Here is a 72,089-nt window from a genome sequence, read left to right on the forward strand (position 1 = left end):
ACCACCTATTAAACATCTTTAGCCAATTCTCTTGCATGTCAGTCGAATAGGTATATTTGATCTTTTTTTTCCAAATTTCTTCCCATTCTTTGTATTGAATTTGTCTTCCTATATTTTTAGCCCATTTAATCATGCATTCTTTTATAGTTTCTCTTTCGGTTGCCCATTCTAATAATTTGTCATATATTATTGTTATGTTTTTCTTCTTTTTTCTTAAAATTTGATCCCATATATCTTCCTTTATCATGAAGCCTATTTTTTTGTCTAGATTGTAATATTCTTTAAGTTGTAAATATTGAAACCATGATACGTTTGTAAACTTAACATTTATCTCCTCTCTCATCTTTAGTTGTAGTTCATTGTTTTCTTTCTTTAGAACATCTTTGTATGTTGGCCAATTGGTCCATCCCAGCAATCTTCTTTGTTTCGCTTCTAATGGTGATGCCCATAATGGAGTTTTAGAGTACATTCTAGTTTTATATTTATTCCAAATTTTTATTAGCGCGGCTCTAATGAAATGATTATTAAAGTTTTTTTCTTTTGATGTTTGGTTATACCATAAATACGAATGCCACCCAAATCTGAGGTCGAATCCCTCTATTGTTAAAATTCTTTCCTTTTTCAATGAAATCCATTCTTTTACCCATGAGAGTCCGCTAGCTTCATAATATAGTTTTAAATCAGGTAAGCCCATTCCTCCTCTGTTCCTTTGATCAATCATGTTCGTGTATTTAATTCTAGGTTTCTTCCCATTCCATATGAATTTTGAGATCTCTTTTTTCCAATTATCCAATAGTTTATTATTTCTGATTATAGGTATATTCTGAAAGAGGTATAGCATTTTTGGCAGAACATTCATTTTTATTGTTGCAATTTTCCCCAAAATTGATAAATTTAAGTGTTTCCAATTATTCAAATCTTTCTTTATTTCGGACCATTTAGCTTCATAGTTATTTTTTAGAAGTTGGGAGTTTTTAGCCGTTATCCAAATTCCTAGGTATTTCATTTTTGTGCAGGTTTGAACTCCTGACAGATCCTCCAATATCTTTTGCTTTTCCTTAGACATATTTTTTGTTAGTATCTTTGTCTTTCCCTTATTTATTTTAAAACCTGCCACCCTTCCAAATTCTTCAATAACCTTCAGCCAATTTAGTATGTTTTCTTTTGGGTCTTCCATTATGCAGATCAAGTCGTCTGCATATGCCCTATATTTATATTTTTGTCTGCCAATATTCAATCCCTGGAGATTTTCATTTCCTTTAATGTTTCTCAGTAATATTTCCAATGACATAATGAAGATAAGGGGTGATAGGGGGCACCCCTGTCTCGTGCCTCTCTTGATTGTTATTTCTTTAGATGGTATTCCATTCACCCAGATTGTCGCCTTTTGCTCATTATATATTGCATTAATTGCATTTTGAAAATTATAACCAATATCTAGTTCTTTGAATATAGTTTTAAAAAAGTTCCAATTTAGATTATCAAAAGCCTTCTCGGCGTCAATTGTCATTAGAGCTAATTCTTTTTCGTGATGCGTCTCGTAGTATTCAATTACGTTCAATATATTTCTTATGTTTTCTTTTATGTGTCGTTCTGGTAAAAAACCAACTTGGTCTTCATCTATCCAATTCACCAAGAAGGTTTTGAGTCTTTCCCCTAATATGTATGTAAAAATTTTATAATCCAAATTAAGAAGCGATATGGGTCTATAATTTTTAATATTTGTTTCATCTGTATTTTCTTTATGTATGAGTGTTATATTTGCCTTTTTCCAAGTCTCCGGGATGTTCTGATCTGTCATGATCTTATTCATCAGGGTTTTCAGATAAGGGGTAATCTCTTCCATCATTGTCTTATAAAAGATAGCTGTGAAGCCATCAGGGCCCGGGGCTTTTGACGGTTTCAGCTTTCTTATTGCCTTCTGTATCTCTTCTGTTGTTATTTCTTTATTTAAAATTTCTCTCTGGTCGTCGTTTATTTTTTCTAATTTCTGCCGGCTGATATATTCTGTTATCTTGTCTAAACCAGTCAGATCTTCTGCATATAAATCTTTATAGAACTCGTGGAAATCATTCCCTATTTCTTGGTCTGTTGTGCTTAATTTATTGTTTGTGAGGATTTTAGTGATTTGATTTGCTTGTTTCTTCTTTCTCAGCTTTCTTGATAGCCATTTACCAGGTTTGTTCGCATTTTGAAATTCTTTCTGTTTTAAAAATTTTAAGTTCTTTGGCCATTGATCTAATTCTAAGTGATGTTTTTGTTTTTTTATTTCTGCAATCTGACTCTTAATTTGCTCATCTTTTGGGTTTCTTTTTAATCTATTCTCAATTTCTTCTAATTTCTTGTCAATTCTATTCATTTCTTGTCTTCTTATTTTATTTTTGATTGCTTGTTGTTGGATGAAGTTCCCCCTCATTACCGCTTTGCATGTGTCCCAGAGTATCTCTGTTTTTATTTCTTGTGTGTTGTTAATTTCAAAGAATTCTTTAATCAATTTTTTATTTTTCATAATATCCTCTTCTATTTTTAAGAGGTTGTCATCCAATCTCCATCTTTTCGGTGTTTGCCTCTTGTTTATAGTCATCACTAAAGCCCCGTGATCTGATGATTCTCTTGGAAGTATCTTTATACCTGCAATTTTAGGTGTTAGTGTTTTTGACGTCCAGATCATGTCTATTCTAGACCAGCTTTTATGTCTATGAGAATAGAAGCTAAAATCTTTTTCGTTTCCATTGTGGATTCGCCATGCATCTTCTAAATCAAATTCTTCTTTTAATTTCAAAAAATTTTGGGGTAGTGTGCTTGTACAGTCTTTTCCGTCTTTTTTTGCGATTTTTGTCTTATCTAAATATTTGTTTATTACGCCATTGAAATCTCCCATAATAATTAAATGATCGAATTCTGTGTCTTCAATTTTCTTTTTAAGTTCCGAAACAAATTTGCATTTTGGGCCGTTTGGGGCATATATATTACAGATTAATAGATTTTGTTCTTCTTGTTTTATTAATATTCCTACGATCCTGCCTTCTGAATCTTTGAAGGCAAGCTCTGCTCCTAAATAATCTTTAACATATATTACTACCCCTTTTTTCTTTTCCAATGTTGAGGAGTAAAAGGCTTTGCCTAATTTCTCATTGGTAAGGTGGGCTACATGTTTATGGGAGATGTGTGTTTCCTGTAGTGCTGCTATATCATAGTTTCCTTTCTTAATTTGATTAAATATTTTTTTCCTTTTAGAAGAAAAATTCAAACCATTCACATTTAAAGAGATGCATTTTATTTGTTTAGTTAATTCCTTCACTTTCAGATTCTCGTGGTTCTTCCGATTCATCTTCAGTTGTTTCGGTTCTGTCACGGTCAAGTACTTGTTGTCTTAAGGCCTTCATCATCACCTCTGGGGATGAGAAGCGTCTTCTCTTATTTTTCCTTCCTGTAGAGTTTCGTTTTGTTGGTGAATCATCCTTTTCTTTTCTCAAGTCCTTGTAGAATTGTTGTGCTTTGTCTTCAGAGGTTAGCCATAATTTTTTCCCATTGTATGTAACCATCAGTCCTTCTACTTTCTCCCAGCGGAATCTTATTTGTCTTCTTTTCAATTCCTCAGTTAGAAAAAAATATTTCCTCCTTCTGTTTAGGATCGACTGAGGGAATTCCTTCATTATTATTACTCTCTTGTCTTTGTAGAGTACAGGTGTTCTGCTTTTCTCTTTCAGGATGTCATCACGGGTCTTCCTTCTCACAAAGTATACTATAGTATCTCTTGGGGTATTGTTTCTTTCTAGCTGTTTAGATGTGGACCAGGGATTGTGCTGCATAACTTATGGTACCCATCTACACAGCTCTCTCAGTTTCCTTGGGCTTTTGGAGCCCATAAAACCCAAGACAGCCCCCACTCCCTGCCAAAACCCTTCAGAAAAGACTTCTAAAAAGGAAAATAATTTACTCAATCACCATCCCCCCTTTTCCAGTGCTCTCCTGGCACATAGAAATGATGCATAAGGAGAAGGGGAGGAGGAAAGTTGCTTCTGTCCTCTCTTCTCCTGATGTGTTATTTCTGTGTGCCAGTAGAGCGCTTGAGAAAGGGGAAATGCAGCCAGGTAAGTTATTTTCATTTTTAAAAGGATTTTCTGGAAGGTTTTGCTTTGTGTCTTGCTGCCCTGCCATGAATCCCTCCCCGCTTAAAAGTACATGTTTCCTGGGGCACGTGTGGACTTCAATGCAAGACTAACTGCATTTTTAAAACCCAATTGCAATTACATTAAAGTGCTGTATGGAACTGCCCTAGGAGGATCTCCACGGTGAAATACCGAGAAATATTCTGTATGGAGGTGGTTAGATAATAGGAAGGTACCATGAAGATAAATACAAAGGGATTCACATATAGGAACAAGTTGGTAGTTACTACCATATCTTTATTATTAATTTTAAAAGATCCTATTGGGCTGAAAATAGCTGAGAGGGAGTGTGAAAACATGAAAAATACTACACACATATTCAGATAATTTTTGAATTGATTTTTTTTGCCTAAACTCCAAAAATATGTTCTTGTTTAGAATATAGTTTGAGACACTTTAATAATGCTCTTAATGTCTGCAAGAAACTCAGACCCTGACTTACCTCATTTCTTCTATAATGGGGCTGAAGCAAGGTGGATTGATCTTTAATGGGGTTTTTTTCTATTTGGCTGTTTGATTGGTTAAAATGTTGTTATGTGAGCATTTGTGTATATTAGTGACTGAATGCATTATATTCATTTGTTTAGAAAAATATAAGCAGAGTACCTATAGCACCCATAGATTGTGTGACATGTTGAGGCATTTTATCAATGACAGGGGAAAATATTGTTTCTATTGTTTTTGTAAAAGTTCATAACATGAGTTTATTTGCTGTGTACATTTTTGCCTGATTTCTTTTTCTTTTTTGCAAAATGTACTGTTTGTGTATGTGTGTGTGTATTGTATGTGTGTATTCTATTCCACGTCATCTCTTTAAAAAGAGACCCAAACCAGCAAAATTATGACCCCAAATCTAAGGGGAAAAACAGGAAAATGTCCCTAAAGATTTTGCAATCCCAAATACTGAAAAGAAAACTTTTGAAGTTATTTTATTTGTCCATGACAAAATGAAATAGGTAAAATGTATTCCCTACTTGTGATTCATGTTCAGTTAAATACTAGTTCAGAGAGAAAAATAAGCAGGGTGATATTTATGGTTTTTTTTTCTTCTTCTTCCCACCAGCCCACAATGGAGGAGTCATTCTAAGGATGGCAAAAACAAGGGGAGTTGTTAGACATCAGACTGGTGACAATGCATAGTGGGTGACTCCATTCGGGTTGGTGGAGAGCAAGTCTAAAATGAAGTTACTAATTTATGTTTTTAAAGATATCAAAATAGCATTGCTTGCTAAGGTGGAGAAACACATTGCCCTGTGTTTCTCCTCCATCTGTTTGCAGAAAGAATAACTTTCCTGTGAAGGTGGGAGTGAAGGATCACTCTGAGTGGAAAACCTGTATGCCAAAATGTAGTAAAGAGTTTTAGATGCTAGATATCCCCCACAGCTTCCTTCATTTTAGATCCTTGCTGCTGTCATCCAAACTGACAGAAGGTCCTCTATCCCACCCACCTTCTGCTGCAGCCAAAGCTTCCCACTTCCCTTTGACAATTGTGTGAACATATTCGGTTCACAGATGTCGTTCCTTCAGTTTTCTTGAATAAGTTGCACTTTCAGTGAAAGTATACACTTTTTTTAAAAAAAACATACCATTCTCAGAGAAGATAAAGTATGATCCTAAATAATGCAATGAGCAAAATGCATAGCCTTTTTGTTTTAATATATCACTAATTGAAACTATGCATTTTACAGTTATCGTGTTGCTGTTTCAAATGAAGTCACTTTAAAATTAAGTTGTTTCTTAAAAATATTTTAGTCATGTTCATGACTCACGGTTCTCTTTAGGCATTTAAATTTTTATTTCTCTAAGGTATGCATTTACATTGGTATTACAAGCAGGGAAGAATATACATTTTATTCAACCAGCAAATGGACCCTCTCTTGGGTGTAAGAAAAATGAAGCATCTATGAGTATAGAGGTGTGAGTCAGCTACCAAGCTCTTTGTAGGATGTATTTATAAAATGTTCTATAAAGAACAGCAATCATGTTGCCACGAAATGCCATGAGGGCTCCAGACATATCAAGAGGCTCACATGTCAAAGCTCAACATTCAGCTTCGTATCAGTTCTCACTTGCTGAGATCACTTTTCCCGCCTCCAACATGTGGGCGGGAAAGTGCTTTGATTCCTTCCGGTGAAGGGAGAGACAAAGAGTCCCACCTGAGACTCATTTGTGGGCAGGGCAAAGCAGAAGTGAACCTTGCCCACCTCGCTTTGCCTGAAGACACTGAAGAGAACAGAAGTCTTTTCCCTATCTCCATCAGTTCCATTCATGTGAGTACGGGGGGGGGGGGGGGGGTGACACAGCCCTGCAAGGTGCTGGCCTGCATCTCCTCCTCCGTCCCTCACTATCAAGCCTCATTTTGGTGCTGTGGCCACTTGGACAGGGGCCTTTGAGCCTTGCCTGGGTGACGTCGGGTGCTCAGGTGGGGGCCGGCTGGCTCCCATTGTGGCCATTGGGCCTTGTTGTTGGCAGAATGGATGAGGCCTCCTAGCTGGCCATGTTTGGGAATTATAATATCACACCATCAGTCAACAACAGAGGGAGAGGGAAGCTTCAGAAGTTCCCCCTCTCCCATTTGGAGGTTTTTTAGCGTATTGCGCGGTCGCGTCTGCCATTAATGAATCGATTTGTTATTGTTTCGTTATTGTTTTGTAATTTTTTTTACCATTTACAAAATTTCGTAAATATCGAACGTTTTTTTTAAAAAAAATTCGGAATTCTTTTAAATATCGAAATGCAAAAAACCCCAAAAAACGAATCGATTTTAGAAACAAATTTTTCCGTTGTTACCCAGGCCTAATATATATATATATATATATATATATATATATATATATATATATATATATATATATAAAACATTAAGGTTAAATGTGTTTATATGTAGTGTGTGTGTGTGTGTGTGTGTGTATGTGTGTGTGTGTGTGTATATATATATATATATATATATACACACACACACAGAGAATAGTATTGCAAATATTGTTTATCTTCAGATCGTATAAATCTTTCACCTTTTACTAAAGATAATCAAAGAATTATAAATAACTAAAGTATTACATAATATATATAGACCCATGGATTAAGGATGTCATGGGAAAGCACATTTTACCCCTTTTGGGGAAACCCGCTCCTTCCCTTTGATAATTGTGTGAACATATTTGGTTCACAGATGTCATTCCTTCAGTTTTCTTCAATAAGTTGCACTTAAAAAAAAACACCATTCTCAGAGAAGATAAAGTATGATCCTAAATAATGCAATGAGCACAATGCTTAGCCTTTTTGTTTCAATATATCACTAATTGAAACTATGCATTTTACAATTATCGCGTTGCTGCTTCTAAATGAAGTCACTTTAAAAATAAGTGGTTATGTTTGGGTTTTTTTTTGGTTTTTTTAAAAATAATATTTTAGTCATGATAATGCACTGGCTCACTGTTCTCATTAGGCATTTAAATTTTTATTTCTCTAAGGTAAGCATTACATTGGTATTACAAGCAGAGAAGAATATACATTTTATTCATCCAGCAAATGGACCCTCTCTTGGGTGTAAGAAAAATGAAGCATCTATGAGTATAGAGGTGTGAGTCAGCTAGACAGCTCTTTGTAGGATGTATTTATAAAAATGTTCTATAAAGAACAGCAATCGTGTTGGCACAAAAGGCCACGAGGGCTCCAGACATATTAAGAGGCTCACATGTCAAAGCTCAACACTCGGTTTCGTATCAGTTCTCACTTGCTGAGATATCTAGGCAGACTGAGGAATGCCTGTGACTTTGCCAAGTCCAAATCAAAGCAAGAATCTGTTGCAAAAAAATAAGCTTTGTACTTCAGGACCTCATCACATTAACAAATTTAAGCATCCTAGGATTCTTGCACGTTGCTGGAAGCATGGAGTCTGCCATAGCCCATCAGATGATATAGGGCTACTTCCGGTGGGGCTCCATGCTTCCAGCATCCTGCAAGCATCCTAGGAAGCTGAAATGAAGAATGAGGCAAGTGCAGGCAGAAACTGGGTAGTGATGCTTCCCCCTGTGGAATGGGTAAGTGGGCAATGTGGGTGATGTGGAGTGCAGTGTGATGGGTTCCTGCGCTACCCACTGGATTTGCCAGGCTGCATGGTGAATCTCTCCATAATTGTCCACCATTTGGATCTCAATGGGATGTGGTCCTGGTCAAGTCTTTCTTTGCAGCAATTTTTCTCCAGTGCTAGCATTTATTCCTAGACATTTTGGCTTAAATTATATCTGTAGATCCATTAGACCAGTTAGAATAAATGGGATTATGCACACATACAATTCACCCTTAAACAATTGATTCAGTGGGTTTATTCTAGACAAGACTAGTAAAAAAAACCCCTCAGGTTTCCACCTCCACCCTCATTGCTGAAAAATCTCAAAATCTGGAAATCTTTTGTAAGATTGTTTGTGAATCAAGTTTTTTTATTATAATCTATAGCAGTGGTTCTCAGACTGGGGTCCCCAGATGTTTTTGGCCTCCAACTCCCAGAAATCCTAATGGCTGGTAAACTGGCTAGGATTTCTGGGAGTTGTAGGCCAAAAACATCTGGGGACCCCAGGTTGAGAACCACTGCTCTATAACTATTTTTGTACATTTTAGTCCCTTTACATTACTCAAGAGTAACGAAAACTACAACACCAGTTTAGCTTAAGAGCAGTCTCCTTTACCAAATTATTGTTTATTAAATATTTAAAATTAAGAGTAAACTGTAATCTTGCATCAATTTGTCCAACAGCAAAGTCCCATTGAATTAATTGAGAGCTACTTCAGTTTAAATAGATACATAGAGCAGGGACCCTCAAACATTTTAAGCAGAAGGCTGATTCACGGTCCCTCAGACAGTTGAGAGGGAAGGCAAACTATATTAAGAAGAAGAAAAGAATGAATTGCTATGCAAAATATCATGAAATGACAATTTCATATTTAAAATTAAAATTAAGCATTTTAACTAATAAACTTACAGTATTTCAATGGGAAGTGTGGGCCTGCTTTTGGCTGATGAGATAGTCAAATAAATTAGGATTGTTGTTGCTCCTGCTGCTGCTGTTGCTCTTGCTGCTGCTGCTGCTGTTGTTGTTGTGTGCCTTCCAGTCATTTCAGACTTAGGGTGATCCTAAAGCTAAAGTTTAGGGCAGAGGCCATAGTTTGGGGACCCCTAACATACTTTCACCAGGAATAAAATAATTTTCACAATGAAACTGTAGATTTTTTGGACTTAACCTACCAGACTGCATTTGACAGAGTTCTGTTTTTGCTTTTAACCAGGTGAGATTTTATTCTTGCATATTTGTAAGTAAATGATTACACCAGTAATAAAAAAGAAAACTTCTTTGAGATTTGCTTTACTATTATCGAAGAAATTTTATAGGAAACAAAGGTGTGATCTTCCCATTAAAATATGATTTCTCCACCATGATGAACCAGAACTGTGCCATTTTGCCTACTATTATTAACTGTGAGCAGGGAGGGGCATGTATAGTGTAGTCATCTTAGGCTTTATATTTCTTTTATCCTTGACTGAATATAATTTGAGACTATTTGGTATCTTTTTACTCTTGTGATTAAAGGCAGAAGGTTCTTCATGCTTTGGGCCAATGTATAGTGTCTTTCTTAACAATCCTTTCTTACAAGTTTTCCTCCTTTTGTGTTCTTTCTCAACTGAAATTTCTAGATGACATCTGTCCTTTTCCTTGCTCTTGAGGTGCTCCTAGAAAGGCAATATTATAGCTAGTGAAGGCTATTTAGAAAGTGAGGGAAATCTCTTCCAGTCAAGGACAGAAAGCAATGGCAATAGGTATGCATATCATTTGTAATGAATATGTCTGTCCCTCAGAGCCCTTCTATGCAGCCCTATATCCCAGAATATCAAGGCAGAAAATCCCACAATATCTGCTTTGAACTGGGTTATCTGAGTCCACACTCAGATAGTGTGTGATTTTCTGATTTGTTATTTTGTGATATAAGGCTATGTGGAAGGGCCCTCGGTTTTGAAGGATACTACCTGTTGCAGACCTCCACAATTTTCTTTCTATTCCTAACTTTGCATATAATAAAGCCCAATATATCTGCTTGCTAAAAAAACTCCACTTCCTAACCACTCCACAAAAAAACTGACTCTTGCTTTCCGTTTCATTGTTCTTCATCCTTTCCCCCTTCCTCAAGTTTGTGATGAAGCTCAAGAAAAAGGTTCTGATTTAGAGCTTCAACTTTCAGTTTTCAGGGATTGCCTTATCTATCTGTTAAAGATATTTTAACATCATCACAAACTGAATTATAATACCTATTATCATTAACCAAAAATGCACATTTTTCACTGCTTTGAAGCTTCTGTCTTAAACATTGCAATTCCCTAATTATGAGCTAAATAGAAAAACAAATTAAAAAGGATTTTAAAATCAAAAATACAAGAGTACCAGAGACTGAGTAAGAACTAGGTGTAGGTGGGAAATGCACGGTGTCTCTATCACAGTCTCACATCAACTAATCAATGACTTAACTAATAAAACAATTCCTGAATTAAATCAATATTCAAATTCTAAATTAAGTTAATCAAACAACTTGAACTAGATTTAATTAGGTTGCCCTTTTTGTTAGAAAATTTCTAACTTAATTGATTTTAATTAATAGTTCCACTTTCTATCACTGATAACAAAGAAGGATTTGAGACCACAGGATCATCACAGGCAAAATAGAGGCTCCATATTAAAAAACAAATCAGAAACCTAGATCAAAGTTGCTTCCAAGAACAAAGTCAGGGCATAGATTATAGAAGTTTAGTCATAGAAAGACTTGTTATGGATCAGTTGAGCACAATAGACCAGTCACAATTGTCATATACCAAAGATTTTTGTACCTAAAAAGGTGTTTTCCTCTTCCAGATGAAATCATTATCTCATCAGTGAAGAAAAGTCATGAAATACTCTAATTTATACCAGATGAAAACAAGAGATAAGATATAAAATGATGCATTACATTATTCCACAGTAACTGAAACTGAATACAGAGACTTGGGCCCTCATCACACTTACCAATTTAAGAATCCTAGAATACTTGTCAGTCAGTTGAGGAACAGATGGACATGCAGCCCATCATACAACATCCCTCCATGCTTTCTCATCAACATGGGAACGCTCAAACGGAGCCAACATACTTCTGATCCAGTTGGGAGATGCTTCCCCTACTTGCTGGTGAAACTGCACAGGTGTGTGTGTGTGTGTGTGATAAGGTCCTTAATGCATGCTGACTGAAACAAAATGGAGACTAACAGGACGATACAGAAAGACAAAAAAGAGTATGATTACAACTTGCATCCTATTCATAGCTTTATTAGCTGCAAATGTGAAGAAACAAGAAAGAACAAAGACAAGCAGAGCTGGAGAGGTGGTAGGCTCAGGGCAAACTTTTCTCCCTATTACAGTTCACTCCTCTGGAGGTAGACATTTTGGACATTTCATTGGGGATGGATCATGGGCCACCACATACTTCACCTGGAAAAGGATCTAGGCTCACTTTCTACAAGTCAAAACATTCAAGTTAAACTATGAAAGACAACTGTCTGAAAACTTGGAAGGCTGCTGCCAGGCAGTGTCAATACTATTTTGATGGGTCAACAGCATATCGCTATATGAAGCTGTTTCCAAAGTTTCAAACAGTTTGGTTATATTAAATAGTAAAATATACAACAACACGAAGAAACAAGGCTATATAAAAGGCTATCTGAAAGTTAAGCGAGATGCTATACAAAAAAAGAGTGGAATGGAACACAGTATTTGAGAACATTGGTTGTAAAATTTGTTTTGATCTTAGGAACTGTACAAATATTCTCATAGCTGGCAAATTTGGTTAGTAAGGGCGTCTTTTTCTGTCCCGGAGGCTCTGTGCTCTATTAAATATGTTTTTCTTTACTTTAGCTGACAAGATGATTGAATGTACAATTTGTGTCTGCAGAATATTGTGTAATAGTAGAATGCCTAGGTTATTTATATAAGTTAATGTTACATGATTGCATTGAGAATGTCCTGTTTCAAGTCTGAAAAGAATTCCAAACAGAAACCCGAATATAAAAAATAATAATTTTCTTTTCCCATTCTAAATATAACACTTCCAGACTTAAGAATGATCTTAATCTTGAACAGCTACAGTTCTAGAAGACATTTTGCATATGATTGTGAAGCGGGGCAATCTCTTTTTTTTAACATGCCACAGAGCAAGTAAAAAAAAATGTGTACTAGTCAAGTGTACACTATGGTGCATATGGAGTAACCCCTATAGTTTTGCCTGTGAATTCTTGTGATGGAAATCCAGAAGTCCAAATGTTGGACTGTACTAAATCAGAAACATGCTAAAGAAATGCTTCATAGAACATAAATATTTCACAGAAGATGGTTTATCTTGACAGGTGTCAGTGACCTATTATTAACAAGTCTCTCTTACTCTGACTTACTGAAAGCCAATATTCAACAATAGACCCTCAGGGGAATGCATTTCTATCTCAAAATACATATGTCTAAACAATTTTCATTAGTTAAACTATATTTGTTTTGTACTTTTCCCCCATTTCCCATGGGGTTTTGTTTCTAAAAAGCAAACAGCCGTGTCTGAGGCTTTGAACAGTCTTAGTTGTACAAGGCTGCTTCCTCACCTCTAGAAATACTTGCCTCAATTTCAATATCAAAACCGGGTTTAGAGAAACCAACTGAAAGTATTCACTCATGTTTAGGAGGTATTGTATGCATGTTGGCTTCCACAAGGTTCAGAACCCATATGGCTATGGTTCTAAATCATATGGAGGCAAGATATATCCTATATACACGTGCATCATAAACATAATATTGTAAGACACTACACAATTCCCATAACATTGGGTGGGGCTGGAACCAAATGGCATGGTCCTGCTTCGATCACGTGTTCTTATTTTTTGAACATCCAAATGGCAATGTTCTTGTTTCTGATATCTGCATCAGAACTTCCAATACTTGTAGTATAGTATAGAGAGAAAATGCAAAGAGTGTACAGAGCTGCATTTTCAGTTCTTATTAGGTTTCTCTGTATAGATTTTTATATTCAGACATTCTCCCAATATACTTAAAATCTCATTCATATGTGTTTGTGTGTGTGTGGTTGGGATGTGAATAAAAGTGTTATCATATTAGAACACTATTTAAAATTTCTGATATTAAAACTCAACCAAGTCAAAGCATTTCAAAAAGTATTTTTAAAAAAAAAAAATCACTACCTAAGGCAGGCCTTGCACATGAATGTCTTTGAGATCAACACAATCAAATGGAGGAGAGTTCCACAGCCTGGGAGCAATTACTTGGGGACATTTGTGGGAACTGCTAAAATTATATCTTTATTTTAGAGGACATCTAGAGCAGAGGTCCTCAAACTTTTTATAGTGTTGGCCAGTTCATGGTTCCTCAGACTTTTTGGGAGGGGGTTGAACTATAGTTTGGAAAAAAAAAACCTGATTCCTGTACATATTTTATCTGTAATGCAAAAAAAGAAAAAAAAAAGAAAGACAAAACAATATTTTAAATGAATAACAATTTTCAATAACCTAAACTTACCCATCTTTCAATGGGAAGTGTGGGCCTACTTTTGGACTATGAAATAGTCAAGTTAATTAGGATTGTTGTGTGCCTTCAAATAATTTCAGACTTAGGACAAAACTTAGTCTAAAGTTTAGGGCAGGGGCCAGGTAAATGATCTTGGAGGGCAGCATTCGGCCCATGGGACTTAGTTTGAGGACACCCAATGTAGAGCTTTAACAACTGCACCAAATTTTCAAGTTAAAAAACCTCTAGAATGTGTGAGAATCTAATAGCTTCCAAATACAACATGTTTCAACAAGTCCCCCATCATTTCATAAATATTAAGCCACTAAAAGCTTAAAAGTCAAGAGGGTCAAATAATGACATGATGTGAATAGACACAAAAGCATCAATTTCCCCAATTCCACATGGCTGCCCTGGCAGTGATGGTGTTCTTAGGCATGGTTTGATACTGGGATTGATGTTTGTCCCTAACAAAATTATCACAAGAGACTGTAATTCCAAAGCAATATAGTGCAACAGATAAAACTGCTGAAACACCCTACCCTATCTGTTCAACTTTGAACTATAAGTAATTCAAATTGGTATGCACCCAGTCAGGAGACCAAAAGATGGAAATAGGGCTCACACATCCTATGACCCTCCCTCTCAAATCCCAACTTCTATCTGTGAAAATATCACATTTGAAGTCTGGGTAAGGAAGGGAGAAACTAACTTTTCCCATCTCCCCAACTAAAGACTTGGCAGTACAAAATAGACTGGTTCCCTCAACAGCAGGAGATTTAATTAACTAGCTAGTTTGAAACTTTAAATTAATATCTATGTGGATCTCACCCTATCCAGCCACTCAAGAACAAGTAAACTGCAGATCAAAGGGGAAGTGAATTGGCAGTGTAAGGGATTTTTTAAAGTTGCAATTTTTGTATTCTTTGTGCAAAACTGGTGTCTTGAAAAGGTTATAGTATTCATAAATCCAAAACATGTGAAAGGGCAGATTTATTATTATTACCTTTATTAGGGCTTGTTGTTCAGGAATTAATTTCCTTGTGTCCAAATGTTCTGGGACTAGCATATGAACTCCCTCATGCATTTCCCAGCCAACTACATTTGCTGTTATAAAGGTCGTCCTATTTATATGACACAGATGCATGCTTTACCCTGGGGCATACATGACTCTCCCTGCAGGGAAGAAGCCAGGCTGGTCTTCTGTAAATTACACTGTGCAAATTAAAGCAGCTAGGCCATTAAAAACGTCTGAGGAAGTAATGACATTTTCTACAAGCCCAAGGAAGGGGTTAAAAGAGTAATCACATTCTGAGCATCCACCAATAGTAGCTGCAGGCCTTACTAGCCATGTAAACATAAAAGAAGAAAATCAAGTTGGAACACCTAATACTGAATTGAGATCAGGATGTTAAGTATATAGTAACACAGTATTCCTTACACAATGCACTGAATAATATAAATAAGTCAAACTTACATTATGAATGTGTTGCCTTTGGATGTGAATATAAGCCAATAAATACCCTTAGGAATAGGGATTCAGCATCCAGAAGAATGGTGATGGGTTGTCGTGACTTCCCACAGATTTTATATTTTATTCTGAGTAGGTAGAGATGTGCAGCCCTGTAAAGTGGGCTGCAGTTTGTTGATCAAGCTAATATTCATCTTGGATAATCATATAAAGATACAAATATTAGTCATGATATTATTTTGACAGTTTTAGATGCTTTCCTGGAAGATCTGGATAAATTTTCTGGACAATCTTGAGCCACTTTCAAGTCAGATTTTACTCTCTGTGTTGATGCAGTTCCAAATAAACTTTTGGAACCAAAAAGACTGCCTTAGAACTAATTCTTAAATATACAGGAAACTAAAGTGCACAAGTGGGGCGGGGGGATAAAAGTAAAAACACAAGAAGTGTGTTTTCTTCTGAAGAGAATGAAATTTTATAAGTGTGAATTTTATAAGAATGAAATTTTAAGGAAGTCAAAAAGACATGTTGAGACAGGAGGAAGGAAAAAATTGGAAAATTTGACAAGATCTCAAGCTCAATCTGCCAGTCTCTGCTAGACATAACAGAGCTCAGCAGGAGTCTTAGGGCCCTTCTGCTATTTAATCCTGAATATCTAGGCAGATAATCCACATTTGAATTGAATTATCTGAGTCTACACTGCCAGATAATTCAGTTCAAAGAAGATAATCTAGATTCTATACAATGATATAGAATGGGCCTTTGCTAGGCAATTGAAGAGATGAAAGTGGGAGAAAGGTTCAAGAGGAGAACTTCATGAACTGAAGAGAGAAAGAGAGGACCTTGCAAGGAAAAAATACCATCTTAAAACAAAGAGCTCAGTAAGAAAGGGGGGGGTGTAAGCTACTGGGGAGGAATGCAGGCTGTTAAGAGAGAACAAAATGAAGAAAAGGTTCACTGAACTTTGCATATGCTTAGAAAGTTCTGACTATAAAACACATCAACTCAGTTGTTGCACTCCAGGCCAGGAAACACCTCTATACTCAACCACCACACTCCAGTCCAAGTTAAATCACCAAAGTGGTTTACCAAAGATGATATAAAAAGCATTTCAGCAAAAATAGTAAAAACTTCAATGTCTATACGTATAAAATAGTCCAAAAAGTTCAAAGTACAGGAGTAATCCAAAATCCCAAAACAACAAGACATCCAGCACAGGAATACAAACAAACCAACAAATGAAACAGGAAGTACAAGCCAGCATAGAATCCAATACAAAAATCCAGGAACAATCCTTCAAACTTGCAAGCATGAAAGAGGAACAAAGACATGGAACTAGAATTTCCTCAGAAAGCTTGGCTAGACTTTGCCTCAACTACCAATATGGATCAGACATGGATCAAAGATCTCATGGTAATGATGGTGGAAGAGACCCAATGACTTTATTTGAGGGTAGCTCTGGTGTTCTTATAGAATAGGAGAAGACTCTAAATGAGTTATTTTTTATAAAGCCAAAAGTGGATTAGCTGATGAAAGAACATGCAGAAAGTGTTTGTTCCTCTGACTGGCTGGAAAATCCCACCGCCTCCGCCTCTCTAATATATACATGAAATTATGCCTTCTCCCAATGGATCTCTTCTCTGACAAGTGACCTTTGGGGATTCTGTTGAACAGTATGAAGTTTACGAAAACAGAGTCTCCTATCAACCAGCTCATTATCTTGCAATTCATTATTCTCTCCATCTGGGATTTCAGCCTCTAAACTATTTCCCCTAGAGAACGACTCCTCTGCACCATCTCAGCACCTCTCTGGAATATAACCTTCACTAAATGCTGGAGATATAGACTGATAATTTTCAGGACGTAAAATCTCATGTTGGCTCTCAGGCCCAGATTTTCCATGGTCCACTTCCCCATTTAGATCAGTATCAGCTACAACCATGGGCTGAACTACAATACAGGTGTGGCACATTTTTTGCTCACCTGATGGCTTAGCTCTGAAAATTATAGCTATTGTACTTTAAATCTTCTCATCTCTAATGTCTGATTAAAATAGATATGGGAGGCGGGGGAGCAAGCCTTGACACTTCTTGTAACCCTGTAATTACTGGCATTTATTCTGGATTTCATCCTTTTTTGCATTACTTTATTTTTGATAATGGACTGGAGTTTGTGGATACATTGAGAAGTAGTAGAGTTGGAAAATATCCACAAACTCCAACCTAACAAGGGTGCATTGACCAGAAACAATGGTTTCCTGGTACACAATACATACTATAACACTAGTTAACACATGGTTACTAGGGGTGGGAAATTTGGTAAAAACCCATGCCATTTTCGGTGTCTGGTTTTTGGCTGCTCCCTGTTCTGTTTTTAGCGAACTTCTCAAATCCAGGAGGGGTTTCTGTTTTCATGCCTAAAAGATTCAATGCGTTGGCGCCAATGGAAAAACTTTAAAAGCACATTTCTCTATCATTTTAGGCCTATCAGCATGAAACTCACCTAACTTATAGGGCAAATCTTCTACTGCAAGCCGCCAAGTTTCAGAATGTTTCACCAATCCACTATTTTTTAGAATTTTTTAAAAAGGTTTTACTATAACTTTTAAAAAAAGAACCAGAAGTGGGGGTTCTTAGAATTGAAGTCACAAGCACATGCCACAAGAGGGAAGGAGAATAGATGGATACAGTCAACCAAGCCTCTGATTGGCTGAAAAAAAGATGAGGCACATACACAGAGAGAAACCTCAACTCTCAGCATGCCCTGGGAGGGAGCACAAGGCTCCTTCAATGCTTGTGGTTCCAGACTAAGCACAATCCTCAATGCTTGTGTTGAATAAAGTCCTGTTGGGAAAGCAAACTCCCATTTGCCTCAAGTGGGCATGGGGTAGGGTCTTTGGGAAGGGATGGAGGAGCCCACTGGCAAAAAAGCAAAGGAGCAGCAGCAACTTTTGTGTTTAGTGAAACTGCCATGCCAACACGTCTCTGCCTTCACCTCACGTAGAGTGCCAGTCAGCCCCATTGGTCCTATTTATTAGTCCCAATTAGCTGAAAAGATCCCGCTTCTGTGATCTGTTCTAGTTAAGTCTTCAGCTGCCCTGTGTCAGGTTCGTTTTCATGCATTCAGCAACTGAATCCACCAAATCATTTGAATCAAATTGTTAACACCCCTACTGGTTACTGTGATAAACCTGGCCAGTTTATCACATCTCTTTTCTGGGTCCAAGCCAGCATCACACATAATCTCAAAAACTTGCTCCACCATCTATATAGTTATCTATTCAACTCAGCTCTAGGCAACATCTTTCATCTTGCCTTTATCGCCAAAAGGTGAGCATTAAAACCAAAATTGTCACTGTTTCAACACTGACCACAGGTTTTACATTTCTGTTGCTATTCACACATACAGAATGTTCATAAAAGTGTGTTCCTAGATACTTTGCTTAGCACATCTGATGAATTAGATTTAAGTCTACAAAAGCTTGTACTTACAACCCCTTTCTCTCAGGTAATCTCAAAGGTGCTACAAGATCCCGCTGCATACTGCTGCAGATTAACACAACTATGTCTTTGAATATCTGTTTGATGAACAACTTCTTAAGAACAGGGAATATTTATATTTCATCACCATTTTCAGATAACAAAATTGGAAAAAAGGTAAAATCTATCTGGGTATTTTTTTTTCATTTCAAAACATGCATGATAGAGTTCATTGGATGTTTGAAAATTATACTTGCTAGCTAGGTATATGAATCTATCAATGATTATATGTCTTCAATACCAATGGGAGTGGGGGGAGAGAAAAAAACATTTTGTACAACCAGAAAGCAAAATGCAAAATTTAAAATTATTATGTGCAAAATAAAAGAATGTATCCAGATAAACAAAAAGAAGCCAGGTTGGAGGGGGAAAAGTAAATCAAAAGTATGGAGGAAACACGTTAACATGCAAATGAATAGGGAAAGGCACTGGAATGAATGGGATAAAATATAAAAGGCAACCCAAGGCAATAGGAAACTGAATAAACAGAAATTAGACTCAAACAATATGCTTTATAATGTTAAAAAGTGAGAAGTGGCTAAGATACATTCCCATCCAGGTTGAAAATAAGAGAAGCACATTTTGAAAAGAAAAAGTGATTAGAGTTTACTAGACAAACATGAAGAATAAGATTGAAAGGCTACAAACTTTCCCCTTCCCCCTCTCCACTTTTCTGAGACCCAAACCTAGTATCCCCAATTTTAACTCTATCTACCCTACCATACCCAAAACCTACCGAAACCCATTTCCTATGATACCACTTCCCCTTTTTATTTTATGTATACAAAGAAAACCCTTTTTTTATTTTATGTATACAAAGAACCCCTCCCCAATAAAATTATATACAAAAAGAAAGAAAATAATGGATTAATAGATACGATATGAATAGATATTAAAATTTAAAGATTAGCTTTAACACTTTAAAATTTGCAGTAGTATATCACATCACTAACATATTATCCAATATATATTTCCTTTGGGTAATCCAGAACACTCTCTGGTCTAGTATTGATGGATAATCCAGTAAGACAAAGGGATTATTTTGTTTTACCCATTATATTGTATTTTTCATTCACATTTTGCATGAGAAAGACAAAACAAGAAGAAATTATGTATAAAATCATGCAAGCAAATTCTGGTGAGAATTTAACCAGTGATTATCAAAATAAATTTGTTGTAGGAGTCTCTTTTGAATTCAAATTCTGAATTGAATCTGGTTAGATTGGTAAAATTAAAAACATCTGAATGGAAGAATGACTATTTGGAAATTGACAAAAGCTGTTGCTTTCCAAAGCATTCTTAGTGTTAAGATAAACTTAGACACCATCTACAGGCAGTTAGAAGCTAGCCTCAAAGTGTCGTGGCCACACAACAAACACCCAAGAAATGTGCAAAAAGAATGTCCTTAATGTGCATTCAGTGCTCCATGATTTGTGTAATCACCATTTGTGACCTTTTTACATGGACATTTCGGCCTGTGCCAGCAAAAAGGAAGGCATGTGGTGCAGCTCTTCATGCTCTGCATGCTCTTCCTCCTCCCCTTATCACACAGAGGATTCTTTGGCATCCTTTCCCTCCCCCCATCAGATGGCAGAAAGGGTGACAACATGCATTGCTCCATCACCCTTTGTGCCATCACACAAAGCTATCTTTCCGACCGCATCTCGGCCTATGAACCCACCAGAACTTTGAGATCTTCCGGGGAGGCCCTGCTCTCGATCCCGCCAGCTTCACAAGCATGGCTGGCGGGGATGAGAGACAGGGCCTTCTCAGTGGTGGCTCCCTGGCTGTGGAACGCCCTTCCCAGATATTAGATTAGCACCATCTCTAATGGTCTTCCGCAAAAAAGTAAAGACCTGGTTATTTGTGCAGGCATTTGAATAATTAGTGCAAATACTGGTAATGACATAGGAATGGAACAATGGATGACTAATCTGGATTATGTTTTTAGTGACGAGATGCCAGTGAATGGTTATCGTAGTAATTGTGTATTAATTGTATATTAGATTAGATTGTTAACTGCTTTATATTGGTGTTTGAATTCTGCTGTATTCTGTGTCTTGTGAACCGCTGTGAGTCGCCTTCGGGCTGAGAACAGCGGTATAGAAGCAAAGTAAATAAATAAATAATAAATAAATCACATGGCAGAAAGGGGAGAAAAGTGCAGTTAACTCTGTTGGAGCTACCCAAACTACACTTTCTTCCCTGTAGTGGAGGAGAAAGCTCATTTTGGCACTTTTCCTCCACTTTGGAATGAAGATGGATGGGGTCTCTCATGCATCGTGTGATGGCACATGGCAGGCTCATCCTTACCACATTTAAATTGGCAAAATGAGGCAAAAATGTCCTATGCGAAGAGGCACCTCGTCCCAAACTAGTTCCAGGATTTCCTAAATAATCATTTGCACAGTAAAATCACTTTTTTCAAAACCAGTTTGAAATTTAATTAACAGTGTAGTCTATCTTAAAAGTAATGAGATTTATTTTTATTGAGCATATATGCAGTTACAGTCTATATTCTACAAAATACAGTGATTCCAACAATTCTGCTACTCTTCATAGCCATGGAGGAAGTGTTCACTTGAGATGTTATTCAAAGCCCTTGTCACAGCTACCTGGACATTTTAAACTGTTCCAAAATGATGTCTTTTGAGGGGAGTTTGGAGCTAGGGGAACAAAAAGAAATCAAACAGAGCCAAGTCATGGCTGTACAGTGGGTGGAGAAATGTTGTGCAATTATTTTGGGCCAAAAATTCCTTCACATTCCTTTGCATGGTGTATGAATTGGCGCATTATTGTGGTGAAGGAACCGCATGTTTACAGTTTCACAGCAAGCGCACATAACTCTGTTTCACAAATGTTTTAATACCTGTAGCAAAAACATTTGATTGACAGCCCAAGAGAAAAATTGTGTTCTCTCATCCCAAAGGCAAGAGACCATCATGTTGTTTAATGAATGAATGAATAACATATTGATTTGGTTCCATTCCAAGATTCCATATGGTGACACAGTGACAGCAAGTAAGATAATTGTTGTATAGAAAAAGCAAATTTCTATTGCTCCAGATGACCCTGGAGAAGAGACTCAAGACTGGCTGCCGGTTTGCTACTGAACACAATTCAAAGTGCTGGCTTTAGACTATAAATCCCTAAATGGTTCCAGTTCAGCTTACCTATCCAAATGCAACTCCCTTTATTAGCCAATTAGAGCATTAAGATTGGCCGAAGAGGTCCTGCTCTCATCCCCGCTACCCTCACAGGCATGACTGGTGGGGACAAGAGATGGGGCCTTCTCAGTGGTGGCCCCTTCAGTGAGATTAGATTGTCCCCCTCCTGCTGTTTAGGAAACAACTTAAAATGTGACTCTTCACGCGAGATCAAGTAGTCAAGATATTTTTGGGGATTGGTACAATGTTGAATATTTAAAGCTTTATGTTGATTATGTCGGATGTTTTATGTTTGATAGTTTTGGTTTTAATAGATAATCTATTTTAATCTATTGTATATGCTTTTAGTTATGTGATTGTTATTTGCAAGGCCTTGAATTTTGCCATTTACTTTGTTTGAGTCCCCCAGCAAGGGTGAGAAAAGTGGTATATAAATAAATAAATAAATACAACTACAAGGTCACTGAAGAGCCTCCAAAAGTTGTTAGACATCTATGAGGATACTGGTTGCAATAAGCCATCTGTGGTGAATCCTACTTGGTAGGCTGGAAAGGGAGCCTGGATAACAGTAAGGCAGGCCTCCATTTTAGGAGGGAATGCCAGGGAGACAGCCATCTTGAGTGAGGATGGTTGGAAGAAGGGAGGAGTTTAGAGACTTCTAGGGTTGGCCAGAGCAGTTGGGAGGAGCCAAGTCTGAGGAGGGAAAGAAGGTAGCTTCAGTGGGAGCTGGGAGCTGGTGTGTGAAGGTGTAGAGTTTGAAACTGGGCCTGAGGGAGAGAGCTAGGAGAGTGTGTGTCTGTGTTAGACAATGCTGTGAGCTGACAGGAAAAAGGTCAGACAGCAGTCTGAATTCTTGTGAGAGTTAGCACAAGAGATTGGCTCTCCAGGCTGGGTTAGGTAACAGAAAGAACTCTAGGGTAGAGTTTGTTAATAACCCAGGGGCTACCTAGATAGGCTAGTCAGACTCTTCACTATTCTCCGAGAGAGCGAGGGTTTTGTTACCAACAGTTAGTTCTGTTTGGTTAACTCTGTCTGAAACAAAGTGAAGAGGACTGTTCAAGCTACCAATCAAGCTGAAGTACTTTTGTAATAAATCATGCTTTTTGTACCTCTCAGGAGTGGTTAGTTGTCTGTTTTAAAAATAAAACTTATTCTATTTTAACTAATTAACTAATTTATGAGGCCATAAAAAGACTCCAGCAAAAAGCAGTCCAGAAAAAGCATGCGGGGAATGCGGAAGTACTTAATCAGTGTTGCAGATGGACGATGAAAGTGACAGCTCCCCTGGCGGCCAGAAAAAGTTAAATAGCCTCTGTGTATGTCTATATACGATGTATGTCTAATTGACATTGAATGCTTGCCATATATGTGTACATTGTAATCCGCTGCGGGTGAGAAGGGCAGAATTTAAATGCTGTAAATAATAATAATAAAAAATATTTGACTTTCAACAATGTCTCTACTGTACATCATTCCATCGTCAAGCCTTTGTGATAGTTCCACCATTTTTAACACCCTGTTTCTACAGAAAAGCCTCTCAACAAACAGTTGTTTGGAAGCCAGGGATAAAAGCAGGGTTGGCAGGAGTGAGTAAATTTCACCTCAAATAGTTTTTTAAAAAAATCCTAAAACACCTTAGGTTGGTGGCAGCATTAATCCAAAGGAAAACTTCTGGGAAGATCCATCCTGCCCGGGCATAGTATTAATAAGCCTCCAGCCTTGCGTCTTTTGTTATACCATCCAACCCTACTATAGCTTCATCACACATGGCCTAAATCCCATCTGAAGCAGACCCACAAAAACAATTTCTGAATTATAACATGAAAATACATCCTTCAAACTGCAAGGGCTTTTTGTACAAAATTATTTTGTTCTACTCTTCTGAAACCCAATAGCCTTGATTTTTATAGAAGGAACAACTGTTTATTTAATTGACATCTAATTCTTTCATTGGGAAAATAAAACATACTTGCAATTAGCATTTTATTAAAAGAGAAAGGCTCCTTCACAATTGTGATATTTTGCAGGTGTCATTCTGTTGTACATTTCATGCAAAGCACCAAGGTATGGAAAAGTATACAGAATCATCCCCTACTTTTCTTTTTATCATGATTACTAACACACTACCATAATGATCAGGATCTTTGTAAAGGGTTTAATTCTTCTGCAGATCTTGGTAACATTGAAATGAAGTCTGGACCTAGCTTTTTTATCAGTCTTTTTGCTGAGAATAAGTCCCACTGAACAGAATAGAAATGATTTCTGAATAACTATTGTAGTTACATTTCTAATTCTTGGTTGTGAGCAGATCCTCAGTCAGCCAATCTTATAAGGCTGTATCTGCCCATAGATGTTGTCCTTAGTTTTATGATCTTTACTGGAGATCTTTAGACTCATCACCTTCACAGATGGGATTGGTGAGGATATGAGAGAAATCTTTCTCAGTTGAAGCGCAAAGACTAAGGAAAAGATGAGACAGCAGTTATATAAAATAAATACAAATAAAGTTACCAATTTTCAGAATTTGTACCAAGCAGTACACATGGCTATAACCACACCAGTAAAGCTGCAGAACATGGAAATAATGTCCAATGATATGTGCCCTTTACTACTCCTTCACTTATCCCAGGGTCTGCAAGCCAACAATATAAAGTACAACATAGCCATAGGATGCCTGCCATAGTTGCAGGGGAAACGTCAGGAGAGAATGCTTTTGGAACATGGCCATACAGCCCGAAAAACTTACAACAACCCAACATAGCCTTTTGTTTTTGTATTCTTTTGCTAAATTGTTTTTTTTGCCCTTCAACTTCTTTTCAAATACTGCTGAACAGACCAGCTCCCTCTGGCAGAAAACTTCATTTCTCTATCAATTACAAATCATCTCATATTAGTGTTGCTCACAAGGGGCTCTGAAGAATCCCCTGATAAATTTTCCGCGTTTCCTTTAAATTGTTACAACCTCTTTTAGAATTCCTTTGGTATTTCTCTCAAATGGGAGTCACCAACTTTGCCAACTGAAGTTATTTTAGGCAATGTCGTAGCAGGTGACATTGACAGCCTATTGCATAGAAGGTTTCTCTAGCAGACTTGCTTTCTGTGCAGGTAAAAAAAATAGATGACGTTATAGCACAGATTAATATTTTAATATTTCAATTCAGTAATATTTTGAATAGATTTGAGCCAAGTGTGTCTGGAGATTCCCTCAGAAATTTAGTGTCTCTTCAAATTTGACAGAGGCTTGGCTTTTAACTCAAGTGTCATTTCAGCTGCAGTTTTTGTTGGTGTCATTTACATATACATTGTCTGGTGTTCACTATTACAATCTACATTATCTAACTTTGCATATAAATTATGACTCCCTCTCCACAGATTCAATAATTATGGTTTCACTTATCCATGCATCGAAACCTCTCCCTCCTTCCAGAAATGTTTATGGGCCTCTTTAGGTCCACCCGTGCAATTTTATGGTATGCAAAATACAGACTTTACTACTGCCCATGATTTCAAGCACCATGGGGTTTTGGAACATATCCCCCCCCCCCCAATATAGAGAGCCAGTGGGGGACTGTACTGTGCTAAAAAACCCCCCTCTATTAATGAATTGTGGATATATGCATATCAGGACACTGGTTAGAGTCTCCCAATGCACATCAACACTTCATATCCAGTGTCTCTATACTTAGGTGATACCTCATAGCCCAGGGATGATGACGCTCAAAGTGTAGTGTCTTGTCAGTGGATACGTAGGTGGCTGTGGAGACCTATTATTTATCCACATGTTCTTCTGCAGTGAGGGTATCTGTTTCCAGGTGGAAGACGGTACTGGTCAGGGTTGACTTGACATGCCTTCCTCTTGGCACGTTTCTCCCTTTTATCCTCCATTTGTGCCTCTTTAAATTCTGCAGCAATGCTGGTCACAACTGACCTCCAGTTGGAGTGCTCAAGGCCAGGGCTTCCCAATTCTCAGTGTCTATTCCAATGCTTTTAAGGTTGGCTTTAAGCCCATCTTTAAATCTCTTTTCCTGTCCCTACACACATAGGTCCTTTTACACTGGCCAGTACTGTGGATCTAATCCAGTATCTGGGATGCTGGATAGGGTCTGCATCATGGTCAGATAGGGACTCCCTGGACTCTCCAGAGGTGGCAGGGAATTCTGACTGCCTCTCATGCCAAACATGGTTCAGCACTGCTGAGGTCCCGTCCCATACCTATGGTGTTACAACTGTCTCTAACCACCACATGTCACTTATCTGATCCTGGGTGTTCTAGCTGACAGAGAGCCACCTTGTTAAGAAAGCTATTGGGGGAAGAAGAAACCCTCCCCCCCCCCTTCCCATTATACTCAGTAAGTAGGCAGTCTGACAGTGTAAACAATTGCAGCTGGTTCCACTTAGTAGTAGTAGTAGTAGTAGTAGTAGTAGTAGTAGTATTTTTCTTCTTATACCCTTCCACCATCTCCCCGAAGGGACTTGGGGCAGCTTACTTATGGGACAAATATCCACAAAACATAAAAAAACCCAATCCATAGACAAAAAACATTAAAATTAGAAACCATCATACATCGAGGAGCCCTTGTTCCAGGTTAAGCTAGATCAGCCCCATGCAACATTTAGCCACCCTGGGGCAAATCTAACTACATAAGAACCTAAGTGTTCAGTGTAGATGAGTCCAAACATGCACAACATAATCAATGCACATCATCCCCAATATGCATCTGTTCTAATATATCTCAGTCACTTTGCTGGCTCCCCTGTATAACAACTTAAAAGCAGCCCTTTACAAAACTGCATGATTCTAATTTCCTCTGATTTAAGTCCATTAGAAAAAGAAAGATAGCCTCACAGCAATATTCTGTCAAGTACATATATTTGCCATTCGATCAAGCATATATAATTCCTATACCTTTTATTGAATCAAATTTCTACAATTCAGAAGACTCTACGTATGGAGTCACCTAAAATAAAGACTTGGTTTGGGCTTTTTAAAGAAAAGAATCATCTTCCTCTTTTAATTCCAAGACAATCTCCAAACAAATCCTCTGGCCATATATGAAGTCATTAAACATCTGCTCCCCAGAACCTTGAAGCAGTTTCTAAGGTTTTAGCTGACATATTTTTTCCTTGTTAACTCAATATATTTGACAATCAGTGACATAGTAGCAATGCACCTTACACTATATATCACCTAAAATACATATTTGGAAGCCTAACACATATGCCTGTGGACTGCAGCACAAAATAATGTATTCAAGCTCCAAGTTGCACCGAGGGCATACATAGTTTTCCACCTAAGAAGTCATTGTTGAAATTATAATACATCTGGCCATATATTACATGGCTTTAAAAAACTGAGAAGAAAGAGACATTTCATTTCACAGCAGTGCAACTTACCTGTCAATTAATGAAAACTCAGAAATGATTTGCAAGAGTATTATTTTGAACTAAAGTTGTGTTGCAAACTAGTCATCTAGGGGATTCTTCTTAAACAGAGATGAATTTTTTTTCTTCTTCCCCTGAAGTGTTTTCTTTTGAAATGAGAAGAAAAATTAGATAATGAAAGATTTCATTTTATAACAATGAATTATAGACTTATAACGAAGGTATTCATACATTGCTATCTGGCCTCTGATTTCCCAAAATTAATGGTAAATCTGGGTTGCTGTGAGTTGTCTGGGCTGTTTGGCCATGTTCCAGAGCATTCTCCCCTGACATTTCACCCACATCTATGGCAGGCATCCTCAGAGGCTGTGAGGTTTGTTGGAAATTAGGTAGCTGAGGTTTATATAGCCAGATTTTGTTCATTTTCAGGTTTTCCTTCTTTCTTTTTAAATTGTCCACATGCTTGTGGATTTCAATTGCGTCTCTGTGTAGTCTGACATGGTGGTTGTTAGTGGTCCAACATTTCTGTGTTCTCAAATAATATGCTGTGTCCAGGTTGGTTCATCAATTTCTCTGCTATGGCTGACTTCTCTGGTTGAATTCGTCTGCAGTGTCTTCCATGTTCCTTGATTCGTGTTTGGAACTGAGTTTGGTGGTCCCTATATTGACTTGTCCACAGCTGCATGGTATATGGCAGACTCCTGCAGAGGTGAGAGGATCCCTCTTGTCCTTTGCTGGATGTAGTATTTGTTGGATTTTCTTAGTGGGTCTGTAGATTGTTTGTAGGTTGTTTCTTCATCAGCTTCCCTATGTGGTCAGTGATTCCCTTGATGTACAGTAAGGACACTTTTCCTCTGGGTGGATCTTTGTCTTTACTCTCTTGGCTTGTTCTTGGTCTTGCAGCTCTTCCGATGTTTGTGGTAAATCTATTTAGAACATGGGCCAAACAGACCTACCAAATAACCACTTCAATGAACAATTTTCCATTCCAGCAAGTTTCAGCTGAAGGTGATGTGATGGGTAGCAGGAAACTTTTGAAAGATTAACTGTCTTCTCCTTCCCCCTGATTCCATGGCTTTCATACTTCTGTCCTGTGTTTTAACTCTCTAAGGACTATCATACCAGCCTGTTGCCTCATCACAATTGTATCATTTAAACAAACACAAACATAACATTATGCAACTGCACTATGCTAGCAGTTTGTTGATGAACATTCTTCTGTCACAATTTTGCTTTATCAGCCTTGTGTGCTAAACTCCTAAACCTGTAGTTAGGAATTGCCTTGTTTGGCTATTTACAGCTAGTGCATGTATTAGTAAAAGTAATTGTTAGTTCTACAGTTTTCTTTATGGTTCTATCACCATACTGAAATACAAACAGTACTTTCTCTATCCCTTAGGTAGTGACCATATCTGGCCGATACAAATCTCAGTGGCAACCCTCTAATGTCCCCTACATTTTCCCACTCATTACTAAGTTGTCAATCACATTGCTCAGTTGTCTCGTGTGCTCACAGTAATTGTATTGTGTGCCCTTTGGAGCGACTTGTCCCTATGTCTGTTAGAAAGGTATTCCACAATTGCCTCACTTGATTAAATAGAACTTTATTTTATTTAAGAAAACTTATTTACCACAGTGAAACAAAAAGCAGAAGTTTCTCTGTCCCTCAGGTACCGACCACACTCTGGTAACCTTCTAGTGACTCCACTGCCCCTTGCATTTGATTCTGGCCAGCTGCAACTCCCATCAGGCCCAGAACTAGCAGAGCTACAACTCACAGCTGTCCTTTTAACTACTCAGACAGCTCAGTCTTCTTCTTGTGCTGCAACTCCCATTATCACCATCCTGCCTAGCAAAGGGATTAGGCTGATGGGAGATGCCTTCTGGCAAGTAGGCTGAGTTGTATGACTGGTTTGTAGGAGAGCCACATCCTTAGTCATGGGCAGGAATTATGCAGTTTCTTAGTGTGGCTGGACTCCAACTCCCATCATCCTCTATAATGCCCATTAAGTCTGCCAGTGTTTTAAGTTGGATCCAGATTTGTTATAGGTGAGAGTCACACGGCCCTCCAGATGTGGGTGCACTACAACTCCCATCATCTTTTGTAACCCCTCCCTCAAATCCCAGTATTTAAATGTTGCCATGATAGATATGTGTGCCATGTTTGTTCCAGATCTATCATGGGTGGGATTCACATGGCTCTCTGGATATGGGTGGACTTCAACTCCCATCATCCCCCCGCCCAATTCCATCTGTATTTTAAGTTGATCATGATGTGTATGTGTGCCAAGTTTGGTCCAGATACTAGGCTTGTTTGATCCAAAAATATGGTTCAAAACTCGTTCTGGATTTGGGGGGCAGTGGTGGTTCAATTCGGAATTGAATTCCAAATTTTCAGGAAAAAAAATCAGAACTTTTAGAACTTTCTGAAATTTCTGATTTGCTTCATTAATGGTTTGAAAATGTTATGTCCTGTTTCATTGGGTGGTCTTTACTTTGAAAGTAGTTGTTCCACTCTAGAAACTGTGTGTGGCACAAACTGTGTTAAATTGTTGGGGAAAAGAAATCATAGTACAGTGTTCCCTCACTTCTCAGGGGTATTCCTTCAGCTCCTCTTGCCATCCTGTGACTTGGAGTGCTTGAGCAGCTGCTCCTCCCAGCCCATGCAATTGCCTGCCTCCCAAGCAGCAGAAGGCAGGCTTTCCTCGCTGCTCCTCAGGCTGCCAGCCAGGAGGGAAAAGCAGAGGAGTTCATTCCTTCCTTCTCGGTTTTCCCCCTCTTCTTCTCCCTCTTGAGTGAGAGGGACAAGAAGAAGGGCAAAACTGGAGAAGGAAAGAATTAAATCCTCCAGTTTTGCCTTTCTTGTTCCTTTCGCTCCCGAGGGAGAAGAAGAGGGGGGGGGCGACTGGAGGAGTTAATCCGGCTTTGCCCTTTCTTGTCCCTCTCACTAGCATGCAAGGTGCTTGCCTCCAAATGCTGGCTCACTTCCGACTCACTTCCTGAGTCAGAAGAAAAATGGCGAGAGAAGCCTTGGAAGGGCAAAGGGACTTCTGGTTTTCTTAAAAACTTAAAAATTGCTTCAAAAAGGTAATTTTTCCAACTTTATTCCATATTCCGAAGATTCCGATGGTACCTAACCATGCCTACCAGATCAAGCCATGGAGGAGCCTTTGTAGATTATACATACATACATACATACATAGTTTAACTTTTATGTAGAGAGATATGGGAGCTAGAAAATAATCTTTGTTTTGTTTTATTGTTATTTAAAGGTTTTATTGTTATTTAAAGGTTTTTCACTCAGGTGTTCAACAAAAAAAGTACCCCAAAGCAGCTTATAAGACTTATTTTTACAGTTGTCCCTGCCTTCAGATTTGCAGACTAAAAGGCTAGAGATATAAAGGCTTATATTTGGAAGGAGGAGGAAAAGGGCATGTTGTAGTTCAGTTTCCCAAATGAATGCAAGTATTCTAGAACTGGTTGATGTCAGTTTACACTCTGTTCTTTTGGGCTGATCTACCCTTTGCTGATCTGTTCACCTAATCTCTATTCTGGATTGTTGTTTTCTTTCTACTTCTACTTTCTGATCCTGAGTTCTTCCGATCCTGAGTTCTTCCTTATTCTCTCAAGACTAGAAAGATAGTTACTACCCTGATATTCTACTGACTTTTAAGAATGAGAAAGACCACCAATTGAGGAGCAAAATAAATATGTTTGAGATACCTTAACAAACAATATGAACATCTGAAATTTTATAATAGCTTTTGGATTTTAATATAATACATTTTCAAGTACATACTCCAATAATTCAATCTGAGTTCATGCTTATATTAAGCCTGTTGTAATATGAGGACAAAACTATCAAATGGTATACTTTCTCATTTATCTTTTTCTTGCTCACTTCTTCTAAAGTGTTATCTTTTAAAGGATGGGAAATAAATAGATCTATTGGTAAAGACATCAAATCAAGAAATAAAGTGCCACATGAAAGCCTGGAGAACACAGTCTCTATAAGGACAATCCTTGAGGTTTGAAAAATCAATAAAGATGCTTAACATGGAGGTTCAGGTGAAGAAGAAGAAGCTGTTGGTGGAGATCATTCACAACAGGAGATAGGTTATGGCATCACTTTCCCCAGATTTTTATTACTCTACTCCATTATATTGAATGGCTCTCTTAAAGTTTGCTTACTGATAGTAAATTGGCTCTCTGGACAAAATAAAGTTATCTATATTTGTTATACAATGTCTGTATAGCAGTTCTTTCCCACACATTCAAGTACAACCGCCTTTTTCTTTCCATTCTATGTGCTTCACTGTGAGTGCTGCCTTTCTTGGAGTCCCTGGGAAAGATTCAGGGCCAGACACAGCAGTTCACTTAGCAATGCATTTGCCAAAGTGGAGGTTCAGGTATCCACAATGTAGCTGAAGCTGTTTCTTTTGTCTGTCATTGTCTCTCTTCTGCTAGCAAATACTTTGTAGTGTCAGTGAGGTGTGCGTTATCTTAGGCAAGTTCTTTTTCTCTCCCTAAGAGGAGAAAATAAATGGAAGCACAGGGCTGGAGGATCATGGCCTACTGACTACTGTCTGGTATTCATCCCTACTGTGTACTGCTGTTTCCTTTTTATATCTGACAAGTACATTGATTGCATTTTGTTCAAACATGATATGAAACATCTGCTCCCTTAACTCTAGCAGTTTGCGGCAAATATTATGTATCAGGCTTTTGGTGCTAGGAGTTACATTACATCTGGAGCGGCACGGTTAGGAAAAAAATCCTGCACACATCACTATATATGATTGTGCTCTAATTCATTTTCCCCAACACCTCACCTTCCCAGAAGTCATTTTCTTTTATGGCTGCCTGGTTGTAGGCGGAGCTACGTTTCAGAGAAAAGTTGGTTTTGTTGCCAGAGATTATCTCTGCTGAATGAATATGTTCAGAACCAATCCTCAAATCAATGCACTGGAAGGAAACTGTGGACATGCTGGGAATGCAACATGACTGCGTGAGTAACAAGCACTCAGGCAGGGAAGGTATAATGCAGGCAAAGGAGTAGCCTGAAGCGCTAAATGACAGTTCTGTGAATCAGTATCCTTCGTCCTTGAGTTGAAATTTGGTTCTGCTTCAACTCATCCTGATATAAAACTTGATAACTGCACCTGTGAAGCAAACAGATTAATGTTTTTCCCCATTTTGCTAGATAGAAATGACAGCATTGTTCAGCAGCTCTCTCTCCCTCTCCCTCTCAGTCCCTCTATGAGATACACATTTTAAGAAACTGCCCTACCTCCAAGCAAGGAAGCAAAAAGGGTTACAAACTTTACAGGGGTTTGATAAGAAATGATGGGCTTCAAACCTGACTGAAAAATGTCTGAAACAATTGGAATAAATTTACCCTACTAGTAAAATATGAAATATAAAGGAATAAGTAAAACTGTGTACTGTGGGAAGAGCTATCCCCACGTTTTAAGGGGGCTGAGGGGAAACATTTCCAAGAGGTGATAAAATATGTGGTGGTAAATATCTCTTGACTTTGAGTTAGAAATCCCTCACCTCACATTGGTGGAGTGAGGAATTTATATTTTGAACTGGATTTTAAACAGAAAGATATAATTAGTGAAAGCAAGGCTGCTTCTGCACAGCTACATAATCTGGGTCAGAATGTGGATTAAAGAAATAAAGTTCCACTTTGAGAATCTCTGTGAAATGGCTCGTGTGGCGTCCACAGAGCTCCCTTTGTGCCAAATCAACCCAACACAAAGACTTTTTTTCTTACCTTGTTTGGAGAAATGTGTTGAATTACAGCAGCCCATCAGATGAGAATCAGCAATGGAGCTCATCTTCCTATTCCTAAACAAAAAAAGGGGAAAGTGACATATTTTTTTCTCGGGGAGAGTGCCATATTCAATTCCTTTATCCAAGTTTTCCAGTGGTGGTGGAATATGGCACATATTCCTTCCAAATTTCTGCTCTGCAGCATCCATACACTGATCAGCTGCAGCACATTTTATAGCTGATTTTGGTCTTTATCCTGACTTTTTAAAATATGTGTTTTTCATGTCAATGCATGTTCCAATGCCTATTAGGGTTGTACATTTTGTAGCCAACCCACTCCCCCCAATAATCCACATCATTCTGGATTTTCTGGCCTGTGTAGATGGGGCCCAGGCCATTCTTTCTTGTTTTCAATTGTTTTCACTGCTTTTAAAAATAGTAACTATAATTATTGCCAATGTTTATTTTACTGTGCACTGTGGAATAAGACCCACCATGCAATGTGCAGTATTTTTAGTCTGATCTAACAGATACATTTTGGAATGATATAATCTTGAATGAAGAAAGGCTGCTGCTGCTCAGAAACTTGAAGTTAAAAAGGGTAGTTACTTAGGACCACAGCATATTAGACAATATTTAGCATCCTAGGATGCTTGGAGGACATTTGGAGGATGCTTGGAGGGTGCTTGGAGGATGGAGCCTACCTGATCCCATCAGATGGAGCACAGCTACTTCCAGCTGGGCTCTGTCCTCCTACCATCCTCCAAGCATCCTAAGATGCTGCCCAGAGAATATGTCATGTTCCCATTGATAAGAACAGACGTAAACCAGACGGTCACACTTTTCCCCATAGGATGGGGAAAGTGCTGATATGGGTGATGTATGGCATGAGGTGACAGTTTTCCCCGCTTCCTCCTCGATTTGCCACCCTTCCTGGTGAATCCCCCCACTATCACCCACAAATTGGACCTCATTGTGACGAGGTCCTATGTTTAATTTAAATCCTATGGTTTGCCTCAACTGCAGTAGGCACATCAAATCAGTAGAAGTTGCATAAGTATCGATTTATAAAGTTTGCTTCAATAGGTTGAAACTGCCATATCTTAGATATATCATAAGATATGACTCACTAGAAAAGACAATAATACTTGCTAATTTAGAAGCAGTAGGAAAGGAGGAAGATAACATTATATATAAACCAAGGAAACCATTGCCCCAAGACTGCAAGACCTGAGCAGGACTGTGGTTGAGTAACTTAAAGGTCTCCCATTCATGAGGTCAGCATAAGTCAATGTCCAAATGATCTGCACAGTGTTATAACAATTAACTACTACAAGAATACCATTAACCTTTTCTCATATTTGTTCACTAAGCCCACACATTGAAAATATTAATCTTTAAACGTACAAGAGCTTTGCCTTTCCCACACATATGATATCAACAATTCCTTGAACTCCATTTTTTGCCTTCATCCTTTAAGGTTATCCCTCACCCATTTTGAACAGGCTTTATATTGTTTACCAAAATACTAGCCTGAATTGTTCATGGCTATTCCAATGCCATTGCTTAATTGATGTTCACTGTCAAGTACTAAGATGATAATGAAAAGGAAATGAGAGTTGAATCTTCTCTGGTGCTTTTGTGCATTCAGAATTTTTCTTCTAGAAGCAAATTAATTGCTGCTGGAATGAATAAAATGTTGTTTAACAAAGCAGACATGATGAATAGAGTTAAAACTTGATACGTGCAGATTCACTATTCAGGTTGAGGTAGAGAGAATGTGCTCCTACCTTCATACACACATATCCCCTGATTGTTTGAATTTGAAGTATTTCAGTAACAATAATTGCAAAAAATCCCTCTCTCACACACACTTTTATTTTATTTTGGTTTTGGAGGAGGGATAATACTTAAGGAGAGAAGGACTATTCTAGCATCTTCTGTCTTTATACTCTGATTTTCTAAATCCAGTAAGTTTCAGATATATAACATTTTAGATTATTTTAATATACGAATTAGTTCTAAGTAGAGGTGTAATGCTTAATCAAAGCAGTTACCATGTTTTAGATATATCATCTCACTAATCCTAAAACAATGAAAGAAAAAAAATCTCATTTTTGCCCATATTATAATGTATATGGTCTAACATTATAGGCTAGTTTCAAACACAGAAACACTTTTATAATTATATAAAAGTGATCTTTGACATGAAACTTGGGTTTTCTCAGTGAATAATACACATTCCCAGTCAATATATTTTCCCAATTCTGGAGGAAGGAGAGTTAGAAAATTAAAAACATTCATAAAACATGCAAATGTCAGAAAATGAATCATTGGTCAAAGTATTATCAAGCATTTTACAAAGAATACAGTATTTTAACCACCAAAAATTGTAAAATTCACAATGACAAATCATTCCAGATATTTACATGAGGTTTGGAAGGAAAGAAGAAAACATCTGAAATGTAATTATAGTTGTCTAATAGCTTTGTTGGACCCTGCTGTAGGAGAGACCCTGGGGCCTGAGCATTTGGCATCCAGCTTTGCTGTCTTGCATGGCCCTGGGCTTGTACTTGTAGCCACACTCCCATTCCAGCCAGTTGACCCAGCAGCCTCCAAGGAGAGAACATAAAGGACTGACCTAGAGGACTGGAAGAGCTTTTTTGGGTCCTGCTGCAAGAGAGACCCTGGGGCCCTTTAGCATTTGTTATCTAGCTTTGCTGTCTTGTATGGCCCTGGGCTTACCCATGAGGAAACCTTCAGCCACATCTTCATTCCGCCTTAGCACTCCTGAACGTTAAGATCTTGTGTTTTAAAATTGTGGCACCTGTACCCTAATCCTGTAGCCATCTACACTAGCACTTTATATCGCCTTACCCCATGGTAATATTGCATAAGACCACTTTTACTAGCAGGCTTATGTTTGACCTGTGGGGAAAGGGTGATTGGGAAACTATGTTTTAATCTGTTTTATTGAATTTACAAGGGTTGGAATTTTAATAGTGGCAACACTGCTGTAAAGACACCATGCAACAAAACCAAAGAATGTCACGTATACCACACATTGTTACGTACTCACCTTACCTCTGAGCAAAAAAGACTCACCCTTCCTACGTCACACGCATGCAGAGTGACGCAAAGAACTGAGCCTCATATTATCTTGCAGTCTAAAGTAAGTGTTGTCATTATGTTTTCAAAATTTAGTCAGAACCCCAGCAATATGAAAGTTATGGCGATTCTTGTGTACGACTGTGATGGTATCATCCTAACGCATACCGTTCCCCCACATCAGATCAACAATGTGCAGTATTACTGCTCATTTTTGGAACACTATCTCAGACCAGCTTTGAGAAATAAAACAGTGGCACTTTCTGCAGAACGCCCCCTATAATTTGCATAACAATGCTCGGCCACTTGCAGCACAAGCTATGGCTGATTTGCTTGATTGATGGGGCTGGGAAGTGCTGTACCATCCACTATACTCCCCAGACTTAAGCCCTTGTGACTTTGACTTAATTCCCAAGATGAAGGAACCACTTCGTGGCATTCACTTCAGAACTGTTCCAGAGATTCTTGTGGCATTAGACTGCTCCATTTGAACTATCAACAGAACAGGCACTGCAACAGGTGTCCTAGGACTTCCACATCGTTGGAAACGGGTTGTACACAACACTAGTGACTATATTGAAGGACTGTAAAACTTGGTGGCATATATCACTTTTGTATTATATGTAAATAAATAGTTGCTACTACTAAAGTTCCAACCCTTGTATATGTTTTAACTGTTTTATAATTTGAAATGTTATATTTATTATTTGTATGTATAATGAGGCATTGATTTTTGCCATAATCTGTAAGCCGCTCTGAGCCCCCTTCGGGGTGAGAAGAATGGGGTATAAATATAGTAAATAAATAAATAATACAGAACAAATATCTGCATCATTAAGGTGATTTTCCCTGTAAGCAATAACTGAGGACTTTTGGTAGACTATTTGCTAAGGATTTTTTTAAATACAAAGTTTGCATAGTATTTCATATAAAATTGTAAACTAATAGTTGTATTCAGGGGTTTGATTCTTCTAAGTAGGAGCCCTCAGTGGCACAATGGGTTGGCAGGATTGAAGATCAACAGGTCAGAGGTTCAAATCCAGGGAGAGTGTGGATGAGCTACCTCTGTCAACTCCAGCTCCCCATGCGGGGACATGAGAGAAGCCTCCCACAAGAATGATAAAACATCAAACATCTGGGCATCCCCTGTGCAACATCCTTGCAGATGGCCAATTGTTTCACCACAGAAGTGACTTGCAGTTTCTCAAGTCACTCCTGACATGAAAAATAATCTTCTTTGAACAGTGGGCAGTGAGGACACATACGCTTATCTCATCCAGAATTCTTATACATAGTTTGTCTTCCAAGGGGTTATTCTCTACCAGGATAGGGAAGTCAGAAGTAGAAGAAAAATGGAAAGACATGTATCTCTGTCTTCTTGCTTGCTTAGAAGTGAATAGGCTTGTTGCCATTGAATTACTCTAGAAAGTTTAGTAGTTGCAATTAGTAATGCTCAAGCAAGATATATGCTTTCTAATTTTGCCTGAACAATAACCATTTGCTTAGTCTGGATCTACACTGTCCTTTATCCCAGGAACTGATCCCAGATTATATAAAGAGAGAAGAGATTGCTTACACTGCTATATAATCTGGGATAAGCAAGAAAAATCACAATTATTTCATCTGCAATATTAATGATTTCCAAGTCATATTCCCAAGAACCCATTTCACCCTTTGTTCCACTAAACTTTTTGAACCAACTCCTAGAAGTTATGGCTAGCATTGTGTGGAGGGAGGAGAAGCAGTTCACTTGATAGGGGCTTCACGGGGAAGGAAATGAAAGGTGTGTCCGATCTTTGTCTCTTCTGGCTTCGAGGCTGAGACCAGCTACTGCTGCTACATTTTAACTGTCTCCTCCCAATTCCTCTCCCCAAGAGCATTGAAGTTTGACAGGTTCAATGACAGAGTGATGAAACAGAACCTCATGAATAAAGCATTAGCTCTACCTGCTTGTTGTTGGATCTAAGTGTAGAAGTCAAGGTCCAAAGCATATAAAGAAACAAAGGTCATGAAGCATTGCCTTAGCATTGTCAGGGCTACCTCAATGAGAATGTGATTGATGACACATTTCCCTGAAATCACAATTAGCTTGCTATTTAGGAATGCAAAAAATATTCACAACCTTGTTCATTTTTTAGAGTAACATTACCTTTGGGAGAAATATTATCTATTGCAATGATTATACCCTGAGAAAAGCTCTGCTCATGCAAACTTCAGTGAGTCTGGAGAAGCTTGAACTGTAAGCTCTACAATGGAGTCCTTAATGCAGGTTCTGGTTCAGATATAAAATGACTTCCAATCATTTTCTTAGATGTCAAAAAGATGTGCAACAAGTTTCACAAAAACAGTAAGAAAATATTATTATTATTATTATTATTATTATTATTTACCTAATTTCTAGTAGGTTTATGCATGGGTTAGTTTTGGCTAGTTCCCTTTGGCCAATCCACCTGGTCTGGCTTGTTTGGCTGGCCATAACAGCAAGGGGCTCAGACCCAATTTTTTCTTCATCCACAACAGAACAGTGACTGTTGAAAACCAACCAACTTCAGTTACAAGTGGTTTCTGGGAGGGAGGCAGCTGCTAGAAGGAAAAGTGAGATTGGGGAGGAGGGACACAACACTCCAGGGTCTGCAAATGAAGAGAGAAGAGATTGCTTTTTAAAGGATGCCCAGGGTAGGAGAGCTCCAGGTCGATCACTCTTCCTTTCCAAGAAAGTGGGAAAGCCTCCTTAAAATGCCTTAGAAAGTTGTGTGCTGCAGGGAGAGAGCACCATGCAAGCCTGCAGTTCCTGTCTTCTAAAGAGTATAAACAGCTTCAACTAAGCATTAAATCCAGTCTCCTCTACAGACAGAAGGGGAAGTATCACAGAAAGAGTGATATATCGACTCTGATGCTTTTAATCCAGGTCTTAATGAAGGATATAAGGACAAATTATGCATAAAATGGCAGGAAGGGGAGCCTGGGCAGTCTCCCCATTATGGGCTGGATAGAAAACTAATCTTTTGGCTTCCCAGATCAAATACAGTTTTCTGTTCTCCTGAATTCAGGAGACTCCCAAAAAATTGATCAGGACCCCCACCAAAATCCGGGACACCGAAACAGATCTCAGTTTACCATATTGCACTAGCCTAATTTCTACCCTGTCTTTCTCCCCATGGGGATTCAGTTAAAGAAAAGTTGATGCACTAAAATACAACTAAAATTGGGTTTAACTGATCTAAAATACAAATACAAATATATTAAAAGCTTCATATATGTTTTCTCTACCCAAGTATGAAGTAACTCTCAGTACAAATCAACTAACAGAAATTAGAAGGCGCTGAGGCTAGAAAAATGAAAGCTCTCAACTATGCACAGAGGAGATAATTTTATAAGGCAGTGTAAAGCTTTCTGTTTTGTCTAGGATAATTCAGAATGAAAAGAAAACTTCCACTTAATATTGTGAAGCTGCAGTTTACCAGCAAGGTCACTGAGTAATTTTGAGGTATCTCAGCTGTCTAATGCTTTCTGCCAACAGGCTTCACTTTTATTAACTTAAATCTCGGCCCTGCAGTTCATAATATATTTTTTAAACTTAATCATTCATTAATGTTATATCATTTGCACTAAAACTTTGTGGTGAGATGAACTAATAAATGGAAAGCCTCACACTGCCCTATAAAATTGTCTCCTCTGTGCATAGTTGAGAGCTTTCACTTGTCTAGCCTCAGAACCTCCTGATTCATTGAATTACTTTTAAAAATTGCTTGATTACCAACATAGAACAGTGTGTATAGTTTGCTGCTCCTGCCATCTGTAAATGGTACAAAGTTGCAAAGGATAAGACAAGTATACTGAGAAATTAAATTGATTTGGTAATATTATGTACCCTTTCTCTCCCTATGGGTGCATCTACACTGTATCTGATCCTGTGTCATGGCTTCTTGGTATGTTTTGCTCTTTAATGGGCATGAGTAGTCATCTTTGGAAAATAAAGGTAAAAAGGCAAAAGTAAAAGGTTTTCCCTGACATTCATTGTAGTCGTGTCTGACTCTGGGGAGTGGTGCTCATCTCCATTTCTAAGCCAAAGAGCTAACATTGTCCATAGACACCTCCAAGGTCATGTGGTTAGCATGACTGCATGGAGCACTGTTACCTTCCCGCAGAAGCGATACCTATTGATTTACTCACATTTGCATATTTTCAATCTCCTAGGTTGGCAGAAGCTGGGTCTAACAGTGGGAGCTCACCCTGCTCCCTGAATTAGAACCACATAACCTTTCAGTTTAGCAAGGTCAGCAGGGGGGCTTCTTTGAAAATAAGTGTCATCAGGAGAGAAGGAAAGAAGACAGAAGAAATAGGTGACACTTTGGAAAATAAGTGTCACCTATTTTTTCTGTCTTCTCTCCTGATTCTACAAATGTCCGTGACCTTGCTTCTTCACCTTGCTTCTACTCTTCACATTTCAGTTGATTCCACTTAGGCAATCATTTGTTGTTCGAGTATGATGGCCTTCCAAGTTCTTGGAAGACACCTGTGCATGAGGGTTTTTTTAATGTGTGGAGGTCGGTGCACAACTGATCAATACAGAGTCTTCACAGAGTGAGGGTCCCCACCATTGGCGTGGTTAACATGATGGTTAACATGATGGTGACTTCTCAATCTGTTGCAGCCTTCTTCTGCCTTCAGTACTGTTGTAACATGTACCATGTCATGGCTATTCCAGTGTGCCTTCCCTGAATAAAGGAAACAACCCCCTGCAAAATACCCTGAGAAGCACTTTAATTACCCATTGGGTTGTTCTCTACATTTGGTTCAAAACCCTCCTACTAGTTACATCCTCTGTTCATGTCCAGCATTTATTTTTAAAGTTTTAACTATTACATCTGGCCCAGCCATAGGTTTTTTACATTCTTATGTGTTATTGTCTACATGTGAGTTATATTAACTATATTGTTTATTTTTGTTTATTGCTTGTTGTTTTTATTATTGCTTGTTGTTTTTGATGTGTTGTTGGACTTGGCCTCATGTAAGCCGCTCCGAGTCCCTTGGGGAGATGGCGGTGGGGTATAAAAAAAGGTTTTATTATTATTATTTCACCTGATCAGCCACTGAAGTCTTCAGATTGTGTTTGGTCTGGAACCTCCCCTGTGCCCCCCCCCCAGGAGTGCATGACTCCAGTAGTTACACCCACAGTTTCATTGGAACATGTAAGCCCTCTCACCATGACAAGGTGACAATCCATCGAGTTGAAGTTGATTCCAATGGGGGTTGTTTAGCCAGGGTTCAGTACCTGTTAAGTAATGTGTATGATATTTTATATTTATTAAAAATGCTTGTTGAGGTTTTTATTTAGATCTGTAAAGTGTAAAGAGCCATATATCATAATCACTTTCATCTGAACACTTTCACTACCACCATAATCTTGTGGAAATACCCCTGAATGCAGCCCTCAGTGAATATAATATAAAATACCTGATTCCCTAGTTGTAGAGTCAGCATAAATTCTCCCCATGCTGAGAGATTTTAATTGGTTCCCAAATTCATTTTTCTCCAATTTCAAGTATAGTTTCACTTTTTAGAGATGACACAGCTCTTAAAAACCTAAAATGATTCCATCTGTTCTTATTTACAGTGATATTTACACTACTATCTCATAGCACACTTAAGTCTTGAGAGAAACGCTTAGAAACTGAAAGCTAGATGGAAAGGTAGGGATTTATCCGGAGGTTCATTTTTCACCAATGTATTTTGAATGACCATGGAACATGAAATTTAACTCAGTCAGCTTTTAGAAGAATGTCACACAAATCTTAAATTACAGTACATTCTTGAAGTGTTCTTTTTATGGTTATAGATTTATTGTCTACTAACCATCCCCTGCCACACGTTGCTGTGGCCCAGTCTGTGTATATGTGTTTTGTGTGTGTATATATGCATATATGTGTGTATATATTTGTGTATATGTGTATATATGTATATATGTGTGTTTGTGTATATATGTGGTTTTGTGCATGTGTTGTAATGTAATTTCTTTTGCTTTTTAAGTCTCTTCTGCTGTGTTTTTTAGTGTTTGTATGAGTGATGGTCACTTGTTGGCCTGGTATGTGTCTTGTGACCAAATTTGGTGTCGATTCGCCCTGTGGTTTTTGAGTTATGTTAATCCCACAAAAGAACATTACATTTTTATGTATAGAGATTTCAACCTCTCTATATCTATAGTTTTATCCTCCAGCAAACAAATCAATAATTGTTTTTGTTTTTTAAAATGAAATTCTTTCATGTTTATGGAAAAATGTCAATTTTGGTAAGTTCTTTAAAAAAAAGAGGAGGGTTTTTCATCTACCTGTGGTACAGAGGTACTATAGAGCCTGCATGCAGAAGCTATAGGGAGAGAGAACAGCCACCACTAGGCATAATGATATAATGTAATGATGTAAAGCTGTGCTGCATTCACTGGTCTTTGTGGCTGCCAGTGGCATCCTAAATTTAAGATATGCATATTTGGCCTGTCAACACCAATCACCTATGGCTACTCATATCGACATTGCAACAAACTGTAAAAAAGCTGGCTGTTTATCATGCCTGGAAAATAAGTTCAAAATGAGTTCACATGTAGCCTGGCTCATAAACATCTAGGTGGTTTATGTCCATATAACCACAAAACTAGGACCTCTGGGGTTTCTTGTACATTTTTACTTTCCTGAATTGCAAATGAAATTGCTCAGATTGAATTGATTCTAGCTTCTGTAACCGCATGCTGATAGTCTGAGAATACGCAACTTACCATCGACTCAAAGCTTTCTTCAAATTGTGTGTTGCACTAATGGTTGCAGTGGATAACAAATGACAACTTTCCATCTACATGACTAGGTTGAAATGAGCTGCCTTCTGGGGGTTTTCAGGAAAGAACTTTCATAAACATTGCTTTTTATTTTTAAGTCAGTGTTTTCGTCGGTTTTGAAGATGCCAGAGACAAGTTCATCATTGGGCCTAATGCACCTTGTGGGTCACCCTCCCATACTGATTTTTCTACATACATAACCCTATCTGTGATAATTCTATGACAGGGAATGTAAGAGTAGAAAATTGTGATATGTAGCAATGTGTGTTATCACAATTCTGGTCCCTGGTTTGCCTTACACCATCTACATAACACAAGACCTCTAAAAGACCCATCCCACACTGCCATATAATCCAGATGACCAAAGCAGATAATCCACATTATCTGGTTTGAACTGGATTATATGAGTCTACACTGCCATATAATCCAGTTCAAAGCAGGTAATCTGAATTTTATATGGCAATGTAGAAGGGCCTGACTTACACACACCACTAGTTCTATCTGGTTTTTGATTATGCAACTGGTGTCCAACTTTCTTGAACCTTTTTGTTGATATTTTTCTATTCATCTGTTTTATAGGATGCTGGATGCAGAAAACACATGGAGTCCAAAGATGTACATCTATGACAGAATAGGAAAGTGGAAAATATCTTGATATTGTGACCAGATCCATATGGGACAAAGTTGAAATTTCCTAAAAATTCCAGATCCTGTCTCATATTGGAGGCTATATACAACATAATAATAATAAGTTTCACCAGTCACATTATTAGATGAATTGATTTATTTTTCTTTCTGTGTACAAGTGGGCTATTGTGTTGTATGTATTAACTCAGGAACCCATTCATATTGCCATCTTGGAGGCTAAACAGGATTGGCTCTAGTTAGTACTTGGATGTGAGAACTGCCAATTAATACCAGGTAAGTTAAAGGTAAAGGTTTTCCCCTGACATTAAATCCAGTCGTGTCTGACTCTGGGGGTTGGAGTTCATCTTTATTTCTAAGCCGAAGAGCCAGCATTGTCCATAGACACCAAGGTCATGTGACTGGCATGACTGCATAGAGTGCCATTACCTTCCCACTGGGGTGGTACCTATTGATCTATTCACATTTGCATGTTTTCAATCTGCTAGGTTGGCAGAAGCTGGAGCTAACAGTGGGAGCTCAAGCCACTCCCCGGATTCAAACCTGCGACCTTTAGATCAGCAAGTTCAGCAGCTCACTGTGCCACCGGGGGCTCCAAATACCAGGTATTGTAGTCTATATTTCAAAGGGAAAAAAACTGACGAAACAGCTCTGAGTATTTCTTGTCACATAAAACTTTGTGGAATTTATCAGACCACCATAAGTCAACAGATGACTGGTAGAAATAGGCACATACACATACATCTATGGGGGAAAAATATGATAAAATATCATAAAGTATAATTGGATGTTAATAATACCAAGATGAATAGCAGACATTATTAAATTCAAAGGTTTTATCTCCCTTACTATTCTTTCCATGTCCTGAATTTTAGCCCTAGGAATAAAGAATAAAATGTGCCATATTAAAATTGCAACAAAAATTGCATAAGCAAAACACACAGTTAATTCTGAAATCAAGCCATCAAATGCAGGGGTGGGAGACCTTTGGCTCTACAGACATTAATGTATAAAGTCCATTACCTTTTGTCACTTATGATGATTCTGAAGGGAACTGTAGACCAATATATCTAAAGGGCCAGTTGTTCATTCTGCCTGAACTAAGGGATTTCATAGACCACTAACTGAATATTCACAAGGTCAGTAAAATTTCTAAAGGTAGAAGTCTATGCATCTCTAAAAGAACCTTCCTATTCAGAGAGAATTTACTATCAAAGGAGAATTTGCTGCGTACTTCAGGATATGATTTAGGATGTTTCAGTCTGCGTCCTTGAGAGAAAATATTTTATATAAATTCTCTGTGTTTCAGAGAGAACATTTCTGGATATATTTCCCACATATTTTGGAGGTATTTTCTCAAGATTCCATTATCTGTCTACATTAATGCCTTCAGTCTATAATAGACATTTGGTATCCAAGGATCTTTTGAAAATGAAAAGCAAGGAATGCATCTTCAAATGTGATCAAAGGGGGTGAAGGCTACTCAGACCAGTTGTGGGGTTTTTTAGTTTTAGTGATGACAGGCTGGCTGGTACGAATAGCATTTTATCCTTTTTTTCTGACAGTATTCTCATCAACAATGAAGAAATGGTTGCCTTATTGTTATATGCCTTCAAGCCGTTTCTGACTTCTGGCGACCTAAGGTATTCCTATCACGGAGCTTCCTTGCCAGAATTTATTCAGAGGATGGTTCTTTTTGACTTTTTCCTCTGAGGCCAAGGGTGTGTGATTTGCCCAAAGTCACCCAGTGGGTCTCCATGGCCAAGCAGGAATTTGAATCATGGTTTCCCATTATCCTAGGTTAATACTCAATTCACTATACATGATGCTGGCACTTATAGAAGATGAATATATTTTAAAAGTCTTGAGGAGAGGTCTTTCTGTATTCAGCTTCTAATGGGAAGTCATTATAGCACTGTAACTAAAGGATACATTTTGAACAAGGATTTACTTGTATTTACTCAAGTCTAATGTACAAATGGAATCTAATGCACACCTCAATTTTCAAAACCCTGAAACAAAAAAAAAAAACTCTTCTGATGTCTTTAGTGGAGTGTCCATTGGCCTGTAGAGACCAGTTAAGGTAAGACCAGTTCAGCTTGGAGGAGGTGGGGTTCGTAGATTCTGTTTGCACGATCTGACAGGGCTTTAATTGTGCTGCTGCTTCTTCTTCTTCTTCTTCTTCTTCTTCTTCTTCTTCTTCTTCTTCTTCTTCTTTTTAACTGGGTGATGGTTGGAGTTTTTATGCAGGTATCTGTCAATGTGCATAGGTTTTCTGGAAACTGTGTGGCCCAGTTGTTGATATGGTTTGCAGATGACTAAATGGCCAATGGATACTCCACTACAGACATCATAAGAGCTGCAAGACCAAGAACAAGCCATGAAAGTAACAACAACGATCTACTTAGAGGAAAAGTATTCTTATCATACATCAAGGGAACCATTGACCGCATAGGGAAGCTGTTGAAGAAACTTAACCTCTAAACAATCTAAAGACCCACCAAGATAATTCAACAAGTCTTATGATCAGAAAAAGATAAGTGGGATTCTCTAACCACTGCAGGAGTCTACCATATATCATGCAGCTGTGGACAAGTCTACATACACAGCATCCAAACATGAAACAAAGACCATGAAAGGCACTGCAGACTAATTCAACCAGAGAAATCAGCCATAGCAGAGCACTTGATAAACAAACTGGACACAGAATACAGAAACAGTTCAGGAACTGCCTATCTTCAAGACCAAATCTTCCCCTATGAACCCACATGATCCTTGAGATCTTCTGGGGAGGCCCTTCTCACGCTTCCACCTCCATCACAGGCTCAGTTGGGTGGGGCAAGGGAGAGGGCCCTTTCAGTCATCAACCCCTGACTCTGGAATTCCCTTCCTAGGGAGATCAGACTACCCCCCTCCCTATCCACTTTTCAGAAAGATCTGAACCCATTTTCCTAGTTCCAACAGACCTCACTACCTCTGAGGATGCTTGCCATAGATGCAGGCAAAACGTCAGGCGAGAATTCCTCTAGAACATGGCCATATAGCCTGAAAAAACCTACAACATCCCAGTGATTCTGGCCATGAAAGCCTTCGACAATACATTATACAGAGAAGCCATTGAAATTCACAAGCATGTGGACAATTTCAACAGAAAGGAGGAGACTAGCATTAAAAATGCTAGAATCAATACAGTAAATTAAGAGCACCACTCAGAAACAGGGGAATTCCAGACAGCCAACAATCAAGTGCCAGTTAATGGCTCCCAAACAAAGGATGCCCCCAGAGAGCAACAGTCAGACTTTGCATCTGCAAGGCTACTCTATCACTTATCAAGCTGGCTAATTGCAACATTCACACTTGCCTCAAACAGAAAAGAGTTCTTTCGCCCACCCTGGACATCCCCCAGATATATGTAAACCCCACTTGCCTCATTTCCACAGACCTCTGAACAAACCTCTGAGAGTGTCTGCCATTTTTTTGTCGTGTCAGGAGCAACTTGAGAAACTGCAAGTCGCTTCTGGTGTGAGATAATTGGCTGTCTGCAAGGACGTTGCCCAGGTTGATGCCTGGATGATTTGATGTTTTATCATCCTTGTGGGAGGCTTGTCTCATGTCCCTGCATGAAGAGCTGGAGCTGATAGGGAGCTCATCCACGCTCTCCCCGGATTTGAACCTGTGACCTGTCGGTCTTCAGTCTTGTCAGCACAGGGGTTTAACCCACTGCACCACTCCTAGTGTCTGCCATAGATGCAGGTGAAATGTCAGGAGAGAATGCTACTGGAATATGGCCATACAGCCCAAAAACCCACATCAACCCACTTACTACATTGTCCTTTTTATAACAATATGCAACACTTGTTGTCACATGAATGCACTTTTACAATAGTGTTTGGATTTACTTTGCCAAGTGTGGACTGCTGTTTAATTTCCCTTTACCTTATCTTTCATCTCCTTGGCAGCAAGCCCAGTTGGGTTGTACTGAACAAAAGATTTATACCAACTTTAGTATTGAGTAGTCTTTTACCAACGAGCTTTGCCAGAGAACTGTCCAACCTCATCAGTCCCAACTACTGTAGGCAATTTCTGTTACAGCTAATTTTTCCTGAGTGTCCAGCCACACTGCCACATTTATGTCACTCAAGTTTTTGTATGAACAAGGGCTTTCAATTCTTTAGGTCCAGAAACTGAAGCAAAACATAATCAAGTTATCAGAGACACTTATATTTAGATCAAACAAATTTTAAATACAAATAAATCTTATTTGACATAAAATTTATTTTCCCTCTATAATAAAGTCATAGCACATTACAATAAAATATAAACATTTAAGTTTTCTAACACACACACAACGCATAACCATTTGTGACAGCCTTGGTTTACATCAGTGGTTCTCAAACTGTGTTCCTCAAGATGTTTTGGACTTCAGCCCCCACAATTCCTAACAGTTGATAAGCTGGCTGGGATTTCTGGGAGCTGAAGTCCAAAACACATGGAGGAGTACAGTTTGAGAAACACTGGTTACATTATTCCATAGTCAGAGAGGTGTTAGGAGATTAGTTCTCAGTTATGAAGTATGCTTAAAATGGAGGCGGGATTTAAAGTTCAGATGATATGCTATCTTCAGACATTGGCAGCTTATCTTCTCAAAACTTAGTTCTTATTTTGCACCTTCAAGAACACACTGACCTTGCTTTTGCGGGTTTACACAACTGCATGATTTCATCATGGCATTGATGAAGCAAAGTCTCCCTGAAAGAGAGTATTTGCTCACTACAGATGGTCGTTTCTTTCTTTGCTTCTAGCACCCCAGAATATGTAAAGAGCATAGTCACATTTAGGATTTCAAAAATGTGCCAAGGTTCATCAAATATATTTTGAAAATTTAAGCAAAAAGAAGGAACCTTTTACCATTTGTAAAATGTTGTACCTGTTGTTGTTGTGGGCTCTGTTTCATGGTCGGATGGAAGATAAAAGAATGGTGCTATAAATCCCATTTTATCTTCACAGCAATGGCGTGACCAGCTGCATGCATACAAGGAATGACACTTTTCCAGCAATAAAAATACCAGGTGTATTTGATTTGACATGAATATATATTTCCTCACCGAGCAATGGAATTGGCCCACTTGTACATAGATATCTAGATATCTAGATATATATCTATATAGATATCTAGATATATGATATATATGGCGGCACAGTGGGTTAAACTGCTGAGCTGCTAAACTTGCTGACTGAAAGGTTGGTGATTCGAATACGGGGAGTGGGATGAACTCCCACTGTTAGGTCCGGCTTCTGCCAACCTAGCAGTTCAAACACATGCAAAAGTGAGTAGATCAATGGGTACCGCTTCGGGGCTCCATGCAGCCATGCTGGCCCCATGACCTTGGAGGTCTCTACGGACAACTCCAGCTCTTTGGTTTAGAAATGGAGATGAGCACCATCCCCCAGAGTCGGACATGACTAGACTTAATGTCAGGGGAAACCTTTACCTTGCTTTACTAGATATATAGATATAAAGATATATATTATTCTAAGGACCTCTTCACATGGGGAAAAATAGCCCCATTTTGCCACATTTAGTCAGGACTTGGATGGGACCTGCCGAGTACCATCAGATGATGCATAGCAGGCCCCACCCACATTCCTCCCAAAATGGAAGGGATGGGTCAAAATGCACTTCCTCCTCCACCATGCACTTCCTCCTCCACCATGGGGATGAAAGTGTTTTGGGTAGCTCCAGTGGGGATTCCCACAATTTCCTCCCCATTTCCCCATATGATGAGGGAAAGGGCAGTGGCGGGGGGGGGGGGGGTGTATGTTGCCATTTCTTTCTCCCATCTGATGAGCACAGGGACAGAATGTCAATGTCTCCACCATATAATGGGAGAAGGAGAGGGAGTTCCACAAGGCGCCCCATGCACCTTTCATTTCACCAGCAACCCCTGTGAGCCATGTGAAGAGGTCCTAAGACTTCAGATAATCACCCTCTACTTTAGATAACAATTTTCCCACTATGATAGTTGATGATCACATAATGCCGTGTTAGGTTTTCTACACATAGAATAAACATAACTTCCATTTCCAGTGTATGGAAGAAAGCCAACTGTCACCCAATCCCACATCAGTTTTGCTTGCTATGTCTGCTACCAGTTGATATGAGAGTCACTGGAGACAGACCCCAGCAGGGATTTTCTTTTCTTCTTACTTATTGAGAGATCTTGAGGCCCATTCTGCTTCCTATCAAAAACATGATTTTTCAAAGTGACAGGGTGAACATAGTGCACTGCCCACAGTGGTTGATATAAAACATTTCTTCTTCCCTCTGGACATCAATGGTCTGTTGAGCTCAGTATTGTTGCCCATGGGCCAAACAAGTGTTCAGGGTATACCAGACTAGAATGTGTTACAGCATCAGTAAGCTGACAGGGTTTCCAATGGGTGGCAAAGGGAGACATTATTTGTTCCTCCCAATTCATTTTTCTTCAGCAAGTTAAAGTGATGTGTTCAGCCCCAGCATATCAAATTCTTAGCCAGGAAGGCAGCGCCTGAAACACTGTGTTGTGCCTCCAGGGTAAGAGGAGTAGCGTATAGAACAACAGCAACAGAAAATATTCTACAAAATGACCTGCCTTACAGTAATTATAATGAAATGAACCACTGGGGTGTTTTTTTATATATTCTTGTATGAGAAATAATAAGTTGTCAAACAAACATCCAAATGTCAGTGGAATAATAAGCTGTACTGCTGCAATGGGATAGGGATATTATTTTTTGAGGACAAAGGAGGAACCAAGCAAAACAAAATATGTAGTATTTGTGAGTATGCTTGTTAATATCATGCTCCTTCCTAACTTTTAAAATATATTATTGTGTAACCTATCTATCCATCATCTAGCTAGCTATCTATTTAGTTATCCATCCATCTAATCTACTTACCTAATTCTTCATCATCTATCTAGTGCTGAAAATAGTTAGCTAAAGTGTTTAACATTTCATTTGATCCCTAGTTTCATAGTATCTCCTTCACAGTTTTCCTTATTTGAACTTATATATTGTTGCCTTTTTTTCTCTGGCACAATTATTCCAAACCATATTAAAAGATTCCATCCAGTCAACTCTGTATTTGAAAAACAAAATGACTTGGGACGGGATGTGCCAGAGATTTTTGAATAGACATTGAATAGACATTCACATTCCATCAAGTATGATGGAGAGTATCCTCATTCTGATCCAAATTTAGACACTAAATCAATTGACACACACAATTCTTAAAGCTCTCTCTCTTCTCCCTTCCCCCTTGTCTCTTTTTCCCTCTCCTTCTTCTTTTTTGTGTTCTTTTTTTCATTTGTTTTTTGCAATTTCCACAAATATCCAGAAGTATAGGCGGGAGAAGTGAGGAATGCTAGAAATGACTATTGGTTCTAGGTATTCAATTTCTTGAGGTTTTTTTTCCTTCTGAGAGAGGCTGGAGAAATATGTCTTCTATGGAACGGTTATATAAATGGACCCACTTTCCTCTTGCTGCTTCCCCTGTTATCAGTTCAGCTGATCTCTCTTTTACAATAGAAACAATACTTGAAATGAAGTCATATTGAAGATTGTTCAGGTTTCTTTTCTGCTTTTCCAGAGACTAGGACACAGAGCAATGAATGCAAATGAAAAAAGAGGGAGGGAGGGGGAGGAGAGAGAAAGAGAGCTGGGGAGAAGAGAGAGAGAGAGAGAGCACATTTTAAATAAATTCTACTTGAATTGCTCACATTGAAGTGGATCGTTGTATTCTTGTTTTATCTCCCTTGCATAGTCAAGTTATATTGCCTTTAAAAAATCTTTATGAAATGCAATGACAAATGTTTCCAGATTTACCTTGAACTGAATACTCAGAAATTGTAGCTTCAGTGATGACAATGATGATCTGGCATCATTTTTCCTAGTGAGCCTGAATCACCCTTCATTACAGAAAACATCAGGGTTATGTTTAGTCAAGTGCAGGAAATTGTGGAAGAGTCTTGTTATTACTGTGAGGAAATCATTACATATTCAACACAATAGGTTTTTTCCTTGAGCTTTTGAAATTGTCAACATATTATTCTCCAGCTGGCAAATAATTCTATATGCACATCAGTTCTAACAGGTTGCCCCACTCACTCAGAAAGGAAATTTCATATGACCTTTAGCTCAGCTGGGGCCATGAGTCACATGGAATTTTTTTTCAGTCCTTAACTCTGGAATAAATGAATCTCCCTGTATATATGAGCCGCTTCTCTTCCTGACACTCTGTCACACTCTAGAACAGCTGGGTTGAAACTATGCCCGCCAAATATTTTGGCAAACGTTCATGACCTTTCACTTTTGGTCACAATAGTTATAGCTGATGGGCATTTTTTCCCTAAAGTCTGGAAGACACTACAATTGGGAAAGGTTATTCTAGCATTTAGGGTATGAATATGTAATGGAAAGCAGACACTGCATTTGAAATTAAGAAGTTGAAAACTTGGTTTGTGGCTAATCATCATAGAAAAACAAGGCTATTAAGAAGAGGTCACAAACTAAACTGGTCAAGCTCCAAGAGTATAGGTTCACTTTCTACCTCCTGGGTTGAACTGAAAACAAAATATAAAACCTCTTAGAGGTTTTTTTTTTTTACAGCACTGATACTTATGAATGTTTGGAAATCACCAAGACTAGTTTTGATAATTCTACATGCGAAATATGCAGGGCTTGTACCTAAATCATGTACCTACAGAAATAAATGAATTAAAAGGGACAATGAAATCATAAATAGAAATAATATCTGGGAAGTAGGGTCATATAAGCCAAGGAGAGCATCATAGCTTAAAAGATGGGCTAAGCAATAATGGGTTTGTGTGTGTGTGTGTGTGTGTGTGTGTGTGTGTCAGGAGTGACTTGAGAAACTGCAAGTCGCTTCTGGTATGAGAGAATTGGCCATCTGCAAGGATGTTGCCCAGGGGATGCATGGATGTTTGATGTTTTACCATTCTTGCAATACTGGATAAGAAAGCAGAAAGATTGCCATAGATAGAGACTAAGATGAAACACAGTGAAATCCTTTAGGCAGTCTCAAATTTGAATCCTCGATGTGTCGAATGTGATTACTCTAAGGAGGAAAAGTATGAATTAAGAGGCTCGGTATTAATTGCAACATGGGGCAAGTATCAAGTGGGAAACCTCTGTAAATAAAGTGTATTACCCAAAGCATTTTTTAATGAAATTCAAACACTGAGCTAGTTGATCTTCCTGTCTGGGAGCAGTGCACAAAGTTCAAGAGCTTGAATATTTTAAGCTGGAGAAAACAGCATTTGGGAATGCTATAAGGGAATAGCAATTAAAAAATGAACTATCTTTTTTGTGGTTATATACTCTTTACATCTCTTCTGAAGTCTGCCTAAGATCAAATTCTGGATTGCCCAGTACAACACAACACTTTGCCTCATTTCCATCACAATCACAGGCATGGGTTGTTGTAGGTTTTTCGGGCTGTATGGCCATGTTCCTGAAGCATTAGTATTGGCAACACTTTATGGGAATACAACAACATTTTTAAATACTCAACAATTTGCTGCATCTTTGAGACACTCAACTTGCCCCTTAAGGCAGCTATTTCAATCTTGCCCAATAATAGGTCTAGTTTTCCAATAGCTTACAGTGAATTTTGGAGCTCCCCTTCCCCCAATTCAATGGCCACTCCAGTGTCATTTGACAAGTTAATTGATTAAAATTGCAATGGATGAAGGTATCCCATCGAAATGTCCATCTCAGCCATCTCTGACACTTTCACAATCCATTCCTCCGCTTCCAGTGTTTCCTCCTATTTCTGCCCTCATAAAAGAAAGAAAAGAGAAGCATGAAATACTAACCGCATATGCACAGCTACATACAAATGCTTCAGGAGAAGACTGCCTGCTGACATCTAAACTTACCCTCAAGGGTCTAATGGCTTTAAATTACAAAAAGGGAAGTTGATTAAACATTAGATGGAACTTCTTGATGGTAAGAATGATTTCGTGATGGAACAGATTACCTGAGAGGTGATGAGGTCAGTATTCAAAAGGAGAACTGGATTGCTACTTACTTGAGATGTTCTACCTGGAGTTCTTGAACTGAATGAGTGGTTAGACTCATTGTCCTTTGGAAAGCCTTCTACCTGTATGATTCCATGAAATCAACACGATATTGAGATTCTAATTAAAGTAGACTGGTATTCAAATCTTGAGGTACCTAAAATGTTGAGAGACAGTAACTCCTAGCAGCTCTAGCTATCAAAGCTTATGGTGGAAAATGATGAGACATGAAGTCAAACAACATCTATGGAGCCACCTAATGCCCAACCTTGAAACAGGGCAATCACATTGCTGCATGTAACTCACAAGCCTTTGAGCCTTCCCATACAGCCCTATATTCCAGAATATCAAGGCAGAAAATCCCACAATATCTGCTTTTAACTGGGTTATCTGAGTCCACATTCAGATAATGTGGGGTTTTCTGCTTTGATATTCTGGGATATAAGGCTGTGTGGAAGGACCCTTTGTTTCTTCACTCCAGAATTATTCAACCTTCCCTGTAAATCATTAATTTATAAGTCTAAAAATGAGTTTAGCACAGGCTCTTTACCATCTTGAATTTTGCAGTTCGGAACCCTTTATTTGAAGTAAATAATGTCTTTGAAGCAGTTTCTGCTGCACCTGTGTGTCGTGTTTGTGTATATTTCTCTAGGGGATAAATGGTTTGTGTTAGGGAGATGTGTCTGAAAAATGTATTGTATGCAAAATGAACTTCATTGAAATGCTAGTTTGGAACCTTAGTAGCAACAGATTGTCTAGTGAATAATTAATGAGAGATACATATGGAGATATTTAGTCTATATAGCCTGCAATTAAAGAATTTGCACAAACAAATTCCATTTCTTCTTGACAGGTTTATGAGAGTAACAAATATATTTTAATTACCTTTATGATTAATTTCCCTCTTAATTCATCATTGCTGTTATCTGTATCTAGGCAAAATGGATGGCTATCCTATTCACTCTAAGTAAGTGATGTGACATGCCCAAACACAAAACTTAATTATGTTTGTGAAGTAATATAAATAATGCACAATAAATTGCTCACCGCAGAAGGTAGAAAATCTGTTAGTGTAATTCCATTGAAGATGACCCCATTTCATTACTCACATCCAAGAAATATGAAAGTAGCAAGGTACTAATAACTAGGTACTTGCAACTTATCCCATGGTCTAATAACAAATGTTACAATAGGTTTATAACAGAACAAGGAATGATACCAACCCATAACTATAATTTCTAGTTACTTATATTGTTATGGTGAGGTAGTCTCATTAATGTGTTTAGGCATTGAAGTTTCAGTGAGGTGAATGGGAAAGACATATACCACAGAAATTTATGTACAAAGAGCCTTTTTCATCACAGGCCAACAATTTGTAGCATTTAGTTTTTGTTTTGTTGGGTTTTTCAAATAGCATATTGTGTAAATATAGTGTGAATAGCATATAGTGTTAATTTTATCATTCATTCCTTTTATGCAGCAATAACTTTCCAGACTTTACAACTTCCTTTCCAAATTCCTCATTTGTCAAAGTTGTATGTGAAGTTTTAGACTGCAGTTTGCTAAGGTGTTTAGCAGGGATGCATATACCCCAATATTTATATTGTTATGTGACACAGGAGATATGTTTCTTTCCACTGTAGAAAAAAATCACTCTGAAGTATTTTCCCTTATTCAAATGTCGCAATGTGTTGCACATGGATTGTTTTCTCCATAAGGAAAATGTGATTTCTGCATAAGTAAAGCTGTTTTCGGTGCCCACCCCTTCCAAAAAGAAGAAAATGCTACATAGGTCAAAGTTCTCCACAAAGGAACCCTCACCATCACCTTGCAGTTCTTTTATGCAACAAAATGTGTTTTTCCCCTCTCCAGAATAATTCTTACATAAATATCAGGAGATAATTAATACTTTCAATGGTCTATCATATTACCTCGTAGGGATTCCCAATTGTTAGGATGGGGTTTAAAAAATTAGAAGCAAACACTTATGTATATTCATTCTATCCCTGATGTCTAGTTGCAATACTAAGATTTTCCTGCCCTAAGAATCTTCAGAATGAGCTGCTTTACAAGGAAGGATGCAGATTCTCACTTACCTCATTTCACCATATAGGTCCTCCCCACACCTTTTCATCTGCCAGAAGGTCAGGTATTCACTGTCCTTTTACAACCAAGATTTATTTAAGGGTATGCAATTTCATAAGCCTGTAACAGCTATGGAAGCTATTTTTGCAAAACTATACACTTTTTCCAAAAGTTATCTTCAAGGGTTTTCTTTTTTACTTAGTCAAACATTTAAAGTCTAAATGAGAAGAAGGCAACCAAAACTTTTAGGAGGAGTAGAAAGCACCATGTCTTGCATCCCAATCAAACATACTTCCAAAAGTGATGAAACAAATAGTGTTTATCCATTGCCTACACATTGAATCATAGTTTTTAATGTGATACACAAGATGGTAAAAATGATCTAAAGAGTCCACAGTATAAGCAATAAAAGAACTATGGAAATCCAACACCATGTTTCCATAATATGGAACAGGTGGGAAGAACTATTTGCTGACCTCCAGTGGAAAAGAGGCCCAAGTAAGTCTTCCTTTGAGCCTCACTGGAGTTAAATAATAGTTTTAATAAAGTGACCTGTGTTCAACCCAGCTGAGTTGGGTTTCTTTATTTCGATGGTGGGTCACCAACAGCAGCTGCTCTGTTTTACTCTGTATGTCTTGTGAATCCATTTTTTAAAATTTACAGAAAAGTAATCTGGCTTTCTTGTTTACATACTGTTTATGGTGGCATGTCATTTCAGTTGCTCAGTGAACCCATTTTTAGACAAAAATATAGGAATACCTTAAGTGATTTTTATGTTGTTTTAAAAAAATAAAAAAAATAAAAATCCGTATGTTTTAACATACTGTCAAAATGCTTTTTTGGCTCAGAAACTAGTACCATAAATAAACATATGCTTGCTTGTAATGCATTAGGAAAGGAAAAAGAGCAATTATTTAATCCATATTCCAGCTGTTATCATAAATCTCTGTCATTATACTCTAATTTAAACCCCTTACACTTTGACTTCCCTTTCTGCATTCTGCAGCATGCAGACATGTTAGAATCCTGCTTGAACAATATCCCCGTGTTGTGAATTAGTAATTGGGAATCTAATCGATATAAAAGAAAATGCATTCATCCAGGATATTTTGCTGCACAGAATATCTTCTGAAGGTAAAGGGTTCAACTTCCTCACACTTGTTTGTATTCTATTTTGAAATGAGCATTTCATAAGATGTTGTAGCCAATGTACAATGTAATGTAAGCCAACCTTGTGCATTAATACCTGAAAAAAATAGGTAATTTAAAAGCCACTTATAGTACCTTTCCTCAAAAACTAGAGCAAAATATAAAGAAAAGAAAAGGGGTGGGTGTAAGGAGGGAGGGAGAAAAAATGGAAGAAATAAAGAAAGGAAGAAGAAAATCAGATAAAAATCCAAATGCTGAGATCTTTATTTTTAGAAATGCATTTTGCTTGTAAATTTTTTTAAAGCATAGCTTATGGGTGATAAATTTATGCTTATGATGAACATTATCTGTAACTTTTAGATTTTAAAGCAAGTTGCAACCATGGTATTCAGATAAAAATCTGAAAAGTGATTTACTTAACCTGGTTAGTAGACAGAAAGACAGATAGATAGACAGACAGACAGATCTGTTTATTAGTTCATTGACCATATCAGCAACAAAAGACAAAAACAAAACATACACAGACACATAAACACCATAGTCATCCTAAAACTCCTCCAATAATTAAATAAAACAAATCAAAACACAATAAAACTAGACTAAATAATAAATTTGGTAAAATGGGATTAAATTACAAGATAACCTGGTATATATGTTTGCCTGTATATATGTACATATATGGTGTGTAAAGCCTGATCTTTTGTCCATATATGGCACTCAAGGTGGCTAGCACTGATAAAACTTAGAGAGAGTGAAAAACTATTTGAAGGGGGGAAAAGTAGCCAATGTTCTATTTAGAAGTAATCCAGTCAAAAGCCCATTGGGCCAAAGGAAAGGAAGGAGAGCACATACACCCTTTATTCTGAAGGTGGGGGCAGAGGGTAATCAGCTCCATGGTGGCTGCATGATGCATTAAGCCGATTTGGGTTAATGTGGCCTTGAACAACATCAAAAATGTTCCCTAAGCTCTGGAGCTCATCCTCTATTATAAACAGTTGTGTTGCTTCCTATTCAGGAAGCAGCTACAGCTTTTTACACCATCATGTGTGAGTTCAGGAACAGGGAATGGAACCTTCAGTGCCTTATCATTCTGGACTTTGCAGTTCCTGGCAGACACATACCTGGTGGCATCCATTGTTCAGCACCTGAAGTGCTGCTATTATTATTATTATTATTATTATTATTATTATTATTATTATCTTTATTTGTACCCCGCGAGCATCTCCCGAAGGACTCGATGCGGCTTACACAGGCCGAAGCCACAACACACAATACAATAGAAAACATAACAAGTAATAACAAAGCAAATCAACATCAAAAAGCAAATCAAAATCAAAAATTAGCAAAACAGCAATAACAATACATCAAGACATATTAAAAACTGGTTCGGCCGGCGAGAGGGGTACAAGGTTAAAAGTGCTGAAATGGCAGGAGGGGCGTAGGAATTAAAGTACGGTGTGCAGCAGTGTTAATTGTGCTAAAGTGCTACTAGGACTTGGGATGGGGATTCCTAATCCGGGAAGGCACAACGGAACAGCCAGGTTTTCAGATTCCTTCTGAAAACTGCTAGTGTGGGGGCCTGTCGGAGATCTTTTGGAAGGGCGTTCCAGAGTCAGGGGGCCGCCACGGAGAAGGCCCTGTCCCGTGTCCCCACCAAGCGCGCTTGCGACGTGGGTGGGATCACGAGCAGGGCCTCCCCAGATGATCGAAGCAAGCGCGTGGGTTTGTAGATGGAGATACGGTCACGCAGGTAGGGTGGTCCCAAACCGTTTAGGGCTTTGTAGGTGAGCACCTGCACCTTGAATTGGGCTCGGAAGATGAATGGCAGCCAGTGGAGCTCCTTAAACAGAGGGGTAGACCTCTCTTGATAATGAGCTCCAGTTAGCATCCTGGCTGCTGCACGCTGAACCAGTTGCAGTTTCCGAGCCGTCTTCAAGGGTAGCCCCACGTAGAGCGCATTGCAGTAATCCATTCTAGAGGTGACCAAGGCGTGGACCACCCCGGCCAGGTCAGCCTTCACGAGGTATGGTCGCAGTTGGCGCACGAGTCTCAGTTGCGCAAAGGCCCTCCCGGATACCGCCGACACCTGAGCCTCAAGTGTAAGCGAGGAATCCAAGAGGACACCCAAACTGCGGACCTGAGGCTTCAGGGGGAGTGTAACCCCGTCCAACACAGGTGACCACCCTATACCCCGATCCGGCTTACGATCGACCAAGAGGACCTCTGTCTTATCGGGATTGATCTTCAGCTTGTTCTTCCTCATCCAGATCGACACAGCGGCTAGGCACTCGTCCAGCACCCGAGAAGCCTCCTTGGAATTAGGTGGAAAGGAGTAGTAGAGTTGTGTGTCATCTGCGTAGAGATGGCACCCAACTCCAAAACTCCGGATGACCTCTCCCAGCGGTTTCATGTAGATGTTAAAAAGCATGGGAGACAAAATAGAGCCTTGCGGGACCCCACAGGACAAAGGCCAGGGGTCAGAGCAGGCGTCTCCCAGCTTCACCATCTGAGTTCGTCCCTCCAGGAAGGACTGGAGCCACGACAGAACCGTGCCCCCAAGGCCCATCCCGGAGAGACGACCCAGAAGGATACCATGGTCGATGGTATCGAAAGCCGCTGAGATGTCCAAGAGAACCAGCAGGGTCACACTCCCCCTGTCCAGCTCTCTGCGGAGGTCATCCACCAAGGCGACCAAGGCTGTCTCGGTGCCATGACCAGGCCTGAAACCAGACTGTGACTGATCTAGGTAGTTGGTGTCGTCTAGGAAACCCTGGAGCTGGGAGGCGACCACCCTCTCCAGCACCTTACCCAAAAAGGGGAGGTTGGAGATTGGCCTGTAGTTATTCAGCACCGTGGAGTCAAGGGAAGCTTTTTTGATGAGTGGGCGAACCACAGCCTGCTTCAAATTAGATGGAAAAATTCCTTGCTCCAACGATGCATTGATAATCGGTACAAACCAGTCAAGCAACCCCCCTCTGGCTGATTTAATGAGCCAAGATGGGCATGGGTCTAGAGATGAGGTGGTCGCTCTCACAGCCCCAAGAATCTCCTCTACAGTTTCAGGAAGAACAAGCCTAAAAGAATCCCACAAGATTGGACAAGCAGGTGCCTCCGTCACCTCTTCTGGCACTGCGATGGAATTGGAGTCGAGCTCAAGACGTATCTGGGCGACTTTACCTGCAAAATGGTGTGCGAAATCGTGACACCGAGCTGCAGGGTCGTCAGAGACCTCCTCCACCACAGGTGGGTGGAGGAGCTCTCCCACGACCCGAAACAGCTCCGATGATCTATTTGCTGCAGATGCAATACGGGCGGTCGTGAATGATTTCCTGGCCACCCGTATAGCCACGGAGTATGCCTTAAGAGAGGCTCTAGCCCGTGCTCGATCAGACATATCCTGAGATTTCCTCCATTTGCTCTGCTAGCCAGAGCAATGAGGCAAACAGAGAAGGAAGAGGTGAAAGGAGGGATCAATTCCACCTTACCCCCTTCCCCTTTTTCACATCACATCATTAATCTTCAGTAGCTCTCTGTGATGCTTTCAACGACAATTTTGCAGATAAAATCTCTCACATAAGAGCTGACTTAGAGCTTTCATTGGAGCAGAGGCCAACAGCAAGATATCCAGCAACTCTGTGAGTGTATTTACATTGGATTTGTTTCAATTGCTGAGTTGATGTGGACAAGTAAGGAGGACAACTTGCCTTCTTGATCCTTGTCCATCTTGGCTGGTCATCCAGGAGAAGATGCAATTTGATCTCAAATGCAAGAAATTATTAATGCATCTCTCAGGGAGGGAAACTTTCCATCCTGTTTAAAAGAAGCAGGATGGAAAAAGCTCTTCCTAGATCCCCTGGATCTTAACAACTACAGTCTCTAACCTTCCTTTTTTGGGCAAGGCGATTAAGAAGGCCTTTGCCTTCCAACTCCAGGCTGTCTTGAATGATACAGATTTACTTGACCCATTTCAAACTGATTTCACAGCAGGATACAGAATTGAGACTGCTATAGTTACCTTAGTGGATAATCCCTGCCTTAACACTGACAGGGGGAGGGTGTCCCTGTTGGTTCTTCTAGACTTCTAGGTCTTCTATACCATTGACCATGGTATCCTTCTGGAATGCCTGGAGGGGCTGGGAATCAGAAGCACTGTGCTGCAGTGGTTCCAGTCATACCTCTCAGGAAGACGGCAAATGGTGGCACTTGGGGATAGCTGCTCCTCAAAAAATGAGCTGTTATGTGGTGTTCTACAAGGTGCCATTTTATCCCCAATGATCTTTAATATTTAGATGAAGCTGATGGGAGAGATCATCCAAAAGCATGGGGCAGAGTGTTATCAGTATGCTGATTATACCCCAATATAGTTCTCCATGCCTTCAAAAACAACCTCAGCTAAGGATATAATGTCTCCTCTGAATGAATGCCTGGAAGAGATAATGGGCTGGATGAAGAAAAACAAATTGAAAGTGAATCCAGTCAAAACAAAGGTGCTTGTCATCTAGGGTCCTAATCTGGGGATGGAAGTGTGCCAACCAGTCCTGAACGGGGGTACACCCCCCCCCCCCCGAAGTCTGTGTCCCCAGCTTGGGAGAGACAGCCCAGGTAGATGCGATGGTCAGGAGTGCTTACTATCACCTTTGGCTGATTTGCCAGCTATGTCCCATCCTGGATTTGGAGAACCTTAAGTTGGTAGTGCATGCACTGGTAACCTCAAGACTGGACTTCTGCAGTACGCTCTACATTGGGCTACCTTTCTTCCAAGTTCAGAAACTACAACTGTCAGCCATATTTTTATGGGAACTTCCAGAAATGTGCATATCACACCTATCCTAAAGTCACTCCATTGGCTGTCAGTTAGTATTTGGGCAAAGTACAAGGTGTTGGTCTTGACCTTAAAGCCCTACATGGTTTGGGTCCATGTTATGTAAAGGATCTCCTTCTCCCACACAATCTGCCCCACATATTGAGGTCCTGGGAGGATTTGTTCCAACCAGTCAGAACCCAACTAGCAACTGTCACCCAGAGGACTTTTTCATCAGCCACCCCAATACTGTGGAACAACCTGCTAGTAGAGCTTCAAAAGCTAGATCAGCTGTTGGAATTTTAAAACCATGTAAAGACCTATCTCTTTCAGCAGGCCTACCCAGCCAGGCTTTAAGCATGAATTTTAAACTCATGTCATGCATTTTGGTCTCTGTCCTGTGTGATTAATGTGTGTTTTACAGAAATGATTTGATCTGTATCTTTTATGGAATTGAATTTCAATGTGTGTTTATAGAATTTTTATAGTATTTATGTGTGTTTTAACTGTGCTATGACCCATTTCAAGCCATGGGGAGAGGCAGGTAAGACATAAAATAATAATAATAATAATAATAATAATAATAATAATAATAATAATAATAATGGCTCTTATCATAACAAGTGCTATTTTGTGCCCAGTGGACACTGCAAATCCCAGAATGATAGGGATAATATAGACATGACAGGCCAATGGTGTTAAACCAGTTCTAGTGCTACTGGGCAGTGCGGCTGCCATCCAGCTACCAGGTCATCTTAGGAGCATGTAGTGCAGCCACACTCCAGTTGTCACACTAGCTTGGCTGCTGTCCATATGGTCTTCAGTGGTGCTGATCCAGAATACCCCAGTTGGGGTCTGTGGAGCTGTGTTCTTTGCTCACTGGCAGAAGAACAACAGGAATTTTAGAGTCTTAGCACCATATTCCCAGTGACTGGGAGCAGCCATTGAATATCCTCTCACATTCCTTCCAAGGATGGCCCATAAAGTTTTGAAACCTAGATAGTCGTGGTGCAATCCAGTCTTGTAGATAGCCCATTGCTATCATGTACACAGTTTTATGAGTATTATTCTCAAAAAACACACCAGAACTCATTGAAGTTTCAGAACCAAGCAATAGTTTGATCCCTTGAGTTCTAAATAGGGGGTTAATGGAATGTAATGAAGATATTACAAAAAGAACTAATTTAAAAATTGGGAATATATTATCCTTTTAACGTCTTTAAGAAGGGAGGGGGGTCAAACAAGCAAAGATACCATTTGTGATGAGACTATTTTGAGAATTCAAGATGTATTTCTGCTGATAATTGCTACCTGCAGAACTGTAAGTTAAACTAAATATTTTCTCAATTGTAATAAATGATTCATTCAAATAGACAGATTTTGAGTGTCTATGGTAGCATAACACACATGGAGAGCAAATAACAGATGACGAACCTTTTAAAAGAAGTCATGTAGAAGACAGGCTTTCTGGTTCATAGATGTTTATTAGTGGCAGAATAGAGCTTTGCTTCCCATTCATGCATACTTCCAGAAAAGGGGAGAATTTGCTGTCTCCTTGCATGATAAGTCTATAAAAACCCTTTCAGATGTGAATCTGAAGGGTTTTTTTTTTTGCCCATCTATATTAACAGAAGTGACAAATTGTACTTCACTGCCATAGTTCCAAAATTGTTATGTGAAGACACTTGAAACTTTGCTTGAATACTAAATAAACTGTTGAGTATGCTTTCATGATTATTTGTCTTTTAAAAACAAAACAATTTCAATCAGTTTAAATCATTACATATGCTGTAGTGCACTTGACAGCAGGTTTCCATACCCATACCCATCATGTACTATCATTCAGATCAATGGGTCTTATTTTACAGGGGGATTTTATGAGGTGTCAGGGCTTTTTTGTTTGTTTGGTTGGTTGGTTTTTTTTTGGGGGGGGGGGTTTGGGGGTCTACAGCAAAAGCTGTAGTTGGGGAAGCAGGGGTAACAGAGGAATAATTGCAGCTATAAAAGTTGTACTCAAGCTGGTGAGATTCCAAAAACTCTCCTGCAAAGCAAAAAAGAAGCAAAATATCAAGACCAAAACAGTGACCCACCTTTGGAAAAAACATTGCAACTTGAGACTTGTAGTGTCTTTGTAATATTTGATCTATTTTCAATTATAAAAGCCAGATCTTGAAGAAAAGGCAACAGACAATAGATCCACTGATCTCTTTCTGATTGCTGGGGAGGGAAAGGCACAGATGGAGGTATCTGCACCATCATATAATGTTTATATGGAACCCCTTTCTCATAGTTGAAATGAGAATTGGAAACATAGTCCAGCAACACTAAGGACTGCGTACATATAGTTTTGTTAGTGATAAAGACAGGGAACACCTCATCTATTGGCCCCTTTGTGTTGTGGAACATATCTCATATTTGTCCTGACTGATTTTCTCAAGGGAAATTCAGTTTCTTCCATTCTCAAGTTCTTCTTCAATCTCTTCTAGGTTTGCTGCCTAATATAGCACCTCAAAGTTGTCTTCCTGTCTTCAGATTATCTATAATAAACATAGTTTTATTTTAATTTTATTTTTAATGTTCTTTACTACCTTTTTTCCCAACTACTACCCACCTACATATCTCCAAGAAGTAGAAGATGAGTCACTTTCTCATAGCTTACCTTCCATTCCAGTGATTAGTATCAAATACCTTCACTATTAGCTATTGAAAAGACATTTTGGACAATTCAGAAGCATTTCCTTGTTATCCTGCAGGGTTTTCTCCAAATCTCTGACTTATTCTAAACAATTAGGTAACAAGCTCACGAAAGTGTGAAGATGATGACCAACTCTTGCTATTTATCATCACTAGAAGCTGGTACTTATGACTCATGGTGTCCTGAATTCCGCTAACTATTCTGGATAACAGTATTTGTTAGACCTCTTCCTCAAGGAAACCAAGTCCTTCTGGCCTAGATTTTAAAGAATCTCTTTTTGATATTAAACAGTAAAATAATATAGTCTTAAAGAAGGGATATCAGGGAAAATGTAATACAATATTGGTTCCTATTATGCCTTGGGTATCTTTTTATTAGGTGCTTTTATTCCACTTTATTACCTATCTACGAGATAGTGTTTGTAATTAATAAATGCATTCTAGCTGTGAAGACATACATAAAAGGACATAGATCTAAGCTTAAGAAGTGCAACTAGGGACCCACTAATAACGGAGGAAAATGATAGGCAATCTCCCCATTGCAGTCACTACCAGGAATTGATTTAAATCTTCATTGGTATCCTAGAGCCATTCAGAAGTACTCTCCAGATGGGATGCAATTTTTCAGAAGAACAATACTTTCCTGAAGGGGGAATAAAAAAGCAGCCAATTCAGCAATAAACCCTTAGAAGGTACTTGTGAAAGATGTGGTCCTTCTCTTGGCAGGATGTCTGCAGGGGGTTCTTTTGCAACACCATTCATTCCAAATCATTAGAAATCTATTTGAGGATGCTAGGCATGATGGGTAGTCTTATCCGGAAATGTCTGTTTCTGTGAAGACACAGGGCTTAAAAGCTCAAAACAAACTATTCAGATCTCTGAATCATCTATAATAATGTAAATTTCAAAACTCAGCAAGCAGCCCTCTCCCCTCCAAAAACTCACCTTCCTGCTAGTATATGTGCCTCAGAGATGTTGGTGGATGAGAGAAAAAACACTTCAGAAATTCTAAAAAGGAATAAAGTTCTAACAATTTGGTTAACTATACATGTCTAGGTTCCAATAACCTATTGGGAAATGAGAGTGATAGCAGCTGAACTCTCAAAGAGGCAAGATAGTAGCAGAACAACAACCAAGCATTCATCTCTTCTTCCACATTCAAGTTCTAGAAAACAATAAAATATAATTTTGAAAAGGATTTTAAGTCTCTGAAAAATGTTGTTTTGTTTGCCATGCAAACAAAAAGGAAAAAAAAGGAAAGAAAGAAGAAAAAATTCCCATTTCCAATATTTTTGTGAAATGAGGAGACATAACTCTTCATGAGACTATGACTGATCTTATAGTTATCAGGATTACCACTGTTCTGCCCCCAAGTAAAGAAGGCTTAATTAGGGGATTAAATATGATGATGTTGGATTCAGATTCCAACCAAACATAACTATACTTTCCTGATTCCAAACTAGCATTATCTGGGTGTGTTGACTAAGGTACTGTGGGGAATCCAAATTATGCATAGTGGGATTCACTGCAGGAGTGCTTAATCCATAAATGCAGGTCAAGAGGACAAGAAATTCCAGAGTGATCGCAAAATTTCAGAGGTCTGGACAGTTGGAGCAGGCTGGGTATGGCCCAATCTAGTGTCCACAGCTTCAAAAGAATACCCAGGCCCGTAGCCAGGATTTTGATTTTTTTTTTTGGGGGGGGGGGCTGAGTTTGATTCGGGGGGGGGGCTGAGTCTAAGTGAAAGAGGGTCTACCCTAGCAAACCTTTTGTATCGTTACCCCAATACCCCCATGTATATGGGATATATTGAGTATGGTGATCAGATAATGATATGAATAAACATAACAGTTTAAATAATGCACCAGTAAGACCTTCTTGTGGACCACCATGAGAATTTTTTTTTGGGGGGGGGGACGGACTGAAGCCCCTCGAGCCCCCCCTCCCCCCGGCTACATGCCTGCCACTGTTTCATCGCTAGAATGATGCTTCCTGCCAGAAACTTGCTGGAGATGTCATTTTTGGAGATGCCGTACAAGGGAGCCCAACCATGTGACCCAGAAAGGAAACATAACTAGCAAGCTTCTAATACAAGATCCAATGTGCCCTTGGCCTGATCAGCTATGTGGACAGATTGCCCCCAAGCTATACTGCAGAAGCTCAGAAGTGATTTAACCCAAATGAATCAGAGAAGTGTAGAAATAACCTTCGTTTACTAGTCATGTCCTCATTTTACTTCCTCTTGCTTGTCGTGTAGTGTAGCTAGCATGCCTGAGATACTCTTTACGAAACAGCACATACTTCTGATTGGTTGGGTTCAGCTCAGTGGGCCACAAATTATACAGGTCTATTTGAAAACCAAGGACATAAAGTGAAGAAAGGCGAAGGATAAAAGGAGAATAATAATGTAATTTAAAGAAAATAAGACTTGAAAGAACGCGATTGCCTTTTTACTGAGCTGCCGAGTAAGGAACAAGAGCAAAGGGTCTGGTGAAGAGAGCTGACAACATTGAAAAGAGAATGAGAATAGCCAGCAGCTTTCAAGGGGAAAAATGGATTTTGCATCACTGAAAACCTAAGTCACAAGAATCTGACACCAACCTATATGTAGAGCATTCCTTCAGTTACACTCCAACTATTTTGATCCTTCAATTTCTCTTCTTAAAACCAAGGTTCAATAAGGCAGCCATGCAAAAGGATCAATAACAGCAATGCCAGTGTGGCATTTGATTAAGCAAATCCTTTCCTGGCTTATCATTAAAAATGCTGGATTCTCATTCTTAGAACTTAATTAATTCCTGTCTTTCTAATTTGATAACGCTTGCAGATGTGACTTGCATTGTAATAGTCAGCACTCTTTTTTTGCTTCCCTTCACCCCCTAAGGATTTTAGTTTTGTCAGAGATGACTTAAAAGCCAGTTCTGTACTTTTTTTTTATTAATGAAGCTTTTGTTATACCGTCCATTTAAAAGAATCGTATGGATCTCAAGTGCATGAATGCCCATTCATGTGTTTTTATTTATTTATTTTCATTTGAGCCACACCATGGAAAACATGCCCTATTATAAGAAGCTTTTGATGAACTCTGTTTTTTAACTAACTAACTTTTTTTCCTTTTCTATCTCTACTTGTTAATTTATTTGTTTCCAAATTCATATGCCATTGAACACAAAAATGCCAGAGAAGTGTACTACACAAAGTCCTAAGTATTAAAATTCATATGGGAAAATAAGTCAGAAATGATCACATGATTAGTAAAGCTGTGCATAGCCATGACTACATCTCTGCCAGCTCAGCTATTCCAGAGTAGCCTGCCAAATGCAACACAGGGAGTCCACAACTATCATTATGGAAGGGACCCAAAGCCATTTTGGAGTCAAAATGGCTGGCCAGGCCCACAACACATTAGCATTGATGCCCTATCCTCCTGGGGCCACATTTGCCACTGTTTTGCCAAGCCAGATGAAGCTCTAAGTAGCTCCCCAGCAAAGCCTTACTGATGACATCACTTCTACAGAAATCACAACACAATGCACACTATGTGCCCAGCACTTGTCATTGCCAACTAGGATATGCAGTGATTGCAATGTGAATTTGTTTTACTTGGTCCCTGTCAACACTGAGTAAATCATACTTCGGAGAAAGCCTTGTTGTTGTTCATTTGTTCAGTCATTTCCAACTCTTCATGACCTCATGGACCAGCCCATGCCAGAGCTTCCTATCGGCCGTCACCAACCCCAGCTCCTTCAAGGTCAATCCAGTCACTTCAAGGATACCATCCATCTTGCCCTTGGTCAGCCCCTCTTCCTTTTTCCTTCCATTTCCCCAGCATAATTATCTTCTCTAAGCTTTCCTGCCTTCTCATGATGTGGCCAAAGTACTTCATCTTTGCCTCTACTATCCTTCCCTCCAATGAGCAGTGGGGCTTGATTTCCTGAAGTATGGACTGGTTGGATCTTCTCATGGTCCAAGGCACTCTCAGAACTTTCCTCCAATGCCACAGTTCAAAAGCATCTCTCTTCCTTCACTCAGCTTTCCCTATGGTCCAGCTCTCACATCCATAGGTGAATATGGGGAATACCATTGCTTTAATTATGCGGATCTTCGATGCTAGTGTGCTGTCTCTACTCTTCACTATTTTATCAAGATTGGTCATTGTTCTCCTCCCAAGAAGTAACCGTCTGCTGATTTTCTGGCTGCAGTCTGCATCTGCAGTAATCTTTGCACCTAGAAATACAAAGTCTGTCACTTCCTCCACAATTTCTTCCTCTATTTGCCAGTTGTCAACCATTCTTGTTGCCATAATCTTTGGGTTTTTTTTTTTTATGTTTAGCTGCAACCCAGCGTTTGCGCTTTCTTCTTTCACCTTGATTAGATGGTACCTCAGCTCCTCCTTGATTTCAGCCATCAAAGTGGTATCATCTATATATCTAAGGTTGCTAATGTTTCTTCCAGCAATTTTACCCCAGCCTTGCAATTGTCAAGCCCCGCACATTGCATAATGTGTTCTGCATACAAGTTGAATAGGTTGGGTGAGAATATACAACCCTGTCGTAAGCCATTCCTAATCTTGAACCAGTCTGTTGTTCCATGGTCAGTTCTTACTGTTGCTACTTGGTCCTTATACAGATTCCTCAGGAGAAAGACATGGTAATGATCCACACAGTCAAAGGCTTTAGAATAGTCAATAAAACAGAAATAGATGTTTTTCTGAAACTCCATTATCCAGCAGATATTGGCAATTTGGTATCTCATTCCTCTGCCTTTTATAAACCCAGTTTGTACATCTGTCAACTCTCTTTTCATGTATTGCTGGAGTCTTCCTTGCAGGATCTTGAGCATTACCTTAGAAAACCTTAGCAGAAAGGAAATATCTCTCAAGCCACAAACAACAGAATTAAAAAAAATAAGCACATTGTTAATACAATGTGCTGTGAGTTGTGTAATATGGCACCAATGAACTTCCTATGTAGACCAGAGGCAGACAAAATATAGTGGTTTGGGGAAACCACTATACCTCTCCACCCTCTGGAGAATGGCAATCCCATTTATGCCTGTGCCCCCTAATTTTCCTCATTTTGACCAAAAGGTGAGGCTTCGATGAGACAACTTGCTATTTTGCCTCATTTTGGCATCCCCTAATATGCTTTGGACTTTAAAAAACAACTTTCTGAGGAGAGGTGGTATACAAGCCTATGCTCAGGAAAATGCAGCAAAATGGCCAGTTATACTTCTAGAGACTTCAGAGGCTACTGCTGGTCATGTTTCCCATTTAAAACTAGGGGTGCATATAAGGTTAACAAACATTTTTGGTCACATGCCCTTCGGTATTCTATAGATGAAATCTGAGATACACAGCCAAACAAAATCAGAGTGTGGTCAAGAAAGCAAACTTTATTTATGAGAAAAATATACAAGCTAAGACAGAATGAGACTATAATACTCTACTTCCACTTCTGCTTTCCTCTCCCTGCTCCCTACTGTGTTGACTCAGTGTCAACTGCTTCCTCACTTTCAACTCAGTTTGAAGCAGCTGAAGTAAGCCGAAAAGTAGAAGAGAGTAAAAGCAGCTAAGAAAGTAGAATAGCAGAGGATTCATGAAGATTGACCCTGCCAAATTGGGACAGTTGAAGGGTATGGAGTTAACGTGCATCATAGGAATCACACATTGCATATCCTGGCATATAGAAATAATGTGTTCTAGGAAACAAAGAACAAAGGTGACCTCACAACCATTTTTCCTACATTTTCTGCCAGCCTTGGGAAACCTGCCATAGATTGATTTCAAATAGTATTCCTAGTATGGCCCTGGAGTGTTCACAGTAGCTTTTGCCCGGTAAGACTGAAAGGTTGTCCAATCATCTGAAGGCATAATGCGTTCTGATCATACAAATCTGACAGCTGCCCTCCATGCACTTGTTACTTTGAGATCAACTGTAGCAGTATATTCTACATGCCCCTGAAAAAGCTTCAGAAGCTGCAGCCATTGTAGAATAATCACAGCCCATTTCCTGACAGGCATGGGATGTTGTGAGCATATTCAGTCAGTGGTTGCACTAGCTATCTGTTTATTTCCAGATCCAGTTCAAGATTATGATGCTGAACTATGAAGTCCTAATAAACTTGGGTTCTGGCATACCTGACTGAGTTCCTCTTGCAATACATTTCTGAACCAGTGAAAAATGCTGCTTTTCTTAATACCCTCCTATCTATTATTTTATAATAAACAGAGGAATAACTAGACCTGACACAGAAAAAGGGGTTGAATAATGATCTCTTTATATGGCCTATTTCTTACTTAAGCTGATTGAACCTGAAAGAAGCAAGAGGGGAGGCAAAACCTGGGTTCACCTGAGGCCAGGTTTCTGCCCCACATCCCATCTACACTGCTATATAATTAAGTTTAACTGCATTGGACTGCATTATATGGCAATGTGGACTCATATAAAGCAGTTCAATGCAGTTATACTGCATAATAAAACTGCATGGACCAGGCCACAGACTACATCTTTAGCACTTTCTTTGGTGGTACAACTGAGTCCTAAAGACAATCTAATAGTTGAATTGCTCCCCAACCTGCCACTTACTGGAAGGTAAATTAGGGTATTTCCATCCATGTCCCAGGATCCTGTCTGTGAGAGTAAAATTCGGCTTTAAGTGTAGTCTTCTTCCCCATCACCAGATCTTATGATATGTGCAGGCCATTCAGTAATTCTACCTTTCATCAAGACAGATGCTATGGTGTAAACTGAAGTCTCAAATTCTCAAGAGGTATCCAGGCCTTACATAGCCTATAAACGCACACCCATCACATGCAATGTTCTGCAGAGCCTCCAGGTCTCTCATCATGTTTGTCATCATTACTCTCATCTTACTTGTCCAGGTACACATTCTGCCATAATATCAGTTATTGTATCTTTCCAATACCATGCTTTTAACTGTTTCACATACAGATACATGTATAAATATAGGTATAATAAAGCAGGTGTGAGTGTGTGTGTGTGTGTGTGTGTGTGTGTGTGTGTGTGTGTATATATATATATATATATATATATATATATATATATATAGTGCAAGGAGATCTCAGAGCGCTTCCACACATGACAGAAATGTTCTGTCCCCACTCCCCCCCCCCAAAAAAAACCCCTGATATTTTCTGGATGACATCTAGAGGCCATCCTAGTAACTTCTAAAAATGACAGAGAAACAATCTTCTAAAGTTCCCCCATTAGTACTAATGGACTAAATCTTACCGGAGTGAAAACAGGACCCCCTTCCCAATTTTGGAAATTTCCCAGAAAAATTAAACTGGGAAGGGGGGGGGGTGAAAATGAAACTGAAAATGGTACAGTTTTGGGGCAATCTGCACACCCCTAACACATACTACTGATTTACTGTTACTATGATCCTTTAATTCTATGGCTTTTAAAAAAATATTTAAACAGCTCTTAAAATCACCTTAAAAACCCACCTTAACATTTCACTCCATCAATAAAAAAATGGGGCATGTCTTAGAATCACCAGCACCAATAAAATACCTCATGTATTTTTATTTGTACTGGTGGACTGAAATTAGGGTGTGTCTTACAATCAATGGCATCTTACAATCAAA

This window comes from Anolis sagrei, chromosome 4 (assembly GCF_037176765.1).
Source record: "Anolis sagrei isolate rAnoSag1 chromosome 4, rAnoSag1.mat, whole genome shotgun sequence".
In the NCBI taxonomy this organism is placed as follows: domain Eukaryota; kingdom Metazoa; phylum Chordata; class Lepidosauria; order Squamata; family Dactyloidae; genus Anolis; species Anolis sagrei.